Below are 72,089 nucleotides of genomic sequence, written 5' to 3' on the forward strand. Positions count from 1 at the left end.
AGATCCATCGAAAATTAATCTAGAAATAATTGGCAATATTGTCTTAATAAATTCATACCTATAAAGACTTAAGTTGTCCAAATTTATTAAGAGAGAAATTTTAATTTCTTCTTAAGACTATGAAATAATTACATCCGCGACTGCGCTAACTGCTTAATATATATAATTCAATTGCATGTTAATATGGATAGCGAGATGACTATATACATTCGATTGGTTGGGTACTTCTTCCTGTGGCATTGAATAAAACACTGTGTCCCCTCTTGACATCGTATCTTCCACGCGCGGTCTAGCGCAGTATATATATACCTTTTTACTTACTATACAGCAAAATAACCAAGCAACAGGTTTTCTTAATATTGATACCTTAAAATATAAGCTGCGAGTCAGAATATGGTGTGTTTTGTCGAATGAGTACGTAAAAGAGTTCAAAAAAGTTTCATCTCGTCTCTAGTAGAGTCGGGCGCCCATATTCGCCATGTACACATTTTCGCCGTTGTTGTTTTTTGACCGGGTGGTAGCGCGTGTATTTTCGTTTTTTTGCTCAACATGTTTAATGTGGCGAATATGGGCGCCCAACTCTAGCTTATATTCTTCAATATTGACTTCGTCCTTGGTCAATATAATCTGAACAGGTCCATATATATAGAACGTATTGATATCGTCAAAAGTCCATAATTGATAAATATTGACACCGGCAACGTTCCAACAATGTACAAGTACTTCTAAATGTCGCTAGATGCAACACATTTATGTCTTTTTCTGAATATTTTCCCATTACATCTGTAATTATTTTTGGCATCACGTGATTTAATTTATTTTCAATGTCATACGATTTTATAGATTTTAACAGTGTTCCTATATGGTCAATATATACTTCATGGGTGAAAGGAGACGCTTCTAGGTGCTTTTTGGGTCTTAGAAAATTTACTGAAAATTAAAGATATATATAAATATGAGCCTTTTTGGATTCATTTTCAAACTGTTACATACATAGAACCCTGTGTGAGAATATAAATATCAAGTTACCAGTATTATTGATGACGCATTCGATTTACATAATTCCATTCGATTCCGTGCTAATTTGTCATAAACATTACAAGTCATTGTAAAAACGAAGATTTTTTTTCACAAGAAGCAACTTTTATGAATTCATATTTGAAAACTACGTGAACAAATGCACATAGAAGAAAGACATGCTGACATTTGGCGGAGAACTATTTTTTGGTACATAAAGTGGTTTAATAAATTTTCGCGACATATGATTGTACCGTTCTGGAATATCATATATACAATGTATAACATTCAATGATAACCGATGATAGATATAAGAAACAAGCTTCAAAGGATGAGAGACAAAAAACATATACAAAGAAAACAAAAGATGAGTAACATGAACCGAGCTCAACCCCAGAGATTAGTCGCTGTGTTAGATATGACGTGAGAAAGGTCTACCTTTTTGAACATTCGTCATTCAACTCGAAAGCAGGTTTAGTAACCGCTCAACCGTCTGTCCGAAAGACTTCGATAGGACAGAGTGATACAGACATGGGGACGACCGACAATGTTGAATTGTAGCCAGCAAGCAATTTCTATATCCTGTTTTCCTTTTTTTGAAATTTTACAACACTCATTGTACAAGGAAACTTTTCGTCAAAGTTTTCTTGGCTTTTATGATAGGGAATGATTTAATTGGTCTGCCGCATGGTAATGTTAAGTTGTAGCTATTGAGCAAATTCTGCACTCTCCTTGCATGCAGCCACTTCTTGTTCACAGCACTCATTTTACAAGGACATTTATATATCGTTAATTTTTACAAAACTTTGAATTTTTCGAAAAACTAAGGATTTTCTTACCCCAGGAGTAGATTACCTTAGCCGTATTTGGCACAACTTTTTGGAATTTTGGGTCCTCAATGCTCTTCAACTTTGTATTTGTTTGGCTTTTTAACTATTTGGATTTGAGCGTCACTGATGAGTCTTATGTAGACGAAACGCGCGTCTGGCGTATAAAATTATAATCCTGGTACTTTTGATAACTATTTGCTTGGCCTATATCAAGCGGAATGGTTTATTACATGTATTTGGACGAAAGTTGATGATAAGTTATTTATAGTTGCGTCGGTATACATATTTCATCATACTGCGACGCAGGTCCAAACTTAGTTCTTGTCTTCTTACTTATTATCCTAGGTGTCAAAACTGCAAAGAAATGCGGGACAAAAAATTAAAACACTCTTAAAATAACGCATTCTATGTACAATTAAAACTTATACATTGAAAATATCATTACACAATACCTTTTTCGATGAAACATGTTATGGAAAGATTTTGCTAAAAATGGTTGAATTTTATCATTTTGACTTTAAAGGGGCATTAGCTACGAGTTTATGAAAATAAATAAAATAATTAATTTATAAAGTCTCAAAAATATCACAATTAATTTTCATTAATTCATATCACAAATCTGCATAAAACACATCCTAACAAAACATGTTTATCATCCTTAACACCATTCGCTGTACAGTATTAGTATGTACAATTACGTTTAATTAAAGTATTTTTTTTCTGTCTGATGTTAGTGTACCAAATATGAAATATAAAATAAATGTATGCAAAGTTCATCAAAATCTGTGCTACATCTCATTCAAAAATCAGGTGTTAAAAAATCAAATGACACTCTTTCTTTAAAGGAACAAATATTATTAAACCATATGCTGTTTTAGTTCCAGGAAAATATCTTATTAAGATGGAATTAATATTATATAATTTTTGTTCCAAAGAACTTTTGTTATCCATAGTTTGTTCCAGGGGGGAACAAGTATTATGGGGAACAAATATATGTTCACACATGCATGAACCTTATATTTGTAAGTCTCGTATCGTAAAAAAAACAGGAAAATTTTCAAATTTTGTCGCAGATTTCGTACAATCATTGATAAATGACAAGAAAAAGCAACAGTTATTGCATTTTGACGCATTAGTTCAACGTATTGTACCTAGATTTTGTGGTTTAAGGAAGGTAAATTGAAACAAGGTTAATAACAAATTTATATACCTATTGAGTTATTAATCAACATTATCAGAAGCAATTCATTCCATTAAAAAGGATGATAAAAACACAATAAAACGTTTATAGTATTTTCTTTGAACTAGTCAACAATTACTACACCAAAAAATTGCCGCATTTTAATACGTATTTCTTTTTACGTCTTGAATGAGATGTAACACAGATTTTGATAAACTTTGCATACATTTATTTTATATTTCATATTTGTTACACTACGTGTATTTAGATTTCAACGTTTTATCGAAAGTAAAGTGTTCAATGGACAAAGCAAAACTTACAGAATACTAAGTAAATGTATGAAATCAGTTAAAAGAAAAAAAAAAATTTTGGATTTTTTATAATTTTTGAAAAGAAAGAAAATTTATTCAAGATAGTTGAAAGTCATAAACAATACCACCAGATTTTTTTTTTTTATTAAATCGTATCTTAAAACTGCCCAAAAATCGCAACTTAACAAAAAATGTTTTTCGTCCTAAACACAATAATTCTTAGTACATTATAGACAAGTACGATCATTTAAGGTGGTATGGGAGTCTAACATAAAAATTATAGAATTTGTTCATACTTTGACAAAACGTAGTATCTATTTATATATGTTCAAAAATATAATAAAAATGATAGTTCACCGCGCATTTTCTTAAGCTACAGGTTGTGACAAAATTACACATTTTGTATGGATTATACAGGAAAAAACACAATTTTGTGATTATAAACTAAACAAAATGATAGAATTGTAAAATAAATTTGGAAAAGATAGCTTTCAGACAATGCTTTGAGAATATAAAAAAAAAGATATGGTCACCGTAATGATTTTTTACAGTTAAAATGCAAAACAGGAAAAATCCATGTAGATTCCTTCAGAAAATGCACTGTTTTAAAGTTACTTCCCCTTAAATGCCAATTTAAAGTTTTTTAAAAATAACCAATGATTTGTATAGTAAGAAGGATTGGAATCTCGTGGAATTTTGCATAGACTGTAGTATAATGTCTTATGCAGCGCGAGATTTTGTGTGATTACCCGTGATGCATCTGGAAAATGCTCAATGCGTATGCTCTTACTATACAAATCCTTGAAACAACTAAAAATAATCTACACTTGTAAAAATATTTAAGAAATAATTCATGGAAGCCATAGATTTGTTGGAAATTTACACATGGCCTGGGACGTGATATTCGAATTTTATCCTGAGCGTTAGCGAGGGATAAAATTAACAAATATCACGGCCCAGGCCATGTGTAATTTTACAACAAATCTATGGCTTCCATGAATTATTTCGATTCTAATAGGACAAATAAGTTTATTGAAATACTGAAGCGAGGGTGGGTATGCCGTGAGTGTAGTTGTTCTTTTTCACTCCTTCACTCACTTCTTGATAGGTAAAGCTCAAATATTCTCACAAATCTTTAGCTTACACTGATTATTTCGTTAATAACCGCTAGAAAAAATAATATGTTTAATTCTCAAACCCAATATTTGCGATTTCTGATTTACATGTTTTCTCGTAAGCTATCGTCAAATCCAAAATAGGCATTTCGTAACGAAGGAGCTGCCATGTTGACTCGCTGAAATCAGTTAATATGGGAATAATGCAATAGAATAGAAAAAAAAAGCTACCTCCGAATTCCATTTTAATACAATATTACACGAACTTTAATGGTTACAAAAAAGTTTATATTTTCGTGACTTTGATTTAATATTGTTTTTATACTGCAACTTAAATTAGTATATTGATAGCTTTTAAAATCGTAACATAAATACCAAGCTTATTTTCATCCCTTAATGAACCCCTGATTGTGGAGAAAGTGTTCCATGATGACATTGAACAAAATATAGCTGTGTTACTATATTTAGGAAATAAACACAACTAGTTGCAGCATATTAATTCTTTTTATTATTCATCCGAATAAGAATAAAAGTTCTTTTGATTTTTGTTTTATTACAATTTCTTATACAATAAAATTGGCATTTTAGCGTTTGCAAATAGGTTCAAATACATGTGGATTTACGTAGGAGGTATATTGTAAAATCCATTATTATGTATATCTCTGAGTCTGCGCTAAGTATAGCTATATCGTGAATTTTCACACGGTGATGCCAGTTTACAAGGCGAAAGAAGCACGTCATATAAGAATAATATTTATAAATTGTATTCTTATAAATTGGTTTTTTAAAATGAAAATTTACATTAAATATCTGCATAGTACCTGCATCAAATTTTTTTAACTTGATAGAAAATCTGGACCTTAGGTTCTCTCTTTTTTACAATCCAAGATGGCGAAAGACACCCACACCACCTTAAAGGCATAGTTAGTCTGATTTATCTAAGAGTTTCACTTGTCAGTGGTACAAATACCAAGACGAAAAGGCGAAAATGTGCAAAATGTATTGTCTGAGAAATTGCAATATTCAATATGTGAGTTTAAGGACAATCAAACAAACTTGTTTTGAAACTTACTTTTTTAACTTAACAAATCCTTGATTTAATGTCATAAAATATAATAAAAACTAAACAGATTTAGTCTACGATACATGATTTTTATTAGTTATATGATTTTAACTAGCTGACTACACTGCAAGCACTCCCAGATCTGTACGGAGTACGTTCGTTTTTATAGTTAGAAATAAGACATGGACAAATCCACGTCGGTGTTTTTCATAGACAAGCATACCAAATCTCCTTATTTTTTTTTATAATAAAATAGTATTTTTTTTTAAAACGCATGACGAGGAATTTATAGTGACATATAAAAGTGGATCTCATATTTATTTAAATATTATATTATTCTCTAGCTAGAAGCAAGTGAAGTGCACAAGGATAATTTGTCCTGCGTTTTTCATCAATTAAAATTAAGATAATAACGACTGAAATGATGAATTAAACTATTTTTGTAACTTACTTTTTTTTACTTAAAAAAATCCTTAGTGTAATGTCAAAAAATAAAATAAAACTAAAGAGAAAGAAAAAGCTACATTTAATTTTTTTTGAATTTTTATTTTTTTTTTATTATTGTTATTGACTTTTAACTAGCTAACTACACTGCAAGCACTCTCAGATCTGTACGCAGTATATTTCTATTGTTAGAAATAAGACATGGATAAATACCCTGCCACGTCCGTGTTTTTCATAGACTTGCATACCAAATCTATATGTATATATAATAGCAATTTTTTTTTATAAATAGATATAAGAAGATGGTATGTTTGCCAATGAGACAACTCTCCATCCAAGTAACAATTTATAAAAGTAAACCATTATAGGTCAAGGAACGGCCTCAAACAAGCATGACGATGAAGTTATAGTGATATATAATAATGGATCTCATTATTTTGTTTAACATTATATTATTCTATAATCAAGTGAAGGCCACAAGGATAATTTGTCCTGCATTTTTTTCATCAATAAAATTAACATAATAACGACTGAAATGATGAACATGATGAATTAAACTATTTTTGTAACTAACTTTTTTTGGTTTAGTGTCATAAAATATGATAAAAACTAAAAAGAAACTAATAGCTTTAGTCTTAGAATTTTTTTTAATTTTTTTTTTAATTTTATACTGAAATTATAGTGACATATAATAATGAAATTCACTGTTTTTTTTCTGTTCATCCATAACATTATAATATTCTTTAAGCAAGTGAAGGAAACAAGGATAATTTGTCCTGCATTTTTTCAGCAATAAAATTATACGAATGAAATGATGATTTGAACTATTTTTGTAACTTACTTTTCTTAACTTAAAAAAATCCTTGGTTTAATGTCATAAAATATGATAAAAACAAAAAAGAAAGTAATAACTTTAGTCCTAGCAAGGAGGTTATATGATCTCATATAACCTCCTTGGTCCTAGTTAATAGTTATTGGCTTTAAACTAGCTGACTACACTGCAAGCACTCTCAGATCTTTACTTAGTATCTTTCTTTTGTTAGGAATGAGACATGAACAAATACCCTGCCACGTCCATTTTTTTTTCAAAGGCAAGCATAGCAAATCTCCTTTTTTTTTATATAATAAAACAGCATTTTTTTTATCTTTTTATGAAGAGCAATTTATATTGACAAATAATACATGTAATAGTAGATCTCATTGTTTGTTGTTCATCCATAACATTATATAATTCTAGAAATAAAATTTGTTTTGCGTTTTTTCATTAACACAACTAACATAATAACGATTGAAATGATGAATTTAACTATTTTTGTAACTTACTTTTCTTAACTAAAAATATCTTTGGTGTAATTTGTCATAAAATATAATTAAACTAAAAAGAAAGTAATAGCTACATGTACATTTACAGTGACATATGATAATAGATCTCATTATTTTTTTAACGTTATATTATTCTTTAATCAAGTGAAGGGCATAAGAATAATTTGTCTGCATTTTTTTCATCAATAAAGTTAACGTAATAACGACTGCAATGATGAATTAAACTATTTTTGTAACTTACTTTTCTTAACTTAACCTGTTTCTTAAAGTCATAAGAAACCTCAAATTAAAAAAAAATAATGCATATGTTTTTTTATAACTCAATGGATAGTTTTCATTATAAAACTTATGTACATATACTTTTTTCTGAAGAAAATTCTTTAATTTATTCATATTTAGAAGAAGTTTACTTTATTTTAATTGCTTCCTTCCAGGAGGCAATTCCCCCGACATATTTTCCGTATGCAAAGTGACCTGATTGTGACCCATCTCGTAAAAATCCAGTGATCACAATACGCATGGATGTCCTTAAAATAAACTATTATCTGAATTTACATGTTAAACACGTGCTCAATTTCCATGCTTTTTTGTTGATTTTTTGTCGATTGTTGACAAACAGGTGACAATTGTTAAACTTCGGCTTCAAAACACGAACTTTAATTACCTGCCATATTTTCACAACAACACAGACCGATTGAAAAACAAATTGACGATTATACGAAATTTACACGAAAAAAATGATAAATTCGTGCACAGAAGACTAAGTTTATGATGTTTGTTTGCATTGGTTCAAGAATTGGAAGAACATTATTTTTCACCGGTCACTCGTTTCTTATGACTTTTAACCTCGTACAAATACAGGTGATGTTTAAAATTACTAAATTGTAATTGTCTTTATCGCTATTTTACTAAATTTTCCTTTGATCTTGCTGACTGATAATTTCCTTTCTCAGAGGAATCGAGTGATATGAAAAATAAGCGCTAGACACCAAGGTGGCATGTGGCGTTGCTAATGAAATTGACATGAAATTGACAACGTCGTCATAGGTAAATAGCGATAAACAGATTATCATTCATACGGAAGCGTATTAGCGCCACACATTTTTTTTTTATTTTTCTTCTTATGTTTGCGTTGTAACGCAAACCTTTGCGATATAACGCAAATGTTTGCGTTATTTGCGTTATAACGCAAAACCTTTGCGTTATAACGCAAACCTTTGCAATGCGTTATAACGCAAACCTTTGCGTTACAACGCAAACATTTGCGTTATAACGCAAAACCTTTGCGTTACAACGCAAACCTTTGCGTTATAACGCAAACCTTTGCGTTACAACGCAAACATTTGCGATATAACGCAAACCTTTGCGTTACAACGCAAACCTTTGCGTTATAACGCAAACCTTTGCGTTATAACGCAAACATCTTTATTTCAATTATTCATTAAGTTTTGTATATATGTCCGTCTGTCATTCATTTCGGATGTGATTTACTAGTAGATAAAAAAAAAAACATACATACACGGCCAAATCATTATAATAAATATGCATAGGAATAATGGAATAATTGAAGTGCAATTATACATAAATTAAGACTGATTTGTGCATCAGAAAAGTATATAATTTAACAAGAAAATAGATATAGTACATAGTCATATTAAAATTGAAAGATCAAAAATAATGTCATACAATTGTGAAACCTCCAAGTCAAATAGACAAAATGATCTTTCTGCTTTAAAATGAATTATTAATAAGGAAACATTTTTTTTAAATCTCAGAATATGATCAAGATTCTTTGATAGAAAGTCATTGAATTTTCATTTCAATATAATGAAGTATTTTTAAGATGCTTGGGTAGCAATTTGAATAGAGAGAACATAATTTTATTAATAAAACATCTTCATTCTATACATTTATTGCCAAAGGGTAGCTTGTTTGAATGTAACCTACTTTACACAGTTCTAAAACGAGAGCTTACTTTGGAAGTATATTTATATTCGGTTATAGCTATATTAACAGGGTTGATTTTTTTCTTAGGTATAACCTCAATTTACTCAATTTTCTTTGTAATATATATACTAGTAGTAACTTGGATATCGTTTTTGGGGACCTTTATAGTTTGTTGTTTAGTGTGAGCCAATGCTCCGTGTTGAAGACCGTAATTCGGCCTATGATGGTTTACTTTTACGAATAGTGACTTAGATGGAGAGTTTTCTTATTGGCACTCATACCACATCTTCTTATATTATTCTGCTCATTATTAGTCATTGATATGATCTAATTATTCAAGCAGTTTACTTTGCAATTACTACAAAGGTGATAAATTTTATTATATCCAGCCTCCTCCATTAATAACTACTGTTTCCTTTGAATCTTAAATAAGAAATAAGATAAAACAAAGGTTTGCGTTATATCGCAAAGGTTTGCTTTATAACGCAAAAGGTTTGCGTTGTAACGCAAAGGTTTGCGTTATATCGCAAAGGTTTGCGTTAAACGCAAAAGGTTTGCGTTATAACGGAAAAGTTTGCGTTATAACGCAAAAGGTTTGCGTTATAACGCAAAGGTTGCGTTATATCGCAAAGGTTTGCGTTATAACGCAAAGGTTTGCGTTATAACGCAAACATAGGAAGAAAATAAAAAAAAAAAAAATGTGTGGCGCTAATACGCTTCCGTACATTCATCGTCTCAACTCGATTGCTTTTCTCACTTTCGTCCTACCGACTCAAGCGTGAAAATAAATCTCGTTGAGATGATCAACAATAATCTATAATACCTCTCAGTGATCGACTCTTACTTTCTTTGTAGCAATCTTTTGGTGTAAAGCTTTTGGTCATATCTAAATATAAATGACAGTTTCTGAAATTGAATCTGGTGTGAAAGCTGTTTTTTGGTTGTTTAAATATTTGCAGCAATCGTACGGTTTTAATGCCCTAATGCCAAGATAATATACAAAATTGAAAGTAATATATACAGATATACACCAGATATGAGGTGTCTTATGAATATACAAAGGATATTATTTTGTAGATTTGTACTTTTTTCGAATGCATTTTACGAAAAATTGGACTGATCATTTCTTCTCATTGCATTGTAAGAAATAGCCCTTGTCTTAAACTATTTCATTTGGTCACACTTAAATTCTACACGAACAAGAGCGAGGCTCCTCATGGGGGTGGTAAAGTAATCATATGGTCAAAATTAGGGGGAGGGTTGGCATCCCGCTAACATGTTTAACCCCGCCAGATTATTTATGTATGTGCCTGTCCCAAGTCAGGAGCCTGTAATTCAGTGGTTGTCGTTTGTTTATGTGTTACATATTTGTTTTTTGTTCATTTTTTATATAAATAAGGCCGTTAGTTTTCTCGTTTGAATTGTTTTACATTGTCTTATCGGGGCCTTTTATAGCTGACTATGCGGTATGGGCTTTGCTCATTGTTGAAGGCCGTACGGTGACCTATAGTTGTTAATGTCTGTGTCATTTTGGTCTCTTGTGGACAGTTGTCTCATTGGCAATCATAGCACATCTTCTTTTTTATATACATATGTGTTGAGATCTCACAAACATGTTTAACCCTGCCGCATTTTTGCGCCTGTCCCAAGTCAGGAGCCTCTGGCCTTTGTTAGTCTTGTATTATTTTAATTTTAGTTTCTTGTGTACAATTTGGAAATTAGTATGGCGTTCATTATCACTGAACTAGTATATATTTGTTCAGGGGCCAGCTGAAGGACCTCTCCGGGTGCGGGAATTTCTCGCTACATTGAAGACCTGTTGGTGACCTTCTGCTGTTGTTTTTTTCTATGGTCGGGTTGTTGTCTCTTTGGCACATTCCCCATTTCCATTCTCAATTTCATGATCATTAACTAGTTTGTCAAACAAGATGATCAATTAATCAAAACTAGTCCAAGATTATAAAATAATCAAAAATAGTCCAAGATTAGAAATAATCAAAAATAGTTCAAGATTATCAAATAATCATGAAATAGTTGGTCTAATAATCAAATAGTCACTATAAAACAGCCAAGTAATTACATAATCAACAACGTTTTCCATAAGGAGGCTCAGAAACAAGGTAGAAAAGGCAAAGATGCCATTTGCGGTAGTTAAGGGATCAGATGGGTGTAGACTTGTATACTTTTCAAATTTTGTGCATTTCACAACTTATTTTAACCACAAATGCACCGGTTTCCAGTCTTTTTTTGGGCAATTACTCTCTTTCTTCATTGTGACAGCAATCTATCTAATACTGGTTGAAGGTTGAGAGTATGCACATGCATAATACTTATTAATATTATTTTTACTGCTATGATGTAATTTACAAGATATGTTTAAATGATACACATGGCAAGATTTTTTTATACGCATGTCATGCATGTTTAATTATAAGATTGTCTCCTTATTGAGTTTTTAGTTTATTTAAAGATGGGAACCACATGTTTTTTTGACATTTTGTTCTGATTATATAAAAGACAGATTTTTTTTTTAAATATAGAAAAACGTTATAACAAAAAGAGTTATTGCACTAACAAGCTCATGGAGTACTTCGGTACTTATGTATAATAGGACTTTCTTGTCTGTTTAATAATAATAATATATATATGCGAATGAAACCCAAACTCCGGATAAATTGACCGTAGATGGATTTGGCTATTTTCTTTTAGGTCCTTTGTAGTGAATTAGCTCTATAATTGTTCTTATACAACCTTGGCTTTTAGGTCCTTTGTAGTGAATTAGCTCTATAATTGTTCTTATACAACCTTGGCTTTTAGGTCCTTTGTAGTGAATTAGCTCTATAATTGTTCTTATACAACCTTGGCTTTTATGTCCTTTGTAGTGAATTAGCTCTATAATTGTTCTTATACAACCTTGGCTTTTAGGTCCTTTGTAGTGAATTAGCTCTATAATTGTTCTTATACAACCTTGGCTTTTAGGTCCTTTGTAGTGAATTAGCTCTATAATTGTTCTTATACAACCTTGGTTTTTAGGTCCTTTGTAGTGAATTAGCTCTATAATTGTTCTTATACAACCTTGGCTTTTAGGTCCTTTGTAGTGAATTAGCTCTATAATTGTTCTTATACAACCTTGGCTTTTAGGTCCTTTGTAGTGAATTAGCTCTATAATTGTTCTTATACAACCTTGGTTTTTAGGTCCTTTGTAGTGAATTAGCTCTATAATTGTTCTTATACAACCTTGGTTTTTAGGTCCTTTGTAGTGAATTAGCTCTATAATTGTTCTTATACAACCTTGGCTTTCAATTATTCGACTGCAGTTTGAGCGTTTATCACAAATTAGATATAGAAAGGCACTTAAAAAAGTGGGACGAAAGATACCAGAGGGACAGTCAAACTCATAAAGACGCTTAAGAGGCATGGAATTTATAAAGTGGTTTTTTTTTTTAAATTGATATCGGTATGTTGTACGAGCTTGCTGGGGGTTCAGACTCGTTATTGGTCTTTTGTCTATGATGTTGGGTGTTGTTCTTCGACTTCTTGTTTTTGACCCCCCGGTAATTATTACTCCCTTTTTTTTCAAAATAAATGATAGCAAAGAAAAATGAACACGATGAACTAGTATGCATATTCATATATATATTATTATGCATATTCATATATATATATTAATATATATGCATATTCATTTATATATTCATATGCATATTCATATTAGTATGATTTAATTTTGGATGAAACCAGTCTTCTAATTAGGGGCAAAGTCAAACTAAATGGTTCCTTGCATATATAGCAATAATTATCAACCATGCTGATAATTTGATTAGATAATTTGATTTCAAATGATGTGTAGAATATTCCTGCAAAATTTCTTTGGGAAATCTCAAGTATTAAAAAAATTATGTTAAAAAAAGATGCCAAAATTGTCAGGAGTGCAACACTTTTTTGTGACATTTTGAAAAAAACACTTTTTTTTCAAGACACAGCAAATTGTTTTATGGAGTGATATGCCATAAATTCTTATTTCTTAGAAAACTGTTATATCTTAGTAATGATTTTAGCTCAAAATGAAGCTTTTCCATTGAACCGTTTTGATAAAGTTGTGCCATGTCAGGAGTGCAACACAAACATTAGTATTACTGAGGAATAGAATGAATTTTGCTCAAATGACTCACACCTAAACATAAACAAAAGTCAATACTGTTAAACAAATATGTCCTTTCTAGAATAAATAGTTTATTTACCTGATTATTGATATAAATAATGTGTGAGAGTCAAGTAAATAAGGCCTCCCTATGAGTGTCAGGAGTGCAACTTTGATGTTTAAAGACTCAACTTAAAAAATACAAAAGCTGTTTTATTTTTCAAAAGATACTATACTAGAAACAAGATTGCACACAAAGAGTAGTCTAATAGACAAGGAACTTTTCTTTTAGAACCATTTCTTTGATGTCAGGAGTGCAACACTTTTAAAATGACATTTTCTTGGACTTACATTTTAAGATAATCTCACCTCCTAGTGACTTATTTGCATCTAAACATGTTTTCTAACTATTTAGGTTACATGTATGAGGTATAATAAATTTTTAAAGGTAGGTTTCAAAGCAGGACTTAGATCCAAGAATTGACCCCCGGTAATTATTACTCCTTTTTTTCAAAATAAATGATAGCAAAGCAAAATGAACACGATGAACTAGTATGCATATTCATATATATATTATTATGCATATTCATATATATATTAATATATATGCATATTCATTTATATATTCATATGCATAATCATATATACATTCATATGCATATTTATATTAGTATGATTTAATTTTGGATGAAACCAGTCTTCTAATTCTAGCTGAATTTGTTTTATGCATCAGTTCATTGATATAATTTTAACATGTGACCGTGACGTCATTAACGTTTTCTCATGATTTTCATGAATTACTCCTTAAAATTTAATTTAAAATTAGATTAAAGGGACTGACTAGTAATTTGTCTGTCTTTTCGAAATAACTTCAAAAATGTGGGGCACACTTTTAAATAAACCGCGGTTTATTCAGTGAGCATCGCATTTTTTATGACACTTCTTCATATACAGGACATGTTTACAGTAGTTCCTTGATTGATTGGCTCTTTTGTGGAAGCCAGTTTTTATTGGCGGAGGTAGTTGATATGCCAAAAGAGACCCGCTGACATTTTGCAGGAACGCTGGAAATCATTGTAGTCAAGTAAGATTAGTGTCGTACGCACCTGTCACGTGACGTTTTCGAACTCACAACCAACTTGAGGTTGCCAGGCTAGTGATATGTCGTCGTTGAACTACTTAGACCACGCAGCTGTCGAAGTCTACAACTCGAAACGAGAATTAGTGATAGACAACAAATAGAGGGAGAGGTTAAATTGTTTCTCGAAGCAAGACAGCTAGAAAAAAAAAAACAGCTAGAGGGCGTACGCCCCCCTTTGCTTGGACATTTTTTTGTAAAATGATTAATCAGATTTCGTGAACTTTGCCATTTCCTGTGTATTTAATTTTTATGCGACAATTCTTTACTCATAAAGATTTTTTCGCTGATATTTACTGATTATGTCAAAGTCATGTGATTCGCTATGGTGGAGTTGACCAGTGCGTCGAAAAACGCCACTCAGTCATTTTGAAATTCCCATTGCTTAGGTTGAGACTGACACTCATGACACCTTCAAAGCGACACAGGATTAAGCAATAACGTATTGACTTATATTCCACAATTCCACCAAACAGAAAGTTGTACTCTATTACACTCTCATGAAAAAATAAGTTCCACGGCAATATTATTTACCTACGATTTTGTTTAACCCCAAACGCTCCAGCCTATTTAAAAAAACATAGCTGAATAATGATCCCCAGTCAGTATAAGCTCTAGATAGATTTAAAGTCTAAGGTACGAACCATTTGATTTGAGGAGGCAGTGTGAGATATTTGAGTAAAACAAATCTGACTCTGATTTTTAACTTAAACAAAAGTTCTGGCCGTATCTTGATTGAAAACAATAATCCTGTCCACTTTTTTGCTATTAGGAACGAAAATTTCCAACAGAATTATTAAGCATTAACTGATAAACATAATGAATAAAAAACGGTCGTATTTTTTAGGGGGCCGGAGGGTTGCATGTCTGTTTCGCTGAACTAATATATTGAATATTTTTTTTCAAGACCAGACTGCAACCTGCCTGCTGGGTGTGGCCTTTATTTCTCCATTTGTCGACCGTCGTTCATAAATTCCTTGTCATTTCAGACTCATTCGTAGCCTTAGGTTAATTTGGAACCCCTTATTTCCCTTCATTTAGTTTGGTGAAACATATCAACCAAACATTTGGATAAAAATTACTTGTTTGTCTTTTTTAAATTGTGTCGGTCGTATTATAAATTTCATCGCCCAACAACAAGACATCTGCGAGGTTATGCAAACTTAACTTACAACAAACGAGAATTTCCCACGTCTATTTTTTACTGACAAGTCCCACATCAAATATATCAGTACAAAGCTTTGAATCCATACTATAAAATATACATGCCCCACGTCAGGAACCGTTTAAAAAGTGCATTTTACCTTTAATTAATGTTTTTTTAGCCCAAAAAAGGTCCCAAAAATTTTGGCGAATTTTAATTACTTCGCCCCCTTCCAAAATCCTTGATCCGCCCCCCTGGCATGTTTGTAATAAAGTTGGTAGATGGAAAACTTTGTACAGCTCTTAATTCATATAAATAACAAGCGCTGATCCAGACATTAAAATGTGGTGTATCAAGGTGTTCCACATTAAAGTTAAAGCATGCCCTCAATTTGGGTCATCTAAAGAAAAACAATAGAAAAAAAAAAAACTAACCACAATCATGATTGCTTACTTATATTTTTTGCCTGTTATATATAGTCACTGATGTATCAGTTGTATTAGAAAATAATTTCAATGAACCATAATTATATCTTTTTAAAGTAATTCATAATCAGACTACATGTATATCAATCATTTTCAATAAAAATACACGTTACCTAGATAACTTGTCGTTGTTAAGAAATGAAATTCATAAGGAATTGCAGAAAAAAGAAAGAAACTATATGATTTGATTGAAAGCACCAGTTAATTGTTAAAGGAGAATTTCCGGATAAGTATAATTTTGGCCTAAAATTTGATGTGCATCTGATGAAAGATATTTGAAATTTTAATGTCTACTTAGTCGATTCTATCAGTTTATGTAAAAGTTTTAACCTGATTTTGTCATTATAGACGCATATGTTCAAGCTTGGGAATAAAAAAAAACTATCAAATATGCCATTAGCGTGACTTTTCTTTTTTTTTTAAATCTTAAATGTAAGTGGTCGCATTCGTGTACAGTGTCAACTTTGATATATATAATATATGTTATCATCAAATACAATATATATTTAAACTCTAAGACTGAACACGAGTGCGAACAAAAACCGTTAACAAATGAGCTCAAATGATAAAATTGGGAATATTTCAGTAATTTTGCATGTATCAGTGATGGTAGTACCTGGCGCATGTGCATTGAATATAAAAACACCCAAAATTTATATAACACAAGTGTTTTTCTTTCCAAAAAATAACAAACATTTAACTTTTTTAACAAATTTGTGGAAATGCTATATTTTTGGGTCAAAAGGGGGTCTTACCAAGCCTACTAAGATTAGACAATACATTTTTTTTGGATCCAGTAGTTGTCTGTTGGATGACTACCATATGACTTTTTGGATGAGGAGGTATCGAATTTGACCTGTTGCTTAGGCCAAACTATTAATTATACTTTTATGCACAATTATTTCCGGCCATGTGTGGGACAGAATGTTCATGGTCATCTTGTCCTTGGCAAGATAAAAAAACTCTCACCAGATTAGGTCAGAATAGTGCATTCCAAAAATCATTTCGTCGCCGAAATATCAAATGTTGTCCAATTATCATTTTTTCATTAAGACGTTGTCTCTTGCTTTTTAAATATGAAAGACACTTGGATCACTAAACTTCGCTTCTATTTTATCGTTTTTGAAAATTCCAAATTCTTAGAATTTTCGTATGATATAAAAAAAACTGGTTCTTAGATTTTCATATTTTATTATGTTATTTCTAGGCCATATTATTTTACTAAAACAAATTGAATCCTTGAACGTGTCAACATTAATCACACCATTCTTCCTTAAAATAAACCTAGTTTTTGTTCGTTTTATTATAACGCCTTGTATATGCATCATTATCAACATTTCATATGACAGTTTGAGTATACAGTTTAAATGCAAATGTAGAAAAAAAACATCGTTCTAAAAAAATAGTACAAAACAATTTTATGGAGATAGTAGTTTAAAAGTCCGATTTTAATTGTAACATCTTTTCATGTTTGATTGAAAATCTCACGATAACTTAAATTTAGAAAAAAATAGAATATTTACTAGAATGCTTAAGACTTGCTGTAAAGCAAGTGTATGTGGACTTTTGTAATAGAAAATCCTTTATCGTATCTAAATCTTTATTTAATCTTCTTGTATTGAATTATTGTTTTCCCGTACCCTAATTTGTCGATATAATTCCGTATGCGGTGACCTTAATATTACCAGGCTTCTTGTTAGAACTTCCGTTACCGCACAGCACAGGAGCGAGGGAAAATCTGTGAAGAAAGATCGTAAACAAATATGTATAATGCAAAGAAGGAATAAAGTAATACATGATTCTTTAAGAATTAAATTGAATACATACTTCTGGTTATTAATGTCACAACCCAGTTACTTCGATGACAAAAAAGTATGCTATCAACAATCACCAAATGACATTTTATTTGTCGATAATACGTAATAATTTAAGTTTGGGTGTAACGCGTCTTCTGATTGGCTGACAGTATTTTGTCGACACAACTTTGTCGTAAGAAGATGATACAATCAATTTTTTTTCATGAATTACTCTGGCTTTAGAATTAAATTAGAAGGAATCACTATGATATTTGTTTTTCTGTCTATTCGAAATAACATCAAACATGTGGTGCACACTTTAAAAATAACCCGCTACACAAAATTGTCTCGACAAAACACTGTCAGTCATTCCCTAAATAGATCCATAATAAACAATAAAAACGTGCATAGAGGACTTAAGTTTAGTATACATACATGCATTTGTTTAATTATTTCATTAACATTGCAATAACAAAAAAAAAAAGTTGTTTCATATGAAATAAAAATATCCTTAATGTATTAAAAAAATCATCACTACCATTTTTTTTTATATGCGACCTCTTTTCTCAGTTTATTGTTTGTATTGTTTTTTTTTACAAAACTTTTCGTTATTCAAATGAAATATTATTCAAACTAAAAAAAAAAAAAAGAAGGAAGAAACGCACTGGAAATTATAATTCTGATGGTCAGAGGCAAACTTTAAACGCAAATACAGTAAAAGATAATAGCTATTAGAACCAAAATATGTTGACATTGGTTATTAAAGACGCGCGAGGGACCAAAGTCAACATGCGCGAGGGACCAAAGTCAATATGCGCGAGGGACCAAAGTCAACATGCGCGAGGGACCAAAGTCGACATGCGTGAGGGACCAAAGTCAACATGCGCGAGGGACCAAAGTCAATATGCGCGAGGGACCAAAGTCGACATGCGTGAGGGACCAAAGTCAACATGCGCGAGGGACCAAAGTCAATATGCGCGAGGGACCAAAGTCAACATGCGCGAGGGACCAAAGTCGACATGCGTGAGGGACCAAAGTCAACATGCGCGAGGGACCAAAGTCAACATGCGCGAGGGACCAAAGTCAACATGCGCGAGGGACCAAAGTCGACATGCGCGAGGGACCAAGTCAACATGCAAGTGAAATTTTGAATTTAAAAACAAACGACATTTACAAAGAACTATAAAGGTGAAAACAAATTTATCAAAGATGCTAGACTAGAATTTGGTAAGCCAGACGCGAGCGTATCGCTCAATTTTAACCATTTTGAAGGCCAAATCAAATATGAATTTTAAGAGCATAACAAAACAAAAATGTAAAAAGTTGAGCCAAATACGGCAAAAGTAATATATGTCTAAAGTTAGAAATTATAAGTTTTTCGAATAATAAAACAATACATGAAAAGCTAATATACAGAAAATTCAATGAACATATCAATTATATTTCAGTTCAACACAAAAGTGCTGACTATTAAGCTGGTGCTACCCCCATGGACAAACATACCCTGTAGTCCGGCCGATCGGTGAAAAAATTGCTCAAATAATGAGGAAAGCACCAAATTCTGCATGATGTTACATTTTGGTGTACTGAGTAATATTAGCTATGGACCCACCCTCAAAATTCAATATGGCGGCTAATTTCAAGATGACCGCCATATATTCTAAAATATTTTCCAGTGTTGCACAAACCACAGTGGATTGATGCTGGAAGCTCAAAATTCTACAAATTTTAATGATTCGGCGTACTGAGCAATATAAGCTATGGACCCTACCTCAAATTTCAATATGGCGGCTAATTTCAAGATGGCCGCCATATATTCTAAAATATTTTCCAGTATTGCACAAACCACAGTGGATTTGATGCTGGAAGCACAAAATTCAACATATTTTAACGATTATGTACTTAGCAAGATTTTATTTTAATCTATCTTTGAAATTTAAAATGACGGCTATTTTCAAAATGGCCGCCTTGAAAAAAATGCAAATATTCATTATTGAGAACTGACCTGAATTTAATCATTTCATTAAAGAATATAGTGTCATTCAATCTCTGTTCCAGTTCTGTCCTTTTGATTTCCCCTGGCTGGTCATTTCCTATACAAAGTAGTAGCTTTCATAAACAGCAGCAGTAGTAGCTTTCATTAAAAGCTGCATGTTTGTTTTGTCTTAGGTCATACATAAAAGCTGTGATTTGAGATCTATCTGCCGTAAGATATTATTCATTGCCTATCTTATTTCTTGGTTTGCAATATTTTGCAATTTGAAATAGTATACTGTGATTTGGGAATTGTATCAGTGATACAACAAATCAATGAAATGGCAGGAATTGAGAACAAGAAGGACAAAAATATTGAATTTGCAGAAACTGAATCACTTGGGGGATATGGAGACACCCAAAGCTTAAGACACTTTAACAGATGACAACTATATTCAACAATTGTACAAAGAAGTTTTAGTAGATAGGAAATCTATTGCTTAAAGAACAGCTGAGATTGACCGCAATATAAAACAGAGCGAAGCACGAATTGATAGAATATGTTATGGTCTCATAACGAAGCAAGCTGAACAGAAAGAGGCAATATATATTAATAATGAACAGATGGGAGCAATATATCAGCAACTTCAGCAGTCTGAACAGAGGATAGACCACAAGGCTTGTAGTAAGCGCTTGGCGGAATTGACGGTCAGAACAATGAGAAATTCAATGATGTGGTGATACGGATGAACGAGCTGACAACAACTGAGGAAGGAGACACAGTTCAATTTAAAAGTGCACTTGAACAGCAGGATACTTTCAAAAAAATGGCATCTGTTGTAAGTGAACTAGTGGAGAAGCGAAATAAAGAAGAAAAAAGGTACTGCAATGGACACATCATCTAAGCCAAAATTCGACCCTTAAGCTAGTACAACACAAGTACACCAAAAGTACATAACAAACTTCTTGCCTTAGGTCTTTCCCCAATAATTCACATGAGCCATCAACCGCACAAACTCTGTTGAATGCAAATTTGGTGTCTTCACCTAAAGTCGGTAGTCCTATTGCATGGCCCTTTGCCCTGATGAGACAGTTCAAATCATTCAACAACAACCTCCATTTTAAGAACAGAAACCTCTAGTACCGATAAAGGATACCAGTAAATGGTTTATGTGTCTTCTTACGGACACTTACAACCTACTATAAATCAATCATATGTGGTTCAGAGCTGAACACCATTACAGAAACAATTGGCTACAAGTTGATCTATCAAGTTTCTTCCATGCTGATTGCAGTGCCTACTTACGGTATCATCCCTGTCGAGTCAATGACAAATCCTCCACCTCCCACATTTATTACTCCAATTATGACAACATCATCAGCTTCTGGAACTCTAACAGGCTTGCCACAACGTTACAGTAAGCTGCCTCCACTGACCGATCCAGGAAAGGGCAAAGGAAACTAATGGAGAGTGGCATCAGCTCTTCTTCAGACTCCTCTTTGGAGAGAGAATATACACCATGGCAAGAACATTCTGGTGCAAAGAACCGGATTCGAGCTGTTTTTTCCCATAGCATTGAAATTAAAATTGATTTATAAAAGAAAAAAACATTCAGACCAGGTTGGAACCAAAGCATTCCTTTTAAAGATAAAGATTCTGCAAGGCATGTAAAAGAGAGGAACGTAGAAACGATCAACAAGGCGTTTAAACAATTGAAAACCTCAATATCCAACCAGATAGCGATACATGGACCAAAAACAGTCAATTATGCCCATCGGCAAGTCTTCTCTGCTGATGGAGTAGTATCACCGATCGATAAAGGGAATATGAGCAGGGCTTTGGAAAATGGTTCGTAACCTCACTCAAATTGTCACAAAACTAGCTGGTGTTATGCTTTCAACTAATCAGCGTAACAGTGGATTGGCCGATCAATATAACCTTGGGCCTTCTGATCAATATAATAGTGGAAGATTACAATATCAAAGGAAGATAATCTGATAAATTGACAAGTTGAAGAGCCCATAGCCATATAGTCGCAGTAGATCGCCAGATAAAAAACAATTCAAGTGTAATGCATATCGACCAGAAACACCCATACCAAGCCAAAGATGATATAGTCCATAAGGACAACGGTTAGCATCTCCACGGAAAAACTCCAGAAATCTCAGTTATTTCAGGCAACGGCCACCTTCACCCCAACAACGGAGTCTTTAAACAACAACGGGTCGGACCAGTGGGCCAACGCTCGATTCCAAAGTCTATTTGCCATGAAATATCACCTCATGACAAAACCGAACAAAGGCCCACGTCTTCTTCCGATATTGTCATCAAGACTAACCATTATAAATAGCCTAGCAATACGAGATATTATATATGATATGTGACCAGAATGTGAACATAAATGTGGACACTGTTGCAATGATAACATTACTGAATGAGAATTTTTTCTAGTAGACATTGAAGATATGGAGACCGTAACGAGATTTGGTTGAACAGCTGGTTACTGGGAAGATTTAAAAGAACAACCTCTCTCGATATTGATAGAAAAAAAAACATAAAATGGGATGTATGCAAAGCGCCCTAAACAGACAATGATATACTTGGGCTAGATATTTTTGACACACTGGGCGCAGTGATAAATCTGAGTACTCCCACACTTACCATCAACAAGAAAGTGAAACATGCGGCATTTGTTAACAGTGGAGGTGAGATTTCAACTCAGTAAGTTTGCATGAAACAAACAATCACAGTTTCGCCAAACTTTGAAATGGCTATTACCTTTCAGTAAAACTAATAAAAGTGCTAACCAGGAGTTCATCTAAAAACCATGCCCGCTGACTAGTTGGAAGAAGAAATTGTTGTCCCTTATTCATTTGAAATGATGGCAATTGTCGCATCCGCCTGAAGAAAGCTACACCTATATTGGTTTCATAGAATAATTTGACGATATAGTGGGCACGACAGATGAAACCTGATAAGTGACGTAAGATGTGGCATTGACGAGACACTAGACAAGATGCCCTCGGCACTGCCTAAAAGTTCAGATAAGTTACCTAATATGCCACCACATTTAACCAACCTATATGTCAATGTTCAATCGACTCACTTCAACCTATTTCATTCCAACCACTAAAACTGAAAGCGATGAAAGAACATTTACAATAAAATCTTACATATTGATTATCATTTTGATTTTTACTATTTATTTTTTTTGTATATGCAGCTATATTTGCAAATGTATGCGTTCTAGAAATAACCAAACTATTTTATTTATATTTAAGAATTAATTGATAACAAATTCAAGAACTTGAGGACCATTTTTTAAGGATCATTACTTTAATTTTAGAAATTATTTAAAATACCTTTCGGACAATTTTGATATTTATAACGTTTTTCCGCCATCTTGAAAATGGCAGCCATATTTGATTTTTCTAAGTGGGTCCATAGCTAAAATCAAATGGTATACTACCAAGAACTGCTGTGCAAAGTTTCATGCTTTCCTCGTCAAGTGAGCAATTCTTCTCTATATCTGCACCAATCGGACGGACTACTGGCAGTGACATCAACCAAGTAAAAACTCGTTGTTGTAGTACATATGCATATTTTACCCGTTTTTTCGAATAATTTTTCCTGTTTGTGTACTTCTAAACTTCTAGGGACCAACGAGTCTTATGTTCAACCATTAAAGTATATTGAATTATTTTGCACTAGCCAGGATAATGCATAGAGTTTACATAAATCCATAGTGATTTTGTTTGATATTAGACAAAATGTCTATGAATAGAATGCTTGCTATTGCTGAAAAAGTAAAATTACAAAAATACCGAACTCAGCGAAAGTTCAAAATGGAACGTTCCTAATCAAATGGCAAAATCAAAAGCTCAAAAATATCAAACGAATGGATAAAAATTGTCACATTCTTGACTTTAACATTACAGATAGTGATACAGATATTTTAGTATGTTTTTTTTTTACCAATTGTAGGTCCTAGAACAGTTTTTTTAGGATGGCATTGCTGTGGTGGTTATTATGCTTGGTGTCGACTGTTTGTGGGCATGGACCCAGTAATTTCATAGGAGATTATGAAACATCAGCCATAATGGAGGCAGTAAATACGGTTGATGGTCATCATCATCAGATGATGGTATTTGGACAACCACGAACAAGTTAGTATACAGTTCAAAACTCATTTAAGATCTTAATATAAATGATATTGTACATGGCGTGCAGTTTTTGACAGTTATGAACTCTAAACGTAGGATGGGTGTATGTCTAGGAATACCATATTTGTCATGCGAATCTTGACTTAATATATAAATGCACGACAGCAATTATCTATAAGACACTATTGGAAAATACTGATCAGACGAGTATACAGACTTGATGATCTAAGAACACGAAAACAAGTTATCATGAAGTAATTTAAGACTCATACGCATCATATTGTCTAAACATGATAAGGAAAAGAAACAAAATTACCGAAATCAAAGGAAAAATCAAAACAGATATTCCTTTTTCAAATGGCAATATCAAAACATATCAATTGAACGGGAAGCCACTGCCATATTCCTGACTTGGTACATGCATTTCTTAATGTAGAAAATAGAGATTCAACTATGTGAATTTAGACAAACCTCTCACTTGTAAACTGATTCGTGCTTATATTAATCGAGGATCAAATAATAAACTTTCAATGATATACTAAACGCATATTAAAATTGACATTGATTTCAGGGGCTGGGACAATCATCAATGGTAAACGAATGAACGAAGCAATGACCAATCTATATTTGTTCAGTAGACATATGTCCGGTCCAGAATATACAGACACCATGACGAGATCTGCAAAAATTTCTTGTATGGCAACCCAAATAATGTTGACAAGGTAAAAATTAATCAAACATGTCGAGATTGTAAACAACTTTTTTTTTTATCATTATATGCAAAGAAGTAACTATAATTCCCAAAAGAAATAAATATAATCTGCAAAAACATAACTTAGAAATAACTAAGAAATAACTATAATCCGCAAAGAAATAACTTAGAAATAACTAAGAAATAACTATAATTTGCAGAGAAATAACTTAGAAATAACTAAGGAATAACTATAATCCGCAAAGAAATAACTTAGAAATAGCTATAATCCACAAAGAAATAACTTAGAAATAACTATAAAATAACTATAATCTGCAAAGAAATAACTTAGAAATAACTAAGAAATAACTATAATCCGCAAAGAAATAACTTAAAAATAGCTATAATCCACAAAGAAATAACTTAGAAATAACTAAGAAATAACTATAATCCGCAAAGAAATAACTTAGAAATAACTAAGGAATAACTATAATCCGCAAAGAAATAACTTAGAAATAACTAAGAAATAACTATAATCCGCAAAGAAATAGCTTAGAAATAACTATAATCCACAAAGAAATAACTTAGAAATAACTAAGAAATAACTATAATCCGCAAAGAAAAAACTTAGAAATAACTATAAACCACAAAGAAATAAATTAGAAATAACTAAGGCATAACTATAATCCGTAAAGAAAAAACTTAGAAATAACTAAGGTATAAATATAATCCGCTAAGATATAACTTAGAAATAACTAAGAAATAACTATAATCCGCAAAGAAATAACTTAAAAATAGCTATAATCCACAAAGAAATAACTCAGAAACAACTAAGAAATAACTATAATCCGCAAAGAAATAACTTAGAAATAACTAAGGAATAACTATAATCCGCTAAGATATAACTTAGAAATAACTAAGGAATAACTATAATCCGCAAATAAATTACTTAGAAATAACTAAGAAATAACTATAATCCTCAGAGAAATAACTTAGAAATAACTATAATCCACAAATAAATAACTTAGATATAACTAAGTAATAACTATAATCCAAGAAATTACTATAATCAACAAAGGAATAATTATATACATGTAAGACCTTATAATTACCTATACTACCAATTGATATCTTGAAATGACAGTATATTTTATGACATACATTATCCCATTGAAAACACAGTTTTATGAGGGTGTTCATTTTTTTTAGTTCAATGCTTTTATACTATGTTTGCGTGGTAACTTTTGGCAAAAAATGCTGTCAAAATGTTTTGAACGGATAAAATGAAGAATGCGATACTTTTCAACCATAGACAAATTACAGTGACTTGACTGTTAGTGTTGCTATTCACCAATTGCAACTCATTCAAAATTTTGACCCAATTGCAATTTGTTTTATTAAATCAAATTGTTCAACTGGTCAAAAATTTGAACAAACTGTTCAGCCAAAATGTGAAAGTGCAAAGTGATAAAATAAATCATACTTACAATCCTATAAGTCTGTAACTCCACTGTAGTGATGTATTTCCTAAATCAGTCTATCAATCTGTATAGTTATATTATTGCCATTACCATAATAAAGGTGAACTGTTTTATTTTGAATTGCTATAAAAATGTCAAAACTAAGCTTTTATAGAGTTTTTCTTTCGAAAAGTATTCTATATTTATAAGAATCACACACTATGTGAATAAAAACATTTCATATTCAGTAAAATATTTGAAATTGCAATATGTTTGTAGGAAGGGGAGATAATCGCTTTTTGGTTTCAAAAAGTCTTTATTCAAAAGAATAGTATTTTAGGTTATCTCCCCAAGGAAGCATATTGTTATTTCATACATATTTTACTGAATATGAAATGTTTTTATTCACATAATGTGTGATACTTATAAATATAGAATACTTTTCGAAAGAAAAACTCTATAAAAGCTTAGTTTTGACATTTTTATAGCAATTCAAAATAAAACAGTTCACCTTTAGTATGGTAATGGCTGTAATATAACTATACAGATTGATAGACTGATTAGGAATTACATCAATACAGTGGAGTTACAGACTTATAGGATTGTAAGTATGATTTATTTTATCACTTTGCACTTTCACATTTTGGCTGAACAGTTTGTTCAAATTTTTGACCAGTTGAACAATTTGATTTAATAAAACAAATTGCAATTGGGTCAAAATTTTGAATGAGTTGCAATTGGTGAATAGCAACACTAACAGTCAAGTCACTGTAAGAGCCATAACATTGGCTAAATTACAAAAAAGTAAGAATTGCATACATTTGGGTTAGATAATGCAAAAACTTAGTTTGAGTTCCGAAATAAACATTGAATATATATCATGTACTATGAAAAAGTAGCTGCCTACTTTCATGAAGAAAAATAATATAAGATCCATGCACAAATTGTCTTCCCAAATGAGCAATGGTGCATGCTTCACGCATTAACCGCAAGCAAGCTTTAAAATGATATGAAATGCAGTCAATAGGTAATGGTACCTTATGAATTGACTCAAATACTTACATTTATTTTCATTTTATAAATATCCTACCTTCATCAAAAGTATGAAAGATAGCGTGACGGGTAACTACAATGCAGATGCAATAACCGATGATATATAAAACAAGATAAGTTCTAGATCTGGTATTTGCGATGTCAGCATAAACACACTTTAAAATGTGTCAATTTCTGTTCACAGAGGTGATGTACCCAATGATGGAGCGTTTCAACAAAAAATGGCACCATTTTGTTCTATACCAAAATTACGATGCAATCCTTCAATGAGATTCCGTACTGTTGATGGTGGTTGCAACAATCTTAATTTTCCATTACGAGGCAGATCTCACACAGCACAAGAGAGATTTCTGCCCCCAGAGTACGGCGACAGTAAGTTTAATTATGTGGGGGTCCTATGTGAAGATTTTATTTTTGCTTTTCAATTGAATAAACTTTACAAGATACCTAAACTATAAACTAGCTGATGAAATTCGTTCAGCCTAATATTCTAAATAAATGTACATGTCCTCATTTGTTCTTTTAAAGAGTTCTTTTAGGGAAAAGGAGTGTTGTTATGAGAAATTCGTGTTAAAATGGGTAAATGTAAATAATACATCAAACACATTTTAGAACTACTGTAAAGGTACCACTGATATCACACTTGGTGAGTTTAACTCAGCCCCATTGTGTAACTTACATGTATAGCATTGTCGATAGCAAATTTACCGTTTCAAAATCCAAAGAGTTATGCATGTTATGGGGAAGGTGAGTAGCCGTTTCAAATCATAAGAATTATGGGTATTTTTCCATTTAAAAAATCCGTAGTATTATTGGTAATTAGCCGTTTCAAAATCGTAAAGGTTATGGCTTTTTCGTTCCACTAATATGAAAATTAAAGGCAACAGTAGTTAACCGCTGTTCAAAACTCGTAAATCTATGGACAAAAAACTAAATTGGGGTAACAAACTAAAATTGAGGGAAACGCATTAAATATAAGAGGAGAACAACGACACAACATTAAAATGTGACATACACAGAAACGGACTAAGCATTATACAAAATCCAATGAGAATAACAAATATAACATCAAAACCAAATACATGAATGTGGGATAGAAAAGTACCGTGACACGTCTTATATGAAAATAATCGTAAATGATTGGATATATTTTCATTGTTTGACCGTTGTTAACCAATCAGAAGTAGACATGTTAAAATATAAATGTTATTTATTCTATTCATTACACAATTTACTTTCAGAATTTAATCTAGGATATGTTCCAAGAGTCCACAGTAAGCTTGGTGGACCACTGCCAAATCCTAGGTTTATTTCCAATATTCTTTACACTAAGGGATACAGTTTACCAAAAAGTCCATTGTATAATATTGCCTTGACCACATTTGGACAGTTTTTGACACATGATGTTTCGTCAGTTCCTTTAAGCAGAGGTAAGCACTGATGGTATTCTAATTAGAAAAATACTGCATCTTATGTTAACCAAAACTCTTATCAGCGTAATGTTGAGAATGCCTTAAAGCTCCTTATGAACGAGAAGCAAACCAGTTCAATCCAATCTTAAGATGAGTTTTATGTTGTTCAATCTATAGATAAACTCATCATAGATACCAGGACTAAATTTTGTATATACGCCAGACGCGCGTTTCGTCTACAAAAGACTCATCAGTGACGCTCGAATCAAAAAAAGTTAAAAAGGCCAAATAAAGTACGAAGTTGAAGAGCATTGAGGACCAAAATTCCTAAGATTTTATCTTATGTTTTGTGAAATTTTTTCGTCTCTTAACATATGCTAATTTGGCATTATCTTCATATTGCTAAACAATGGGAGAAAAGAATGTTACAACAAAAATACCTCGACGCTAATTCAAAAGGAGGAAATCGATAAATAAAGGCAACAGTAGTATACCGCTGTTCAAAACTCATAAATCCATGGACAAAAAACAAAATCGGGGTAACAAACTAAAACTGAGGGAAACGCATTAAATAAAAAATATAAGAGGAGAAAAACGACACAACATTAAAATGTAACACACACAGAAACGGACTAAGCATTAGACAAAATCCTATGAGAATAACAAATATAACATCGAAACCAAATATGAAAGCCAAAATGTTCAACTGAATGGTTTACTAAACAACTAAAAAACAACTGGTTTGGTTCAGACATTTTGACAGAAAATTAACATAGCTTAACCACCAACTTCAATGACACAGGAATGTAACGCTAATATATTAACAAAAATAGACATAAATTGATTAAGGTGACAATAATTGAGATTCATCTTCCAAATTTGTGTTAGCATGCATTATAGGTATATAACATTATTATATTAAATAGTAAAAAAAAAAAAATTGTCAAGGACCGCATACAAATGTAACAAAGACGTAAACGCAATCTTTTTTGTAATTGATAGTAAAATATGAATTATAAAACATTATGACACACACACAGACACACATTATTACGAAATACAAAAATAACAAGTAAATACGATGGTACCAAACCTTCAAAGATGAATCAAAGGATAAATTCAAATGATACTAAACGTTTTTGACTAGTGAGGAAAATTTATAATTTCACAGTTGAAATAATCTCGGTTGTCATAGACTTTGGCATTGAAATGACTGCAATAGTCAAATCGAGGTACTATAATATGACTAAAAATGTGGCAGAGAAAGCAGACGACACAGCCTGCTGTAATATTTATCAAATTAAAAGTTCTTGAGACCTAAAAATGTATTCAAGTTACTTAAAATTCTTGGCTTTCAAATATATGGCATTGATCAGTCATAAAGAAGGTAAATCCAGAAAAGCGGATGAACGCATGACAATCTATAACGAGTTGTTTTCATTTTTTTACCCTTTCACATATTGAAACTTTTCTGTTATTTGATGCACATTTCGATATCATGATTAATACAACTAAATTATAGCCAATAAGACAATAAATTGTTTAATGTTGAAATTTTATCTACAGTTATGTGTAGCATATTTTTTTATTTAGAATATTATATATATTTCAAAAGTGCTTTGCTCTTCATCTTTTCAAGTTATTCTTTTATAATGAAAGTTCATTGATTTAATATGAATAACCTCGAAATATTGTTTAAATAGATAGGCTAAGCTGAGATAATTTGTCCTTTTTATCAATCTGCATGGAGTATTATAAAAGGGAGGTAAAAAATAATCAAAATTGTCTGCAAATGTTTATTCAAGCTTTAAATCAAGGCTCCTTACCCTTTAGCAAATGCTAAGGTCGAGCTGTAAATCACGGTTCCATATAGTCTTTTATTGGAATTGTCTAATTTGATTCTACCTACGTTCGTTTTTATGCCTACATCGTAGGTGAAGGGGGATTATGTGTTTCAATTCACATTCTGTCACTCTGTCGTTCTGTCTGTCCCATTCTCGTTTTTGCACATTAATTTAAGTTTTCCTAATCCAGCTTTTTTTTAACGAAACTCATGTACAATAATTAGAACTAAAACCCACAGACAAAGTTCACATTCATCATTCTATAGTTTCATTCCTTTTTAACCTTTTGCCTTATGCAAAACTCAAACACAATGATAAGAACCACGAAATGCAGACGGAGTTCTCATTTGGGCAGTGAGTCATTTACTTCATAGCATTTTTGTTGCGATATTTCATTTCTTGCGTTTCCAATATAGATTTCCTTAACAAAGTGCTGCCGTTTACAAACAAGCCATTAAAACAAGAGTTACAAGTTGTGAATTTGAAGTATTTCCTTCGCAAATTTTACAGACGCCATCTTTATTTCGTTGACCTTTATTAACTATCTGTTTAACAGATGACATCGAAAAGTTTCAATTATCGTAATCACAATCCCGTCAATTTTCGATATTAGACTTGCACCTACCCGAGTAACAAGACGGGTGTCTCAATTGGAGCATGATCCTCTTAAATTTTCAGATCACCTGAAAACTCAATGTTTTGATTGGGGTCATGGTGCTCAGTATTATATCCTGTTTTTTTTTGGGTTTTTTTTGTTTGTTTTTTTGTCTTTTGCTTTGTTGGTTTTCATCGACGTATAAGTTTCAATATCCATTTGGATTTTTTCGCCTCTCTTTCGTTTATACGGAGATGAATGTTCTTCTTTATTCAGGTAACCCGGATATAGAATGCTGTGATGGAAATAAACCAATATCCAGGTAGGTTTCTCTTTTACACTTGAAATATGAACAAAAGAAATTCATAATGCAAAAAACAATACTGTAAACCAACTTATTTTCGCGAATACTTTATTTCGCGTTTTACCCTTTCTAGTCAACTTTGCGGCTATTTAATTTCGCGATTTTCTAATTCACTTGATGTAGTTTATTAAGGAAAGATCTAAGTTTTACATATTCGCGAAAGTCGCTGAAATAAATCGCTCGCGGAAATAAGTTGGTTTACAGTAATTAAGAATATGGTAACAATTGTATTCCTCCGTCTGCACGGTCTAAAATCGAACAAAAGTCTGTCTTTTCATCCGTCAAATAGCTGGTGTCAGCTGCTGATTAAATATCATATACAGTACTAATTGTATTGCAGAAGATGCTACAGACGCCTAAAATCTTGAACATGATTGTCAGTTACTTTAATTATCCCATCTTAGTTAAACCTCATCGACGATACTAGACCCATAACTGTGTACGCTTGTCGCAAGTTTCATCAGTGACACTCTATACAAACATATTAACATCTAAATCAAATTCAAAGCTTAAGGAGAATTAATAACCAAAAAAGTTTGCTAAACACGGCTAAAAAATCAATACTTGTTGAAGAAAAAGAACATAGCGTTTTAGATATGTCAAATTTTATAAAATGGAAACTAAGAGAAAATGGAATGTAAATATTTCTTGAAACGTGTATAAAAAGTAGAATTACAAAATACCGAACACAAATGACAATTCAAAATGGATAGCCCCCTATCAAATGGCAAAATCAAAAGAAATAGCACATCAAACGAATGGAAACAATTGTCATATTCCCGACTTAAAAGAAACATATCTTTATGTTCAAAATGGGGAACTTAACCTGATTTTATGGCTACCGAAACTTCTCACATATATGACAGTAGGATGGAATTCTATTATATTTACAACAATAAGTGAGCAAAAAAACAGACATGAAAGGTAAAATATAAAAAAAATTCGTTTAATCGACTATTTTTTACTTTTAATAAAATACCTGTACTAAGTGAGGAATATGACAGTTGCTGTCCTTTCTTTTGATGTGTTTGAACTTTTTATTTTGCCATTTAATTAGGGACTTTCCGTTTTGAATCTTCTCCGGAGTTCAATACTTTGGTGGTTTTACTTTCCACCACAAAAAATCACCGGGTTAAGGCAAATTTACTTGCGCCTCGAACTCATTATTAATTTGAATTCCTTAATAATAAAATTAGACCTCAGTAGAACACAAAAATACATCGAAAATCACCATTGTCAGCTAGGTTGTTGCAATCTTTAATACCACAACAAACATGCATAAAATGATTTCTTAGCAACAAGTATTGTAAAAATAACTGCTTTGAACGCAAAGACTACCTAGAATACTTAATAGTGTTTATCAGTCAAAACGATGTTTTTCATCAAATGACTACCTACTGATTTCAAAAGAATATTATTTCATTACCATGATTGCTATTTATTTTTAGACCTGAATGTTTTTCATTCAAAGTTCCAAAAGGTGAATTCGAAACAACGTGTATGAGTTTTACTAGATCAGAATCAGCGCCTTACAAACAATGTGGACCAGGTATTATTATCTGCATAATGAGAAATTGAAAGAAAAAAAATTGAGGTTAAAGTTATATTTTAGAAAATTTATTGTCTATGTATTGCTGAATGATGTTTTTTATGTATCAAGCCTTAAATTATTCCTCAAAAGGTATACATATCTATAGAACCGACAAAAACAGGAAACTTTGTTGATGTATTGCATACACTATAATTTCAGAGCGATATAAACGCCATCTTTGGTTGAATCAGACAACAAAAATGCTTGAATAGTATGTAATTCAATCCCTATTAGCTGCATTCGATTTTTTTTATGGAAACTTGAATAGTGCTTTAATAGTCAAATCAAATAGAATCTATGTTAATCTTTTGGACATATACATATAAGTGTTTGCAAGAAAGAAGTTAATATATAAACAGTTTTATCAGAAATATGCATGAGACTACAGAATTTGTTGTATTACGTTATCAATTGTGAGGATAGCCCATTTCTTTCATAGAAAAAGTATAATTCTAATTAGGTCTTTCCTCATTCATATTTCGAACATAAATGTCATTAACAGTTTTATAAACTCATGGCATGTAAATGTAGGATAAATTAACAACCTCTTGAAAACATGCGACAAACTAACTTCTTAAGGTACAAACAAGCTGCAATTGATGAATTTGTATGAAGCATAGAAACAACAGATGACAAACCATTGAACTTATAGTGTCTGATCTTTAATAATAAATTCGCAAAAGTTAATCTGACAATGATTTGGATTCCGTGAAATTCTTAGTTGGAGCAGGATCTGCTTACCATTCCGGAGTTCAGTTAAGACATTTATACTTTGTAGGTACACGAAATCAGATGAACCAGGCCACATCGTATGTAGATTTATCTGTTGCATATGGAAGTACCGAAGAAGATACGTCTCGGCTGGTGGACAAAAGAACAGGTTAGTAATCTGGTTATAAATAAGGGCAACAGTAGTATACCGCTGTTCGAAACTCATAAATCGATAGAAGAAAACGAATCCGGGTTACCAACTAAAACTGCGGGAAACGCATTAAATACAAGAGAAGAACAACGACACAACATTAAAATGTAACACACACAGAAACGAACTAAGCATTAGACAAAATCCAATGAGAATAGCAAATATAACAAATATAACATATAAGCTTTCAAAAGTTCTCTGTTCAGAGTGTGTACACAATAGCAGTTTGTTAAAGTGTTTAAAAAGTTAAAATCGAGAAAAATTCAAAAATGGAGAGTCCGTAATCAATTGGGAAAAAATCAAAAGCTTATACACATCAAACGAATGAATAACAAAATATCTATAAACTAAATGTATTTTGTCATCATTTCCAAACAAAAATATCACACAAAGTTGTTAATGCCAGTAATTTGATTGAGAAACAATTGTATCTATCATTTTGTCAATTCATTTGACCAACCATCATCACAAATAAAAGTAAGAAAAATATAACCTTCTCCTTTAAGGGTTTGAGTGTTTGAAAAAAACTAAATTCTAATATGACGTGCTTCTTTCACTTTGTAAACAACACCGTGATAAAATTCTCCATTTATCTATACTTAGCGAAGACTCAGAGATATACATAATAATGGCTGTTACAATATACTTCCCACGTAAATCCACATGTATTGGAACCTATTCGTAAACCATTTGCCGATTTTATTTTATTTTTAAATTGCAGTTAAAAAAGACAAAATAACTTATTCTAATTCGGATGCATAATAAAAAGAAGTAATGCACAAGAGCTCGGAGAAATCAACAAAATAAAAATAAAATAAAATTCCGCGAAAGTCTTTTAATGTTTTTGACGCATTTAAGTCATTTCAAAACATGACGTCATACAAATGAAAACGCTACAGTTGAACGTTTTCTGAAAAGTGAACCATCGAAATTCGTATAATATTGTATTAAAATTGATTTGTAAGGTAGGTTTTGTTTTATTTTCTATTCTATTGCATTTTTCGCATATTTACTGATTTTAGCAAGTCAACATGGCGGCTCCTTAGTTACAAAATGTCAACTTTGGATTTGACGGTAGCTTACGAGAAAAGCATGTAAATTAAAAATGGCAAATGGTTTGTGAATTTAAAGAATAAAACAGATTTTTTTTTCTAGCGGTTATTCACTAAACAATCCATGCAAGCTACAGATTTTATGAATATTTGAGCTTTATCGAACCGGGCGTAAAAAAAAAACAGCAACACACACAGCATACCTACCATCGCTTCAGTTTTTCAATGACCGTATTTGTCCTATTAGAATCGAAATAATTCATGGAAGCCATAGATTGTTGGAAATTTACACATGGCCTGGGCCGTGATATTCGTTAATTTTATCCCTCGCTAACGCTCAGGATAAAATTCGAATATCACGGCCCAGGCCATGTGTAAATTTCCAACAATCTATGGCTTCAGTCAATTATTTCTTAATTAAGGCTACTGTGGTAAACAGATGTTCAAACCTTGTCAATGCATTAGAAAGAGACTTATCAAAGTAACAAACAGACTTTAAAGAAGTCAAATGAACCATCAAAAGAGCGAGATGGGAATGCATACTTGGTCAAAACGTCACAATAGGTACAAAACAGTCGACTTTATTGATATTTAAATATGTTAGACCATGAAAATATATCGCTAGCAATAGCTAGTTGAGACACGAGTAACTCGAGTTGCAATCGAAGTACCCGAGTTTTATCACTTTACCACCCTGCCCCTGACCAGGTTTAATCGAGTCGAGTTAAACGGCAAGATGGCGATGAAAGAGACCGGAGTGCTTTTCGAAAATATATATTTACGATTTAAACGGATATTAGCCATTTTTGTGACTAAATAGATGTTTAAGTGTTCAATTACAATAGTCACATTAAAACACCACAATATATATCTATTATATTGCATCAATGTACATCAATTGTAAATATTCGGTAAAATATACACATGTGTACCTCCGTTATACTTTTCAGAAGGGGGCAGGTGACGTTCTGTTCTTGTGTTCTGGGCGTTTGTAATTCATTGTTATCGGCTATTGTGAATATTTTATTAGCTGTTAACTGTCATTGTCAAAATCAGTTCACTGTTCTGCTCTTATTAGGAACTCCTTTGTCCCCTTGCCGTAATATATCCTATATGCTCAGCCTACACCCAATCATATTTGGGGTGGTTATAAGGGGTCTGATCCTTGGATCCAAGGAAAAAAGCATCGAATCCCGAGACCCGAAATAAATGAAAACTTTGCATTTTCCCGCTGAGGTAAAAGAAAGTGTCCCTGCGCAACAAAGTGGTCAATAATGGTATTAAGATTTGGTTAGAATCAATTTGATACTGAATTGCCATCGTTTATTCATCATCACTAAAAATATGGTTTAGTATCGTAAATTCATCCATATTGTTAAGGTAAACAATGGATCTCGAGTAACTCTCCACGGGAGTTTTTTATTCGATTGATACGCTCTTGGCGCATGCGCAATCAAACCTAAAAATTTAACTCGAGTAACCCGAGTTGGATGAATCGAAGTTGGCCTGATCGTGATGCTGACCGTAAAACTTATGTACTGTCGATTTCTGTCGTTCTTTCTCATTTCTGTTAGAGCAGTTTGTGTTTAAGGAGCACACCCCTGTTAACACAGTTTGTACAGTGTAAATACATAGACAAAGTATATTAACCCTGACATGTAGACAACAAACGTTGGAAAAACAAAGGGTATTAGAAAAGAAATGGAAAGTTGACGATTGGAAATTTGAAACCAGCACGGTTGTCAGAAAAGGTGATAACATTCGCAAAAAGGATACGTTTTACTTTAATTTAATTCAAAATGAGTAATAGAAACGTATTTTTTTTCTATTGACATTTTAGGACACTTCTAGTGAATTCTTGTCAAACAATACTTTTCGGAGTTCGTTTTTTCTTTATTATTTTTTTTTGTACGTTTTAGGAAAACTTATCAGTGGTGGTCCAAAGGGCTGTCTCCTTCCTGACGGACCTTCCGAAAATTGTATGGGTAATTCCGGATGTTTCTTTTCAGGTTAGTAAATATTACTAAGTACAAATTAAACTAAATCAATTACGGATTGTTAGTTTCCTGCTAAAAAGGGGATTGTTTTATTGGTTGGTGATTGCTTTACGCCACAGCAGCACACGTTTCTATAATTTTTATTTATTTTGCCCAAAGAATAGAACATTACACTGTAAATGTATTGAGTAAGATTTGATTTTGTTTTTATTCTGAAATATAAAACGAAATAAATAAATGCCCGGGTTGGTACTGTAATCGATGTTATATTTTAAAATGATATCGGAATGTCTCTTGATTGTAGTCTGCCATTCATAATAACAAAATATCATGAGACAACGCAGAAGGTTTCTAATGAATTTAATTCATTGTCTTTAAATTTTATATGTGTGTTGACACATTGAATGATCGTGTGCACATTTTAGTAGCAGCTGTGCTTCATACAAATTGTGATTCGATCAACACTTTTACACCCAAATGCAATCACAGAAAAAATATTTTTGAGCCGAAATACGTAAGATAGTCGTTTTATTTTTATATTATTATCTATTTCATCAGAATCAAGCAATTTATCAATTTGTCAAATGTTTTCTAACAGCTCATAATTGAAGTTCAATTGTTTATTGCATTACTCAGGTTATATTCAAATAACTTTTGTTTGTCAATGGTTTGCAGATGATAAGATTGACATGCCCCGTGTATGTAAATGTATAGCCACATTTTCTGTTATTGAATCTTTTTGTACTAGATTAAGGTGGTAGACCTAGGTTAAGGGAAATAACTCTTAAAATCATCAGTACGTTTGTGTCAACCATTTTCAAAAACATATTCTAAGCTTCTAGGTTACATAGATTATTTTCAATCTGTTTCAGGTAAATGCTTAAAATACATTGGTGAACTTGACTTTTACAAACGCTTGACTGATTTAAAGAGTTATCTCCCTTAACCTAGGTCTACCTCCTTAACATTAAGTTTACATGAAACTGAAGTCGAAGAAAAAAAAGTTATAAAAGTTAGAGGTAATTTCCATTTTAGGAGATACCAGACATTCAGAAATTCCAGAGCTTACCACATATCATATCCTTTTTCATCGAGAACATAACAGAATAGTCGACATTCTTTGTAAACTAAATCCACATTGGACACCAGATCGCCTGTTTCAAGAAACCAGGAAAATATTAATAGGAATATATCAAGACATCGTTTACAATGAATATCTACCAATTGTATTAGGAAGAGACAGAATGAAGAAGCTCGGCATACTGCCAACAGTTAGAGGCTATAATACACGTTATGACAAAAATATTGATGCAACCATTCGTAATTCATTTTCTGTAGCACCTCTACGTTTTGGACATGCACAAATTATTAACCATGTCGGATCTGCTAACAAAGACCGAAGTTTAAGAGCCAAAATTCCACTCGAACAAAATTTTTTCATAACAACTGCTACTCGAGACGAAAAAGTATTTGGAGTTGATGGCATTAGCAGATGGATGACAACCGAGTTAGGTTATCATGCAGACAGGTTTATGGCAGATTCAATTAGAAACAAATTATTTGAAACAAGACCAGGAAATGGATTTGATTTGGCATCAGTTGACATTCAACGTGGTAGAGATCACGGAATACCATCATATAATGCTTTTAGAAAATTCTGTGGTCTTAAACCAGCCAGCTTAATTAAATCTGGTCCTTTTGGGTTGCCTGATCACGACCCACAAGCAGCAAAATTACTTTCTACCATTTACAAGTATGTATATTCATATAGGAATAAATTAACTACGTCCAACTTATATTGACTATTTTCAAAAAGTATTTGCTATTAGCTCTAAGGTTCGCGGCAACAAAACATAACTTTACTCATTAAGATAGATAAAAAAGAGATTGGATTGAAAACAAAAACGGTACCAATGATACTGCATCAAAAGCGTATTTTAGCAATTAGTGTCTCTTGTATTGGGTGATGCACGAGGGAAGTATAAAGAACAAGACTAAAAATGTTAAATAATCCTCCTTTAATCCACACGTTTTTTAATTATAACAATCTAGACTAGAAGTGATGATGTGCATAGAAGTCGGTGGACTCGGACATACGCTTATTGGAGTTTATGCCATTCCCTGAGGGGGAGGACAGGGGGTGCCCTTCTCCCTTCTCCCACCCCTCTTCTCCTTTCTCCTACCCCCGTTCTCCTTCTCCCATTAGAATAAAACATCTCCTTTTGAGACAAATTAAAAAAAATTCTCCTTTCTCCAACTTTTTCCCCTTTCTCCAATTTTTTCTCCTTTCTCCCAGCCTTCCTCTCCTTTCTCCTACCCCCTTTCTTCTTTCTCCTACCCCTTTTCTCCCTGTCTCCCTTACCCCTGTCCTCCCCCTCATTCCCTCAATTTCAGTTTTTTTTAAAACTTGATTAGTATCTTCTTAATAATTTACGAGAGTTTAACATCGCTTAACTATTGTCTAAATCTATGATATGTAACCTGAAACCAATATACTATGTCCTGTAATTTATTTAAGAATGAATGACAACATTCGGTGGTTTGTTTTGGTTGTACTAAGGAATTGATATACTAGTAATCTTTATATTTTGGAGATTTACCAGAATCAATTTAAGGTTTGCAAATACATGTATATTTTAAATCTTCTGATTGTTCATGAAACAAACAAATTAATTTAATTGTCAAGTGATGCTCGAAGTTTTTCTTTTTGAAGCTATCCACTATGTGAAACAACTTTCATAAAAATTTATTATTAAGTCATGCATTACTGATTGTGAAAAAAAACTTGAATTTATTTTTATCATCATTACAATTACGATCAAAAGAAAAATCAAAACGAAATGTATCTAGTCAAATGGCCAAATCAAAAGCTCAAACACATCAAACGAATGGATAAAAACTGTCATATGCCAGACTTTGTACAGACATTTTCCTAAGTCAATTCTTACTTTGAATAAAAAAACTTTCTATGGTTCCTCTTCTTTTAATGTTTGTTTCACTCACAGACATCCAGACGATATAGATTTAATGGCTGGTGGTATTTCGGAGGTGAATATGAAAGGTGCTTTGGTTGGACCAACTTTTGGTTGTTTGATGGGACTACAATTTGTAAACTCCAGAGTAGGAGATAGATTTTTCTATGAAAACGAATTCTCACCTACAGGATTCACTCCAGGTTAGTCACGAACTACTTCAACTTTAAGAAAATCGTAAAAAAAATGTTGGCATTATCTAAGTTCCGCTTTAAAGATATTGATCATCTTGTTTTTGTTTATAACATGTGGATGTGTAATATTTAAATAAGAACACCGTTTGCCTCTTAATTAGCAGAAATATGCATTACTGTTCAAAAGTGAACTCACCACTTTATAAACCACCAGCGCTTTTCTGGAGTCCCTTAATCAGGAACGCTTAGAGCCGAATATTTGAAAGTGAAGTGTGTTTAAGTACCGAAACAATGTAGAAGCTTTATGACTTCAAATATTTAAAAATAATAACCAAATCCATATAAATTCATCTTTGTCTTAGTTTCTTCGACAATGTAGCTTCTTAGCAAGCGGAGAGAATTAAGAATTTCTTCTATCGTTCGACACAGCTCCAAAAGCTTCTTATTAGTGTCATTTTTCATTTAACCCAGGTTGTATTTGTATTTTTAGCAAGTGGGTACATGTTTTATCTTCTATAGTAAGTCAAGAAAAGAGGGACGAAAGATACCAAAGGGACAGTCAAACTCATAAATCTAAAACAAACTGACAACGCCATGGCTAAAAATGAAAAAGACAAACAGAAAAACAATAGTACACACGACACAACATAGAAAACTAAAGAATAAACAACACGAACCCCACCAAAAACTAGGGGTGATCTCAGGTGCTCTGGAAGGGTAAGCAGATCCTGCTCCACATGTGTAAATATATAAGCAGGTAATATTTCATATTTTCGACCCACATACACAATTTGTTTTCTCTGTTTTCAGCTCAACTTGATGTTATAAAGATGCAAACATTGTCATCGTTGTTTTGTAGAAACTTTAAGATGGGTGTAATGCAGCCAAATGCTTTTGTATCATTACTTGCAGGGTAGGTTACTTTTGTGTCATTACTTGCAGGGTAGGTGACTTTTATATATTGCTTAACACATATTTCATGACAGTACATTCATTTCTTAGTTAACAAATTATATATATGGCAATTCACTATCAGGGTAATCATAATAAATAAGCATTCCGTTCGGAGAGAAACTGATCATTGACTATAATTTGGCCACTGATGAGTCTTATGTAGACAACACAAGAGTCTGCTCGATTAAAAAAGATATTTAGTGAGTTTGTTTTTTACAAACATGTTCAAACAAAACAACAGGCTTTCAGCTCAATCTTGAATTCAAAATACATTTATTGAACTAAATTCTAGCGTCGGACTTTATTTAAACGAAGGTACAATTGCTTATGTGAAGGTAAAATGATGGAGAGTTGAAATTTTAATATCTTGAAATGTTTCATAATCTTTAAGTCATTTTCCAGGGATCATTTTAATTCATTTTTTCCATATCGTTCTTCCTTCAAATTTACGAAGTCACAATGCAATATTATAACAACAAAGAGACAGAAGATAAAAGGAACGCGGTCAAATTTGTACCGGTATATTTGGAATTCCGAGTTATGCAAGTAGAATTCTGGACCCCATTGAAGTTCAATGAATACTGTTATATTGTTATACTTTTTACACATTATCGCAAATGGTTCAACGTATATTGTAACATTATCATAATATGAACATATTGTCATACTATGTACACATTGTCATACTATGTACACATTATCATACTTTGACACATTATCATACTATATACACATTATCATACTATATACACATTGTCATACTATGTACACATTATCATACTATATACACATTGTCATACTATGTACACATTATCATACTATGTACACATTATCATACTATGTACACGTTATCATACTTTGACACATTATCATACTATGTACACATTATCATACTTTGACACATTATCATACTATGTACACATTATCATACTATATACACATTATCATACTATGTACACATTATCATACTTTGACACATTATCATACTATGTACACATTATCATACTATATACACATTATCATACTATGTACACATTATCATACTTTGACACATTATCATACTATGTACACATTATCATACTATATACACATTATCATACTATGTACACATTATCATACTTTGACACATTATCATACTATGTACACATTATCATACTATATACACATTATCATACTATGTACACATTATCATACTTTGACACATTATCATACTATGTACACATTATCATACTATATACACATTATCATACTATGTACACATTATCATACTTTGACACATTATCATACTATGTACACATTATCATATCATACTATGTACACAATATCATACTATGTACACATTATCATACTATATACACATTATCATACTATGTACACATTATCATATCATACTATGTACACAATATCATACTATGTACACATTATCATACTATATACACATTATCATACTATGTACACATTATCATACTTTGACACATTATCATACTATGTACACATTATCATACTATATACACATTACCATACTATGTACACATTATCATACTTTGACACATTACCATACTATGTACACATTATCATACTATATACACATTACCATACTATGTACACATTATCATACTATATACACATTACCATACTATATACACATTATCATACTATGTACACATTATCATACTTTGACACATTATCATACTATGTACACATTATCATACTATATACACATTACCATACTATGTACACATTATCATACTTTGACACATTATCATACTATGTACACATTATCATACTTTGACACATTATCATACTATGTACACATTATCATACTATGTACACATTATCATACTATGTACACATTATCATACTTTGACACATTATCATACTATGTACACATTATCATACTATATACACATTATCATACTATGTACACATTATCATACTTTGACACATTATCATACTATGTACACATTATCATACTATATACACATTATCATACTATGTACACATTCTCATACTTTGACACATTATCATACTATGTACACATTATCATACTATATACACATTATCATACTATGTACACATTATCATACTTTGACACATTATCATACTATGTACACATTATCATATCATACTATGTACACAATATCATACTATGTACACATTATCATACTATATACACATTATCATACTATGTACACATTATCATATCATACTATGTACACAATATCATACTATGTACACATTATCATACTATATACACATTATCATACTATGTACACATTATCATACTTTGACACATTATCATACTATGTACACATTATCATACTATATACACATCACCATACTATGTACACATTATCATACTTTGACACATTACCATACTATGTACACATTATCATACTATATACACATTACCATACTATGTACACATTATCATACTGTATACACATTACCATACTATATACACATTATCATACTATGTACACATTATCATACTTTGACACATTATCATACTATGTACACATTATCATACTATATACACATTACCATACTATGTACACATTATCATACTATATACACATTACCATACTATGTACACATTATCATACTTTGACACATTATCATACTATGTACACATTATCATACTTTGACACATTATCATACTATGTACACATTATCATACTATATACACATTATCATACTATGTACACATTATCATACTTTGACACATTATCATACTATGTACACATTATCATACTATATACACATTATCATACTATGTACACATTATCATACTTTGACACATTATCATACTATGTACACATTATCATACTATATACACATTATCATACTATGTACACATTATCATACTTTGACACATTATCATACTATGTACACATTATCATACTATATACACATTATCATACTATGTACACATTATCATACTTTGACACATTATCATACTATGTACACATTATCATACTATATACACATTATCATACTATGTACACATTATCATACTTTGACACATTATCATACTATGTACACATTATCATACTATATACACATTATCATACTATGTACACATTATCATACTTTGACACATTATCATACTATGTACACATTATCATATCATACTATGTACACAATATCATACTATGTACACATTATCATACTATATACACATTATCATACTATGTACACATTATCATATCATACTATGTACACAATATCATACTATGTACACATTATCATACTATATACACATTATCATACTATGTACACATTATCATACTTTGACACATTATCATACTATGTACACATTATCATATCATACTATGTACACAATATCATACTATGTACACATTATCATACTATATACACATTATCATACTATGTACACATTATCATATCATACTATGTACACAATATCATACTATGTACACATTATCATACTATATACACATTATCATACTATGTACACATTATCATTCTTTGACACATTATCATACTATGTACACATTATCATACCATACTATGTACACATTATCATACTATGTACACATTATCATACTATGTACACAATATCATACTATGTACACATTATCATACTATGTACACATTATCATACTCAGTACACATTATCATATTATATACACATTACCATACTATGTACACATTATCATACTCAGTACACATTATCATACTATATACACATTATCATATCATACTATGTACACATTATCATACTATGTACACATTATCATACTATGCACAAATTGTCATACTATGTACACATTGTCATACTACATTATCATACTATCTACACATTACCATACTATGTACACGTTATCATACTATGTACACGTTATCATACTATGTACACATCACCATACTATGTACACGTTATCATACTATGTACACATTACCATACTATGTACACGTTATCATACTATGTACATTGTCATACTATGTACACGTTATCATACTATGTACACGTTATCATACTATGTACACATTATCATACTATGTACACATTATCATACTATGTACACATTATCATACTATGTACACATTACCATACTATGTACACGTTATCGCACTTAAAGTACGAAGTTCATTTACAGACACATTCTGAATACTGTTTATAAAAGTTAGGCCAATATGATAATAAAATTCAATACGTATAAGAAAGTTTATTCTGGTCGTAAATATTATTGTTCTATAACCAGACTAACACCATTATAATGATATTCCAATATAAACAGAAGTGCAAAGTATATTTTGAGCATAAAGATTATTGTTTATATCAAGTCAGACCAAAACAATATCATAAATTCCAATATAAATAGAAGTGCAAAGTATATTTTCAGCATAAATATTATTGTTTATATCAAGTCAGACCAAAACAATATCATAAATTCCAATATAAATAGAAGTGCAAAGTATATTTTGAGCATAAAGATTATTGTTTATATCAAGTCAGACCAAAACAATATCATAAATTCCAATATAAATAGAAGTGTAAAGTATATTTTGAGCATAAAGATTATTGTTTATATCAAGTCAGACCAAAACAATATAATAAATTCCAATATAAATAGAAGTGCAAAGTATATTTTGAGCATAAAGATTATTGTTTATATCAAGTCAGACCAAAACAATATCATAAATTCCAATATAAAAAGAAGTGCAAAGTATATTTTGAGCATAAAGATTATTGTTTATATCAAGTCAGACCAAAACAATATAATAAATTCCAATATAAATAGAAGTGTAAAGTATATTTTGAGCATAAAGATTATTGTTTATATAAAGTCAGACCAAAACAAAATCATAAATTCCAATATAAATAGAAGTGCAAAGTCTATTTTGAGCATAAAGATTATTGTTTATATCAAGTCAGACCAAAACAATATCATAAATTCCAATATAAATAGAAGTGCAAAGTCTATTTTGAGCATAAAGATTATTGTTTATATCAAGTCAGACCAAAACAATATCATAAATTCCAATATAAATAGAAGTGCAAAGTATATTTTGAGCATAAAGATTATTATTTATATCAAGTCAGACCAAAACAATATCATAAATTACAATATTAATAGAAGTGCAAAGTATATTTTGAGCATAAAGATTATTATTTATATCAAGTCAGACCAAAACAATATCATAAATTCCAATATAAATAGAAGTGCAAAGTATATTTTGAGCATAAATATTATTGTTTATATCAAGTCAGACCAAAACAATATCATAAATTCCAATATAAATAGACGTGCAAAGTATATTTTGAGCATAAATATTATTGTTTATATCAAGTCAGACCAAAACAATATCATAAATTCCAATATAAATAGAAGTGCAAAGTATATTTTGAGCATAAATATTATTGTTTATATCAAGTCAGACCAAAACAATATCATAAATTCCAATATAAATAGAAGTGCAAAGTATATTTTGAGCATAAAGATTATTGTTTATATCAAGTCAGACCAAAACAATATATAAATTCCAATATAAATAGAAGTGTAAAGTATATTTTGAGCATAAATATTATTGTTTATAACAACTAAGACAAATACGAACGGCTAACAAATTTTGTTATATTAACACCAAGGCAATGTGAATAAACTGACAATAGAGACAAATATGGGATATAGTAGTAAATTAAGTCAAAGGTGAAATGGTACAGAATATTCTCTTTCTGTGGCGTTAGTTTTTATTTCATTTTTGTACATTTTTTTGTTCACACAATATTTTAAGCTACTAGTATTCGTAATATTTTAATGGAAGTCAACAAGTTGTTAAAAAATAAATACAAAATGGATATTCAAACTCAAAGTCGAAAATAAACTGACAATGACAACAGTATACAAATCACAAAATAGAGAACTAAAGACTCAGCAGCACGGACTTTATTGTTTAACTTCATCTACATGTTATCCTTAATAGCTATGAATGGGTAAATAAGACCTGTTGTAGGCAATAAGCCTCTTACTAAATTGATGTCGTAAAGAAGAGCTGCAACCATTTGGCGGATGATCCTTTTTACCTGTTACGTTCAATATATACCTTTTTATGAGTAACTAGCTCTCATAAGTTTGGTATCTGTCGACTCTTTCTCATGAGACTCAAAGCTCCTTACTGATGATCGTTTAATTGGGGATAAGGGACGTCTTTATGAAAACAATTATGTTATTTTTTCAAGATAACAACCATAGCCCATTAATTCATGAGACATTTTACATTTCATATTGTATGAATTAATCGTAAACAAATGATTTTCACTACTTATTAAAACATTGTGGAATGCCAAGCGACAAGAATAGTTCCAACAGGAACATAATAGTTGGTCGTAAATGTCTACTCATATGTTCTAACAGGAACATAATAGTTGGTCGTCAATGTCTGCTCATATGTTCTAATTAGAATACTGTGGACTCTATTATCTGTGGAATTTCCGAACAAGATTCTAAACGTTGGTCTATTGAGAGCTTTTAATGCGCTGCGACTCCTTGTAACGTATTATGAATGTTTCATCTTTTTAATTGTTCGTTATCTTCTTTATCTTCGAACTTATTGATCGTGAACATCAAATTAAAAACCTATTTGCGAGTATGCAAGACTGTCTAGATGTTCAAAGACTTTGTTACTAATCTTACTAAGGTCCTTCATATTTAAGTGCTGAGTGTTACTACACGTAAAAAAAATAATTAATTAACATTCAATCAACTTAGTTGAAACGCGCACCAACATTTACATTAATCGCAAAATATTCCTATGAAAATAAGTCATTATTTATTGGGTGCATGTTATATAGAGGTGACAGGAGAATATGGAGTTCATAAATTTATGTAAACCACTGTGAATCCACTACATGACCTTGCGCATGAACAAACATGTAAATGCATGCTTCTTTTCTATAAACTATGACTGTAATAATCACTTGTTCTTTCTATAATTAGTTGTCAAAAGTACCAGGATTATAATTTTATACGCCAGACGCGCGTTTCGTCTACATAAGACTCATCAGTGACGCTCAGATCAAAATAGTTAAAAAGCCAAACAAATACAAAGTTGAAGAGCATTGAGGACCCAAAATTCTATAAACTATGACTATAATAAGCACTTGTTCACATTTATTTTTATTTCAGACGTCAACCAGCAGTTCCATGTGAAAAACTACCCCAGCTGGGTCCACTTGAGCTGTCAGCTTGGAAGGAGATTCCTTTCAAGCATTAACGACTGGCATTGTTATATAGTGGGGAAACAGTTTATTGAGTTTTAATAAAATAAAATGGGTAAACATTACAGAATGTTTCCATTTTTATTATAGCAATGATTTGATTTACGGTTTATTCGCAAATTAGTTGGTATCTGCCATTTACATGATTTAATGACACCGGATATGTTCCTGCATGTTGTCGTGTAACCTCAATCTCGTCCACTTCTCCTCGATTGTGACATCACCGAATGAGACTTTTTATCGGATTTACAAGAATAACATAACGGGTGATATATGAGAAACAGAAACAGGTTATCTTTCATGAATACTTGAGTTCATTACCTATTCTTTGTGCTAAGCAACAAACAAAACAGTAAAAAGTAAAATAACAAAAATACTGAACTCCGAGGGAAATTCTGAAATGCACAGTAATTTCCCTGTCCGTTCTGATTTTAACTCGACCAAATCGGATGTTTTAAATTAAAAATCTTTGTATTTCAACTTCTTTTTTTCCCCAAGTTGTCTGACTCCTTAGCCTTTACATTAGTCGGATATTCAATCAATATATGAATTTATAATTAATATGATTTGATTGTAAAAACAACTTTAAAGTACTTTATATTATGTAAGATTTGATAGTCAAATATGCATAAGTTATTTTTAACTTCCGATTATCATGATAACCACTAATGGGTCTTCAACACAGCGAGAAAATCCCGCACCCGATGGCGGGCTTCAGCAGGCTCCTTAACAACATGTGTACTATGTACCACTTATTCTAAAAGGTTACCAATTCAACACTTTAATGAGATCATTGAATATTGTGTTTATTGGTATAAATATTGATTTTTTTATCAGTAAATTGAAAGCAAACTAAATATTACTAGTATGTTATATTCATGTACACATTCATGGATCTACAATCTGTCGTTAAATGTATCTTGGCATTGCACAAGGTCATTTTTTTCTTTGACTGTTTATGACGTCTTCTCACTAAATCCATTGATGTTGGATGTGTACGGATTGATAATTTAGTCTTATATAGATGCATGATTTTTTTATTAGTTGTTAGTGGCTTTGAATTAGCTGTCAGTTAACTGCCAGTACTCTCAGATCTGTAACTAGTGTCTTTTTGTTGTTGGGATGTACAAGTACCCCGCAACGTTCACTTGTATTTTTGTCCATCTCATGAGTTGAGCCTTTTTCAACTGCATGATTTGTATAGTTCGTTCTTATGTTGTACTGTCATACCACTGTCCCAGGTCATGGGGGTGAATCCCGCTAACATGTTAACCCCGCCAGATTGTGTGTGTATGTGTCTTTCCCAAGTTAGGAACCTGTGATTCAGTGGTTTTCGTTTGTTTATGTGTTACATAAATTATTTGTTTTTCGTTCATTTTTTGTGCATAAATAAGGCCGCTAGTTTTCTCGTATGAATTGTTTTACATTGTCATTTCGGAGGCTTTTATTGCTGACTATGCGGCTTTGCTCATTGTTGAAGGCCGTACGGTGACCTATAGTTGTAAATTTCTGTGTCATTTTGGTCTCTTGTGAATAGTTGTCTCATTGGCAATCATATCACATCTTCTTTTTTTTTTTTATAGTTCAATGTAAATGGACGTCAAACTATAAACTCCAATACATATAAAGGAACTTGAATTGAATTGAATCAGGACGGATGCAAATAAATACATATTACATGTATATACAAATAGGAGATGATGTTCATAATTAGTGTATATAGTCATGACATGTTCTGTTATTTTGATAAATCCCACGTTGGAAGTGTTAAGAAAGAACAAATGAAGTGGACGATCAAAACGTCATAATTATTTGATCTACCCTTTAGCATATACAATGTTAGTTGAACCGACTATTATGACCTGAAGTGGAGAATTTCAAATTATATGCAGTGTAAAATAATCCAGAGATGTTTACTGTCAAGTAGTATTCTAACTGATTCAGACAATGTTCATAAAGAGAATTAAAATTCACTATTTTTCAAGTATTCTGAATTTCAAGTTAAAAGCGTCAGGTTCAACAAACCAGACATATCGTGCACATTTCACATACTAGTTTTTTTTTTATGTAACCTATTGTCTGATTAACGTCTATCCCTTGTTTTCGTTTCCTGTTTTCAAAAAGCATCCTAAAAATCTTCTGCTGTATTTGTTATCCGAATCGACAAGCCGGCTCACCATCAAATATTTTTTTTATATATAAGGTTTCAACTCATCTGAATATCATCTTATTTGAATATAACATTTCTTTTTCTGTGTTTTACAGATGTACGTTGCGTAGGTATTATTAGCAGCTTTCGTTTTCATAGTTTTAGCTACTTGTAGGGAAAATCAGCACCTATTTTATAGCACTTTATTGAGGAAAATCCTAGTTAGCACTCTGCGTGATCTGTTTCACACCTATCTCCTAACTGATATGATATTCTTCATGTCCTGGAAAGAATACAGCTGCTAAAAAGGACGCTATTATGTGAAGAGTTCATTTTGTTGATGTCATTGTGACCATTTAACCTATATAACTGGTTTTGTTTTTGACCAAATAATCGGCCGTCATGTTTTTATTCATAGACTGGTTTTGTCTTCCGCACCCTTGGTTCGACTGATGGAAGTTTATCGTGACAACATTCAGCTTAGAAGATCAAGACAATTGCAATGCAGTACGTTACCATGCAGTATAACCAGTACATGTAAAACATGATTATGTTGTTTCCATCTCACAATTATGTAATCGGCATTTTGTTCAAATATGACGTACACTAGATTATTAGTATACTAGATTATAATGGTAAAGTTAACTTGAGGTCTTCTCTTCGAAAGTTTTACGGACTCAATCATGCGTTGTTTAACCTTTCTGAAATACTTATATCACCGATACCAACATCGAGTCCTGCTCAATCAACATTAGACTTCTTGGTTTTGGTGTGGTTCGTGTTGTGCATTCTTTAGTTTTGCATCTAGAGGCATAGGTATAAAGAGGAAACAAATCTGAGACAAGTGCCTGTGTCTAGAGTGTTGTAGAATTGTTTATTCTTTCGGCGTTTTTGAATTTTTGCCAAGGTTTTGTCGATTTCTCTTCGATTTGTGTTTTTTTTTCTTTCAATATCTTCGTTCTCTTTTTGACAGTCTCAACTCAAACTCAAAATAGCAAAATGGTGTTGCTGTATGTGCCATATAAATATCGATATAACTAGATATAGGGGTCGTATATAGCATATACAATGTTAGCTGAACCGACCATTATGACCTGAAGTGGAGAATTTCAAATTATATGCAGTGTCAAATAATCCAGAGATGTTTACTGTCAAGTAGTATTCTAACTGATTCAGACAATGTTTATAAAGAGAATTAAAATTCACTATTTTTCAAGTACATGTATTCTGAATTTCAAGTTAAAAGCGTCAAGTTCAACAAACCAGACATATCGTGCACATTTCACATACTAGTTTTTTTATGTAACCTATTGTCTGATTAACGTCTATCCCTTGTTTTCGTTTCCTGTTTTCAAAAAGCATCCTAAAAATCTTCTGCTGTATTTGTTATCCGAATCGACAAACCGGCTCACCATCAAATATTTTTTTTATATATAAGGTTTCAACTCATCTGAATATCATCTTATTTGAATATAACATTTCTTTTTCTGTGTTTTACAGATGTACGTTGCGTAGGTATTATTAGCAGCTTTCGTTTTCATAGTTTTAGTTACTTGTAGGGAAAATCAGCACCTATTTTATAGCACTTTATTGAGGAAAACCCTAGTTAGCACTCTGCGTGATCTGTTTCACACCTATCTCCTAAATGATATGATATTCTTCATGTCCTGGAAAGAATACAGCTGCTAAAAAGGACGCTATTATGTGAAGAGTTCATTTGGTTGATGTCATTGTGACCATTTAACCTATATAACTGGTTTTGTTTTTGACCAAATAATCGGCCGTCATGTTTTATTCATAGACTGGTTTTGTCTTCCGCACCCTTGGTTCGGCTGATGGAAGTTTATCGTGACCACATTCAGCTTAGAAGATCAAGACAATTGCAATGCAGTACGTTACCAGTATAACCAGTACATGTAACTCAAACTCAAAATAGCAAAATGGTTTTGCTGTATGTGCCATATAAATATCGATATAACTAGATATAGGGGTCGTGGAGTACATGCTTGTTTGTCAGTATTCCATACTCTTTAGATGTTTAAGTGACTCAGATGCTACTCCTACATTCTGGGGGCTGTCTGCTTTGCAATGACGCCAATGCACATAATTAACAGGTAAAGAAATAATTGTCGTACAAATTCATGTTTAGTTGTCTGTAAAATCTAAATACGTCAGTGTAAGTTTATTTTGATTCGGCATTTTGATACTCATTTAAATTAAAGGCCTTGATCATGTTGATGAGCTTTATAAAAACATATGCAATAACAAATAGAACAAGGTATGCAGAATGCCTTATGCAAATAAACATGATATTTATAATAAAAAGCACAACGTTATAGATTACAATAAACTATTATATTTTATGGGCGGCAGCCATTTTATGAAAATATTTCAAAAAGAAGCATGCTGCAGCGAAGCTAAAAGATAACTTACCATATGCAGTAGCTTTAACCAGGCTGTGGTATTTCAAAGATGTTAATGTATTTTAAAGAATATTTAGTGTTTAATTTGAATCAAATTTGTTAACATTGAAAAGACAAATTGTTCACAATTATGTATATTCAGGTATCGCAGATCAAATTTATTCGTTCATAATGTGTTAATTTACGTTTTTTGATTGAGTTAAGACTTCCAATTGATATTTTATCGTGTGTTTTTCTATGTTGTGGTGTTATACTAATGTTTCAGAAAAAGGAAGAAGGTTTGGTACCATTAAAACGTTTAATCCCGCTGCAAATGTTTGCATCTGTCCTAATATAATTCAGGAATCTGATGTACAGTGCGTAGTTGTCGTTTGTTTATGTAATTTATACGTGTTTCTCGTTTCTCGCTTTTTATATAGATTAGGCCGTTGGTGTTCCCGTTTGAATGGTTTTACACTAGTAATTTTATAGCTTGTTGTTCGGTGTGAGCCAAGGCTCCGTGTTGAAGGCCGTACATTAACCTATAATGGTTTGCTTTTATAGATTGTTATTTGGATGGAGAGTTGTCTCATTGGCACTCATACCACATCTTCCTATATCTATGTTCCAAAATATATCAATCAAATCTCACATATTGGTCTTTTTTCTGTATTTTACTGTCTGTTGTGACTATCATTTGGTTCTTTTTCTTATTTTTTTCAAAAAGCATCGTACATATCGCCTGCTGTATTTGGTCATGAAATTTACTGTCACACATTTGTACAAGAAATCAATTAATCTGCGTAACGTTATAGTTATCAAAGGTAAAGGGCATCCGATACAGTTTCTCGATATAATGTCATTTTTATAATTTTGAAATATGTTGTAGGCCTTGGCGAGTTATAAAATAAAACACAAAATTAAACATAAGTCACCGTGCTTGTTTTCGAGAAAATTGAGGCTGAAAATTGGGGATTTGTGCAATTTTGTAAACAAATTAGGCAATGTTATAAAATTTTTGGAGCAGATATTCTTCGTCGTAAATTATTAAGATCGGGTTCAATCTGAAGCTGTGATAAGTGGCAATAAGGAAAAAAATAAATCACTATACGAATAACTATAAAATTATTCAAGTCTTGCTTGACATTGCGGACCAGATGCTCAAAGTGGTATTTTTCTAAACCTAACAAAATGGAAAAAAACTGTTTCTGAAAATGTCATTTTTATCATTTTTCTGCATAAACTGCATTTTGTCATGCTTTCTCCAAATCTCAAATAAAAAATATAGGTCACCGTGCTGGATTCCATGATAATCACGATTTATCCTAAAAAATTGCGTCACCCCTTTGTAACCTCAACGTTAGCGCTAAAGTGCACGACGTCGCTGGCAGACAATTTCGACGTTATCGCTTCAAATTACCTCAAATTACCGGCGATATTTTTCAGATGTATAAATATTACTTGTAAAGTACTATGATCTATAAATTGGTAACATTGTTTTCGGAAGTAAAATCAAGTAAAATCATGTGAATAACAAATACCTCTCTGTGTTTGTGGTCTAAGTGAGAAACTTCTCAAGAAAAGTTATTACGGACTGTTGATAATTTTTACGGCTAACAAAAATTTAAGACTCGGCAATTTAGAACATGACATACAGGTACATTTACTGTACATACTCGTATATTATTTCATACTGTATGATGACCTCTAGATGTTGTTCTTTGTTTTGTTTTGTTTGGTTGGCTGCTTTTCATTACACATACTCCTTAATATCCTTTAATTCACGTTTTTATCACTGAGAAAATCCGTTTTTGTTGATACGAATTTTAAAAAAGTTAGCGTCGTTTGGACAGTATTCAAATTTGCCGTTACTTTTCTCGTTTGAGTTGTTTTACCTTGTCATTTCGGGACCTTTTATAGCTGATTATGCGGTATGGGCTTTGCTCATTGTTGAAGACCTATAGTTGTTAATTTCTGTGTCATGTTTGTCTCTTGATGAGAGTTGTCTAATTGGCAATTATACCACATCTTCTGTTTTATGTGGTCAGAAAACAGAAGCAAAATGTTACAAAGGAGAATCTTCAATTTGCTAATGGCTGCTTTTGTCCAGACAGAGAAACTATAATTTTGAAATTTTTGATTTGGCAAAAAAATGATTGAATTAATAGCGAGAGGACTGAATATATTACGATTAGTTGCAATTAAAATCATTCTCTCATAGCGTAAGTTTATTGGTAAATAACTATATATTTTTTTTCACCACAGCGCGTACATAAAATACCGCATGTCCATTCCCCTGTCTGTCCTTCCAGACTTCTGGTTAATTAGATTTTTCAAGTGTACAATTCTTGCCAACTTTCTATAAAACTGATATCGTATGGACACGTTCGAAAATCAGTGCATATCAACTATTCTTTAAAAGAGTTATGCCATTTGGAAATATTAATTATATTGAAAATTGCATTGTATTTTCTGTCATTCCGTCATTTCTCTAATATATCTATAAAAAAAATAAAGAAAAAATAAACAGCTGCGCTTCGAGCGCATGATACGCCCTTCGTCTCATGAAAAAAAACCACCAACATAATATATGTTTTTAAAATAACACGGGGGTTGTACGGAAGTCATGCTAGGTATATCCTGACTCATTCATTATTCTTGCTCAATAATAAGTTTATATATCACAACATGTTTTATATGATCCCCAAATTGAAGCTCAATAAAAATTCAAGAACTCAAAAATGAATTAAAGAATCATCACGAAAAAGTATACAGATCTTAAGAATAATTTAACTAAAAAGTATGTGAAGTTCTATGCAATTATTATAGATAGTTTCTGAGATACGGCGCGAAATGTGAACCCCCAGCCCCTTTTTGTCATAAACTCAATAACTCTAAAATCAAATTCTGAATCATTCTCAAAAGTATATGCAAGTTCTTCCGAATTATATAACTAAGAAGTGCGTAAAGTTTAGAGCAATAGTCATAAAACGTTTTCTAGATGCAGCGCGAACTGTAAAAAAAAAACTGTTCTAGTTACAAAGTCCTGTAACTTATAAAGTTCACCAAAAATGATACAGACCGTTTGACCACCACGACTGAAAAAACAACCATGTTCAGTTTAATGATAATATGCTGTACCATATTTACGACGGACAGACGGACGCGGGCATTTCTATACCATTTTACGTTTTTTACGGGTGCATAAACATATTGTTTGCTATTGCCTTTTGTTAGATAAACTACGTGCAACGTGGAGGAAATAGAAACTTTGTTCTTTTATAAAAGTTGAATCATTGTTTGTATTAGCGGCATACCATTATTTTTTGTTTACATAAATAAATTAAATAATTTTTTCAGAAAGGAAATTGACTTCTTCGTGTACATACATTTTCGGTATTAGTTTTTAAATATCATTGGTTTTCTGTGCTGTAATAAAAAATCGGATCCGGACCAAATCGTGGATAATAAAAATTTTAATTGACATGCATGATATTAGTAACACCAAAAGGGTCAGTCGTCACTATACGATACTTGTTGAAGATCTCAAAGAAACAGTAATATGTTTTATTTCTTATTATGTTATTAGACTGTTATCCTGATATAATCAAATGCACTGACTAATATTAATGGCGTAGAAATTAGCATGCGGGAGAAACAGAAATTGGAACATGGAAATTCCACATTTACGTTTCGTATTACGGAAAATGACACGCATTACGTCCCGCAAAAAGTGACGTTTTGCGGGAATTCAAACGCTTAACGTCGTGCCAAGAGTTAACTCCCTTGAAACTGTATCGGATGCCCTCGCGCGTTTCGTCTACATAAGTCTCATCAGTGACGCTCAGATCAAAATAGTTATATAGCCAAATAAGTACAAAGTTGAAGAGCAGTTGGGACCCAAAATTCCAAAAAGTTGTGCCAAATTCGGCTTAGGTAATCTATTCCTGGGATAAGAAAATCTTAGTTTTTCGAAAAATTCAGTTTTGTAACAGGAAATTTATATAAAAAAAAATGGCCATATAATTGATTTTTTTGTCAACAACAAAGTGATGAGTACTGAGCTGGTGATACCCTCTGGGACGAAACGTCCACCAGCAGTGGCATCGACCCAGTGGTGCAAATAGTTATCAAAGGTACCAGGATTATAATTTAATACGCCAGACGCGCGTTTCGTCTACATAAGACTCATCAGTGACACTCAGATCAAAATAGTTATAAAGCCAAACAAGTACAAAGTTGAAGAGCATTGAGGACCCAAAATTCCAAAAAGTTGTGCCGATTACGGCTAAGGTCATCTATTCCTGGGATAAGAAAATCCTTAGTTTTTCGAAAAATTCAAAGTTTTGTAACAGGAAATTTACATAAAAAAAAATGACCATATAATTGATTTGCATATCAACAACGAAGTGCTGACTACTGGGTTTTATTTTAGAGTTACCTATTGTTTTGTGTTTTGCAAATGTAAGTTGCGTAGGTATTCGTTTTCATAGTTTTAGCTTTTTGTAGGTAAACCTAGCACCTATTTCAATAGCACTTTATTGAGAAAAAAACTAGTTAGCACTCTGTCTTTAACTCTTATATGTTTCACACGTATCTATATAACATTGAAGAGTACGTGTCAACTATATCTTAAAATAATAAAGCTGTTAACAAAGAAGTTATTGTGCCAAGGGGTCATTGGGGTTATCGGTAGTCAAGTTTTTGTTCAAAGGCCGTCCTTGTCTTCAGCACTTTGCGATTGGTACGATATATTCGGAGTTTATAGCGACAACATTCAAGAAAAAAAGACAAACCGACGAACTATAGTACACAAAACACAACCTAGAAAACTCAGTAAAAACTAAGCAACACGAATCCCATCAAACTTGAATTGGCCGGGATGATCTCAGGTGCTCAGGAAGTATAAGCAGATCATGCTCCACATGTGGCACCCGTCATGTTGCTAATGTAAGTAAAAACCCGGTAACAAGTCTAATTCGATAGGGTCACATTCGTGAATAGGGGACGGGATTGTAGTCAGGACATTTGGAAAAATCTGATTAACTAACAGAAAAATTATATATATTAAAAAAGAATAACTGAAGAACTTTTATACCACTAGCCGTCATTATTTGATATACAGCTGATCAAGTCCGCAGTTGAATGAAAATATAAGTTTTTTTTTATGTGACAAGATGGCTATACTTTATGACTGAGTGATAGTGGTCGTGCATGACTTTATTCAAATAGTTTTCCTCTCAGCTTTTCCAATTTTACGATATATATACACGAACCCAATACATGCTTACTTTTCATATAATTATGCTTGTTAATTTCCGTGTCACATGGTCTCTTACAAGTGAAGAGTTGTCTCATTGGCAATCATACAACATAAAGTTTTTGGTTCCTTTTCTTTTTATTTTCAAGCATATTAAACTCAATTCATCCAAAAATCACTATGCTTGTATCGAACTGATCTACAAATTGTTATTTTCTACTCCCATCGTTTCCTTCGATGTGACTGAAATGGAGAAAAATTAAAAAATCAAACAGAATATTTATAACTCAGTGCACTACTGTAATTTCATTCTAACGTATTACTCATCGACACCCTAATTGCTATATACTCCAACTGCACACGTTTTAAATGCCTTTCTGTTTTTTTTTTAAAACTTTTTGACATGTTATGTAATTGTTAACCCTTCAAGTGCCCGTTAAAAAAAAAACCCACAGAAAAGCCCAATTCTCAGTTCCAAAATATCTTGATGGCTCGAAAACTTAAAAATGTGTGCTTAATTTTGTTTATCTTCCACTTTTTTTTTATATCCAAGCTTAAGTTGTCTTTCTTCAGAAATATATATATATAATGCGGTTATCTTTCTGACAACTTGAAAATGCAAAAGAAACTACCATGTGACCATTGGATGCCAAAAACTGGAAAGCATTAAGTCGGAAATGCAAATATTTTGACCATCCAAATATTTTCGTCATTCTTAAAAAAAAAAAACTTGATGATAACAACTGTTCGTGTGAGTGTTCAAATACTGCCGACTATGATATTCCTGACTGAAATGACACAAAACACTTTTAGAAAAAAGGGGTCCATTTCCAATAGTGTGTAATGAAAAGTCTATCCACAAAATGCAGGGAAAACAAAAGATTCATATTGCCATGTAGAACTCCTTCTAATATAAAATGAATAAGAAATATGTAAATCTTATATATATACGGATTCGTGTAAGGGTTTTAGTAGGACCACAAGATCTAATACCGGATATGTTAGGTGCTTCCCACAATTCTCGTTGCCATCGCCGCCATTCAGCATAATTGGAGATACGACGCTTTCTACCTAAAACTCTCATTGTTTACATGACAGATGCACAAAACTACCTTAAATTTACAAAATTTACCATGTTATAACTGAACAGTCATTATTTACATAAAATTTAATCCATAAATAACACTATGAGTGCAACAACAGGCAAAAAGAAAGGCGGAGGATTTTTGTCGCGTCAAGCCAAAACTAAAGACAAAGGTCAACAGTTGGAACATATTTCAGAAGATGAGTTGCTTAAGAAAAATTCAGTTAGTCCAGATGATGTACTTGGTCTAACTAAAATTACTGACAGTGAGTTTATCGAATTTAGTGTGAGACAAATATGAAATAATTATGAGTCCCCATGATCAGTGACCATGACTGGTTTTGATTTTGTTGTTTTTCTGTAAATCATCTGTAATCTCTATAAGGCAGATTTTACAGTATTGTGTTCTGTCTCCTACTTTCATGTTGCTAACGTGACAGAGACAAAAATGAGTAACGTTAGCGACATTTGGACATGTCACATGAGCAACAACATCTTTAAAAGTTAAAATGTATGCACACAGTGATGTTTAATATATGCCTGGAGTAATAAAATTGTAGTCTGGTTTAGAATTTCTGAATATACAGAATGTCATTTGCAGGTGTACTTTATATCAAATGAATACACAAGAAACCAAAAAATGAGTAACGTTAGCGACATTTGGACATGTCACATGAGCAACAACATCTTTAAAAGTTAAAATGTATGCACACAGTGATGTTTAATATACGCCTGGAGTAATAAAATTGTACAGTCTGGTTTAGAATTTCTAAATACACAGAATGTCATTTGCAGGTGTACTTCATATCAAATGAATACACAAGAAACCAATTCGTAATAGTAACATTAGCAACATCTACTATCATGACATTACGTTTTGTTGCGAACGTCTTTTTGGTGGACGGAATACATTTAAGGTCCTCTTGTAACGATATTACATACAACTTACCATCTTTGCTTCCCCATCATGTGAAGGAACTGACTCTGAATCTATTTCTGCAAAGGGCGATATCGTTACTCCTATACAGGAGAGTTACAGATCTAAATATTTGTTGCTCACGTGACACTGATTTGGACGGAAACGTCGAGAGTAACGTTCGCAAAAAATAAAACAGCCAATGATATTGATTCCTCAAGTCCTTTGAACCCCTTACGTCATCCAAATTTAATATGATTGCTATTTTCAATTATTTATAAAACCCGGGATAAAAATAACTACAATGGGCTGTCTGAGAACCATCAAGAAAATTGCGATCGTGACATACCACAATGGACGGAAAAGACGTGACGTTAGCAACAATATTATTAAATTACCTTTTTTAGCCTTTACCAATAAAAAACTGTCTTAAAGTTATGATTAAAACACAAAAGAAGACTTTTTATTAAAATATAAGTCCATGTTATTAGGCTCCACTTATAAATAATACTTCAAAATTCCACTCCAAATAAGCTGGATGTCAGTAAAGTAGGTCATGATGTCTATTCCATGTCCAATATTTTGAAATTGAAAACCCTCTAATTCTAACAAAAAACACAAACACAGAGTAATTTTTATTTTTATTTACTCAGAAAGACACATTTTATTCAATAACATAATGCATTACTCCATTACACAGTCTGTTTCACAGTTTCAGCAATTGCTTTTTTGATGGATACAAAAAACAATATTTCCTTCTTATTGTAAAATCTGCCATAATCAAACTTTCAAACATAAAATAATCAATGATTAGGCAAAATCGTACTAATGTCTATGATTCTTTTATAAATCATGAAAAAGGTAAATAAAACAAACCCTAACAAATACAAATAATTTTATTAAGAAGATAACTGTATAGTTTTTAATGAATCCGGGTCTGTTCGCACCCATTCACATTTGTGCTCAGTCTCCTTCGCACCCTTTCACTTTTGCAACCAAAGTCCGTTCGCACACTACACAAAACCTGTAGGGTGTGAACGGACTTTGGGTGCGAACGGACCTGATACCTTTTTTAATAAAGCTCTGACCGCATCAATTGTGAAATGATGCCATGAAAATTAGTGACATTATCCAATCAAGATGAATGTTACAAACGATGTTGTGTTAGAATGACTTACATGTATCACAGGGCTCATACAAGGGCAGAATAATTAGTTTAATTATTACTTGAGACAAAACATACAAAACTTGATTTGAATGATTGAGTTTGATTAAAACATTGTATATAACAAGAAAAACCTTGCACCCCACCCAAATAAGCAGTTATAAGGAAAGTCTAGCGTCATGCTCAAATTTATTTTGACCAAAATCGTTACTCAGAGTCACAATGTACGTGCAACCGTAGAGCTCAACTGTCAACATTTTTTTGTTGTATCTGAACGTATACATGTAGATGCCTAGTACATGTATGCCTGGAGGCAGGAGCTCAAGCTTCAGTGTTTGGCTGTCTTTGGAGTTTATCTTAATGTTAACTACAGCAAGACTTGGAATATTTTATGACTTACCATAATGACCATGATCTAAATTTTTGAAGGAACAAGTTAAAAATTCTTTTGACACATTCATATTTTAAACATGACAAATCGCTTCCTTCATCAGATACTCAAAGTCCAAAGTTTACAAAATATTGATATATATGCAGTGTTTTCCCCAGATATTTCACATGGCATCCTGGTAAACAAGGAAATTTGAAATACCATCTTCTATACTATTTTTGTGTGTCGCTTCTTTTCCTTTCACGATAAATTAATTATCTGGAAATTTATATTTTTGCTAGATTTTATTATTTTTCTGTTCCTAATGAATTTATCTATTTAAATGCTACATTTTTTTGGTCATCCCAATTTTGTCATAACTTTTCTTGATGGATTATTAGTTGAATTCTACTCACTTTCGTTTACCTGTTAAATTACACACCTTTTTACTTCAACCCAAGATTTGCTTTTACTCGGTAAACACTTAGTTCTTAATTTATTATATATTAGTTTTGAAATTTGAGTCGAAGGAACACAAGAAAATATTTTTAAAAGGAAATATTGCACAAACAAGGAGGCCATACCTACATGTACATACATGAAGTTGTAAATAAAGCTGCTTATAAATATTGAGATCAAAGTATTCCATTTGATCTTGAATTAACATTTGCTACTTTTTGACACATTCATATTTTTTTCTTTTCAGATTATTTGTGTCCTCCTGAGGCCAACATTTATGGAATAGACTTTACAAGGTTTAAGTTACGAGATATGGATTCTGGGTCTGTGATATTTGAGGTGGCAAAACCCCCTCCTGCAGGTAAACACTTGGGTACATGTAGGTTAAAAATTAAAATTCCAAGGTAGTGATATTAATTGTTTGCCTCAAATTACAGCCGAAATTCAGAAAATTCACAATTACAAAAAAAAAGTTTTACATTTTCCCTTAACAGCTGTGGCATTTGTAGTTAATAATGTTATGTTTGTAAATATTGTATTCATGTTATTATTTTGATATTATCTAAAAAGCACTTTTGATATCTGTTTTTTTTTTATCAGAATCATCATGGTGTTTGTAAGTTGTAACATGTGGTTTTCAATGCATTAAGTACAGATTTCAGATTGAAAATGTCTGACAACCAAAATATACATGAAAAAACGGTGCAAAAAGGACAGCAAAGGTCAGCAAGAAATCGGCGTCTAAATGTGTTTAGAATAAAATATAAAATAAAAAGTATGAATTTTTCCCAATAAAAAACAGTACATGTAGATGTAGTTTTAAAAAAGGCAACAATATCACAGCGAGGGTCAGGGGAATACATGTTTTACTTATAAATTTTACTTATTGATAGAAGGGTTGGCAAAAAAAGGAGAAACTAGGGGCGAGAACACAGTTTTTTTCCATGCTGGGAAATACTCCTTGAAATGGTTTATACAGGACAATATGATAATTTAAGCTTAATTTCAAACAAAATGTTTAAGAAATGCCATAAAGATCCATAGTATTATTGCTTTAAAATTTATACAGATAATCTTATAAGAAAAGAGTCATTTCTAGAGGATAAAATAATCATCCTTTTCTTCAAGAATTCTTTTACATGTACACACAGAAAATTGTTAAGTTTATAAAACATTTGGATATCTTGTAAATATAGTGTTTCCCCTATCACACAAAAAGGGCATGGTAACTTAATTGAAAAAGTGCATCTAGAGTGAGCAAAAATCTTTAAAAAAAAAAGGGCACCTAGAGTGTATGGAAAATTAACAAAAGGGCACCTAGAGTCTGTGGAAAAGTAACCAAAGGGCACCTACAGTCATGACAGTATGCTGAAAACAAAAAAAAGTTATTTAATCTCATTTAAATTGTTACAAAAAAGTTGTTATTAAGGAACACCAAATTGCTCCTAAGTAATGAGTTTTAAAAATATAACAGGTGGGACAGGAGATGATACATGTATACAGATGCAATAATATATTGCATACATGTACATTGCAGATGGTATTAACAGTTCTTTTTTGTGTCTATTATTGTTAATAATAAAAGCATTTGTTGAGTGTTTCTATCTAAGGAGGATTATAAATACAAGAAGTAAAACATGAAGTGATGCTGTACGTAAATAAATGGATAACGTTTGGACATTTTCATTCTGTAAATAACTTGTAATAAGTTTCTAGTATTTGTTTTGTTATCTTAAATCCCCTAATAAGCAGTAAACAATCATTAACAGAGGTGATAAAACTGCCAAAGGCAAGGTATTTAACTGTATTTCATTGTCAGTTAATTAGAATGTTACACAATCAGGTAACAATTTTATTGGAATTGCCGATGGCATGAAATGTTATTTTTGAAAAAGCTTCTAATTATGGCTTTTTTTTTTAGACACAATGGCGTCATCCAAAGAAGTGAAAAAGGGCATGGGGTCTATCCATGCTAAACATGCTCTGGGAAAACACTAAAATATAAGGAGATGATGTATTATTGCCAATGAGACACACCAATATTTCTTTTTACCAAGTAATACCCAGGTATTCCCACTGGTCTGAACACTACTGATAAAATCCAAGATCTTACCAACCCTGATTTATAAAGAATTCATACATATGGTTGACAGATGAATACACCATCTTGTTCATTTAACTTTTATCACAACCAGTGACATGATTGCCTCAAGTGCACAAAGCTGCGAATTTGAAACCTGGCCAGGTCAAACCAAAGGTTTAAAAATTGGTATTAGCTGCGTCTTTGGTAAGAGGTGGCATGTCTATCTAAAGAATGATACATTTTTTTAAACGACCGCAAAAAATATTTGCGTTCGTATAATGGTATGTTGTCTGCATCGTTGTCGTCTTCGTCATCCGATGATACTTTTTGTGTCCTAACAAAAACTTTAGTTTAAGTGAATGGGTCTATAAAAATGTATAAAAAGGATCAATACCTCAAAAGGAAGGTTGGGATTGATTTTTTGGTATGATGGTCCCAACCGTTTTGGAATATGGGCCCAATACAAGCATTTTTCTACTTTCAGGATATCAACTTGTGTATAAGTATTTCAATTGCTCTGAAATTGTACCACAATATTTAATTCCACAGGTAGAAGGTTGTTTTTTTTTGGGAGGGGGGGATGGGGTTATGGTCCCAAAGGTTTAGGAATTTTGGGCCAAAAAAGGGGCCCAAATAAGCATTTTTGTAGTTTCCTGTCAATAACTTGTGCTTAAGTGTATAAATCTCTCTGAAATTATACCACAATTTTCCGTACTGCAAAGGAATGATTATGGGGGGTATGGTTCAAATCATTTAGCATATAGGGGCAAAAAAGGAGGAAACAAGGGTTTTTCTGGTTAAAGGACAATTTGACAATTTAAAGTAGTGTAAGGGAGGTAAGCCAATTCCATTTAAAGATTATTGTTACATTTGTTAATATATGTTTGATTACCTTACACTGCTTGAAAATTATGTATTAAGAAATGATGATTGTCTTGAGATGATTAGCTGTAAATTTGTATTTAGACATGTTGGAAGTTACTATTAATTGATATTAATTTTAACCATGACTGTATCATTCAGTGTATGTCATTTATATTTAATATTTTATGATGTATTAAAATGAGTAGTTATTGTTGCAAACTCTTTTTGAGGGGATTAATATTCCACAGTATAGTGTATTGCTCTGAAGCCAATTTTTTTTAAGGTTCATTAAACCACATCAATTCTGTGTCAGAAACCTATGCTGTGTGAAATATTTAATCACAATCCAAATTCAGAGCTGTATCAAGCTTGAATGTTGTGTCCATACTTACAAATGTACCCAAATTATTCAGGGTTCAAAAGCTAAAGCTGTGCCCTGTGGCGCATCTGTTGCACCTTGTGAATTAGTAAGTTCAAAATGCTCAATGAAACAATCAAGTACCGTTCACTTTTACAAATTAACATGTTCATAGTGCATTAACCATGTTGAGGGGCCTCTGTGGCTGAGTGGTCCAATGCAAGCAGTTACTACTGTAATCACTATAGGCAGTCAACACTGGGGTTGTGAGTTTGAACCCTGCTTATGCGGTTGCATTTAACTCCAATCTTAATTGACTAGGGTTGTCAGTTTCCCTAACGAAGGTCAGTTGTTTTCTCTAGGCACTCTGGCTTCCTCCAATAAAAACTAGCCGCCACGAAATAGCCCCAAAAATGGTGTTAATCACCTTTTTTCCATATTCACATCCTGAATATAAACATTTAATTTACCACTAGACTCTAAGATAAACAGCCAATGATCATCATTCAACATTGCAGCTGCTTTGAATTCTGAAAAAAAATTATTCAAAAAATTATTTAAAAAAAACCCCAAGAAATATTCAATTGTTTTATGATGTTATTAAATATTATCTTTAATACTCCCCTGTTTAGTCAACATTTAATTGACATTTTAATTCAATCACCTGTAGTTTGACCTTTAATAATGGTATGTTGTCATTTATCTTGATTTAAACATGTGAAAGAATTATTAATGTAGTCATTTTATATATACTGAATTAACCATTGTTAACAGTAAAGACCACCATAAAAATTTCAATCCAGAAATGACTACCGGTAATATGCATATATATATATATATAAACCATTAGTCTCTATAATACAAATGTAGCTCATCACTATATATAGTGGAACAGTTAACAATGATTTAGTTTATTCCACCCTGATATCTATGATCTCTCGCTACAAAATAGATATCACAAATAGCGAAGAACTAAGATTTCCTGGATTTCACTGTTCACTACACATGGAGATACATGCATGAGCGTTTTGTCCAATGGTCATTTATACATTTAAAATTATGGGGACAATTGTCATATGGTCAGTTCATTTTAGAATTACATACTAAATTCATTTCATTATTTTAACAGAAGAGGATGAAGATGTTGATCCAGATGAGATTGATCCCAATGCAGGAAGATTTGTACGGTACCAGTTCACTCCACAGTTTTTGAGATTAAAAACAGTAGGAGCTACGTATGTATATATAGGCATGCCTTAAGTATGCACAATTTAAAAAAAAGAGTCAGTTTTAAATTAAAAATATGTTCACACCAGGCCTTGAAGGCATAAAACTTTGCTCAGTGCTCGGAGCACAAAAATCATGCTCGAAACATGAAATCAAGCAATTTGATTGGTTGATTTTCGAGTCTGAGTAAAAAAATCATGCTCGAAAGTTTTATGACCGTGAGGCCAGGTCCTTTTAGCATCATGGTAATGTGATTCTTTCTTAATTGATTTTCGTTAAGATTGTGTTTTGGAAGTGATGCTATTATTTTTTGAAACATGTTAGTATTTCAAAATTCCCTGTTTACCAGTATGCTAATTGAAATATGTGGGGAGAGCACTTAGTGTATTATATTTCAGCATACCATAATTACAGTTGGTTAGAGATTTTTTTTAGATGCTAGTGTTTTTACTTTTTTCTGATCTATACATGTACGTCTGTCAGCCTGTCAGGCTTCAAGGTAGTTTTTTATGAAGTTGAAGTTCATTCAACTTGACACTTAGTACACATATTCCCTATGATATGCTCTTCTGATTTTAATGCATTTATAGTTTTGATCAAAATGTCATGCTCCACTGAACATAGAAAATGAAAGTGTGAGTGGGGCATCTGTATACTATGGACACATTCTTACAATAGGTCAAGCTCTCAATTGCCACAATTCAATAAAACAGTAATGATCATACATGTAGATATTCATAGATATTCCAATAACACCGGAATTTCTGAAGGACCAAAAAATAAGATGTAAGACAAACACTTACTTGGGAAACACATGGGAACCTGTAGTGGGGTTAACCTATATTTTATAGATCTAACCTACTCCTTTTAATCTCAATTATAGAACTAACAAAAATTAAAAGAAAGGACAATTAACGGACAAGGAATATATGTCAGTACATGGAAAGCACATTATTTTGATAAAAAAGAAATAATAACAAAACAAACTTTTAATACCTCCTTCTTGTAAGGGTGACATGGGAGTGTAACAAACAGTTATATAACTATTAGTATTTGCATGAACATGATGAAGTTGGAAACAGTCACAGTAGACATGACAAATAAGTTGTATTTCATGTATTTGATAAATAATTTTATTCCACTGCATGTTGATTTTGATAGCGAAATCAACATTTGATTGGTTAAAACGTTCACACCTGACATCGAACAAAACTTCATATTTACCTCAGAGTATCATATTCCCCTCTGACATGTCGGGACTAAATCGTGCGACGCTACACACGGTTTATGTACATAACGTCTTGAACTTCTTATTTTCTAAATAGCTTTAGCAAATATCATTATTGTGTTCAAATTTATTTCAGACGTAAAAACAAAAAGACTAATTAAATAATTAATGTTTATCTGACTATTTATCAATATGTTTAGTAATGTAAACAAGCGGATAAGTCAGAAAAAATGCCTGTATGCAAACTAATATTTGAAGTTCAGATAGTATACAAAGCTTAGGCAGTGGAATAAAACATTCATTTCCCTTGGCCTCGGGAGATATGAAGATTTGTTCACCCTCGAAAAATCATATCTCCCTCGGGCAGAGCCCTCGTGAAATATGAATATTCTTGGGTGAACAAATCTTCATATCTCCCTCAGGCACGTGAAATACATGTATAGTGTTTTATTTCAGGGTAGAGTTTGTAGTTGGAGATAAACCAGTCAGCAAGTTTAGAATGATAGAAAGACATTTCTTTAAAGAAAAACTGTTGAAAAGTTTTGATTTTGAGTTTGGATTTTGTATCCCACACAGTAGGAATACAGTGGAACATATATATGAATTTCCAACATTAACCACAGAAGAAAGTAAGTCACTTTCTCAAAGACAGTTGCTGTCAATGGTTTTAGATTTAGGTAATATTGAGAATTGGAATGGGGAATATTTAAAAGAGACAACAACCCAACTAAAGAGGAGTAAACAGCTGAAGGCCACCAATGAGTCTTCAACACAGCGAGAAAATCAGGCACCTGAAGGCTACAATTCCCCCTATTAAATTTACCAGCAACCATTGTAAACCAAGATTATTTCACTGGTTGCGATTTCTGTAATTTCAATGTATACATTTTTTTTTGTATTAGACTCAAATTAGGTCATCCAAGATTAGTACTTGTAAAGTCAATATTTTTGATATTTTACAAACTATTACATAGATGCTATTTTTCACACATTTTTTTACCTACTTTTTATGTTCAAAGATTTTCAACTTTCTGCAAGAAACATGTAACTTCTGACTGATTAATGTGATAAATTGAACTGCACAAAGTTTCAATCAAATGTTTCAACCGATTTTCCTTGCATGATGTCCTTAATGAAGTGAATTAACCAAAATTTCAAGTCAAGGAAGAGGTCAATTTTAGATATAATATGATCATATTTTATATAAGCATTCTAAGCACTTTATTTTTTAAAATAAGAAATAATTTAACCTTGTTTTATTCTATTTTCAGTCCAAGACATGATGGATCATCCATTTGATACACGATCAGACAGTTTTTACTTTGTTGAAGACAAGTTGATCATGCACAACAAAGCTGATTACGCATATAATAGTGGAGCATAGCCAAAAAGACAGACTTTTACAGATACCAGATCTCACTGGTTACTGGCTTATACATAACACATTTTCATTGGTCAATGGCTGTAAATAGCCATTTTGTTTATCAGTCATGTGATTTAAAAAAACATAATATCAATGAAAAGGGAATAACATGGACTTGATTTGTTTCAGCTACAAGATTTTATTTAGCATGGCTGAAAATCCTGACTTTCTAGCAACAAACCAGAAGAATGTGAATAAAAATCACAACAAAACTTGATTATTGTCCCACCTGTGTGTAGCCATTTTGTGTTGCCTTGTTTATTGTATGTAGATTTTTTATTCAGGGAAAATTAAAAAAGTCCTAATATAATATAGAGTTTTTAAAGTTTTAAAATATACATTTATAGATATATTACTAATCGATACTGCATAATAACTGATAAATTATACTTGCCGCTTTAAAGAAATCAATAAACGTTAAGTTAAAAATTATTTTCCAAGATGTGCTCAATCATTTTTTCTGCTTTTTCTTTCTTTTTTTGAAAGCTTTTCCCAACCAAAAATTTCTCATGGAGGATTAATTTCTTCCATATATGAGAAAAAATACTTTTTTTCTTCATCAAATAACAAAAAAAATGTATTGACCAAATTTTGAAACTTCTTCAGCTGACATACATAGTGGTTTAGTTAGTGATTCATTGTAAAAATTGTGTGTTTGTGAGTAACATTTAGTTATAGCATTATCATTATCAACCACTATCTTCAAAAACACACAAGAGAGTAATATTTGAGGGGATAACAGTAAGTCTTTAGTATGAATCTACCTTGAAGGTAAATTCTTAAAGAAGAATTGCGGTCTGCAGTAAGCTTCAAAGTTATTTTTGATATTTGCGTGTCAATACACATTGTACAAGTGTTTTTATCTGATTTAACCTAATTATATGGTGCATAATTGTTATAATAAACATTCCATCAGAATAATTGTAAAGTTGAATGAATATTGTGTGTAATTTTTCACTTGTAAATAAACAGGTTTAATTATTAAACTCTGGTAAAAAGATTTTTTTTAAAATTTATTAAAAATACAGTTTTGTGCAAATACCATGGATTTTTTGTGAAGGCTACATTCTGAAATATGCCCTTAAGGTCTAAACAATTGAGAAATTGTAAACTAAAAGAAGTTGAATAATCAATTTTTTTTCTCACAAAAACTGTATGTTAGAAAATTGTGTATGTTTTCTCTTTTACACCACGTTTATAAATACCACTGAAGGTTCAATATCTTTGTAGAGAAAAATATTTTTTTGTCTTTCTTTGGCATTGAAAAATCTGAAAAATTTATACATCCATGCAAATGTGAAGATAATAGACCAAAAATTGACAATAAAACGTTTAATCTGAATTAAGGAATTTATATAGGTGACATGTACAACCATCCCAAGCTGTAATTCATTAAGGTATTTAATTTTTTTAAGTAAAAGCCATCAGTTCATCCCATTTGAACAATATATACATCATTTTTTTTTTTCATGTAAAATTAAGAAATGTATTTCAATTTGTTTGATACAAAATTGAATCATTGTGTGTGTTAAACACATTGTGCAATACTTTCTATTATTTAATTGATTTCTCATATTGTTTTAATTTTAATTTACATTTCCTATATTTTCTGACTTGTTAATTACAATCTTGATTTGTTTGAAAGGCCTAAGAGTTATGATTTATTTATTAAGATATGACTATATTTAAAGATAGTTAAGAAAGGCTATTATTTTCATAGTATTTATAAAGTATTATATTCCAATAAACCTGCATAGTTTTTGTTTTATCGAGACTGATTTTTAATTTTGTCTAGTCTTGTCTTCATGCTTTCTATACTATAAAAATATGATGATTTTAGACAATCTTGAAATTGATACAGCATTGGATATTTGTGAAAAATAATTCATATATGGAATTTTTTAACTTCATCTTTCTTTTTTCTAAAGCAGTAAAATTGTATCTTCTCCTATGTGCAATTTCTCTGCATATTAAAAAAGTCCAAGTATAATATAATAATAAATCAATTATTGGTAATGGTCATTTCTTTAACTCTACCTTCAATTATCTTAAAAATGTACAGAATATACACTTATTTGTTATTGAATTTCACATGAGTCTCATATATATTCACTTTTTATCATATTATTTAGTTTTAGTTAAGAAATTTATTTATTGTAATCTTTTTGACCTGTATTTTTGTTGAACATTGCACAATTCTATTTACTCTTATGTACATTCCAGATTTAATTTCCACATATCATATTTACCATAATATACATGATACTGTAAATAGTCTATATAAGTTTCACTACTGAGTTTACTGACTGAATTTAATATTGTCTGCCTAAAATAAAATTGGTTAAGTTAGGGAGCCTGTTTAAGGTGGTACCTAACACTACAGGGAGATAACTCTGTAAAGTCAGCTAAACGTTTTAATTACATTGTGTTGTAAATGGAATATTAAGCTTCTCAATGATCAAAATTGGTGTTTGTCGAACTGCTATATAACCAGTGTATTTTTTCTGACAAAACGGTTGGTTCAACATTTTTTATTTTTTTTTATTTTTGTTAAAGGGTCAAAGTAAATACATTGTCAAAATTTTATGAAAATTAAACGAGCCAAATTAATTTTAGGGAAAGTGTTGGGTACCACCTTAAATTAGATTTTTAGGGCAGAAAAAGTTATTGGCTTTTACATGT

General features: G+C 31.7%; 2 protein-coding genes and 1 long non-coding RNA gene across 3 annotated transcripts; all 3 read left to right on the top strand.

Moving 5' to 3' along the window:
* The first annotated feature begins 23,897 nt into the window (after positions 1 to 23,897).
* LOC143075560 (uncharacterized) lies at positions 23,898 to 27,642 on the top strand. The gene is made up of 3 exons (XR_012978346.1): positions 23,898 to 24,075; positions 24,644 to 24,794; positions 27,461 to 27,642. It is a non-coding gene; the product is annotated as an uncharacterized LOC143075560 (long non-coding RNA).
* Positions 27,643 to 28,523: 881 nt separating this feature from the next.
* On the top strand, positions 28,524 to 48,515 carry LOC143075561 (peroxidase-like protein). Its single transcript, XM_076251028.1, has 9 exons — positions 28,524 to 28,706; positions 31,404 to 31,449; positions 32,940 to 33,040; positions 33,861 to 33,962; positions 36,976 to 37,065; positions 38,089 to 38,806; positions 40,059 to 40,228; positions 41,030 to 41,132; positions 48,328 to 48,515. Exons 3-9 carry the CDS (start codon positions 32,992 to 32,994, stop codon positions 48,413 to 48,415), a joined length of 1,320 nt encoding a protein of 439 aa, XP_076107143.1. The 5' UTR covers positions 28,524 to 28,706; positions 31,404 to 31,449; positions 32,940 to 32,991; the 3' UTR covers positions 48,416 to 48,515.
* A 10,747-nt stretch (positions 48,516 to 59,262) lies between these two features.
* Positions 59,263 to 69,717, top strand: LOC143075562 (protein unc-119 homolog B-A-like). The gene is made up of 5 exons (XM_076251029.1): positions 59,263 to 59,580; positions 62,472 to 62,585; positions 66,659 to 66,764; positions 68,441 to 68,613; positions 69,256 to 69,717. Exons 1-5 carry the CDS (start codon positions 59,418 to 59,420, stop codon positions 69,366 to 69,368), a joined length of 669 nt encoding a protein of 222 aa, XP_076107144.1. The 5' UTR covers positions 59,263 to 59,417; the 3' UTR covers positions 69,369 to 69,717.
* The last annotated feature ends 2,372 nt before the right edge of the window (positions 69,718 to 72,089 follow it).

This window comes from Mytilus galloprovincialis, chromosome 5 (assembly GCF_965363235.1).
Source record: "Mytilus galloprovincialis chromosome 5, xbMytGall1.hap1.1, whole genome shotgun sequence".
Classification (NCBI taxonomy): domain Eukaryota; kingdom Metazoa; phylum Mollusca; class Bivalvia; order Mytilida; family Mytilidae; genus Mytilus; species Mytilus galloprovincialis.

Excerpts from the sequence above, each read along its gene's own strand:
- LOC143075561 (XM_076251028.1), top strand. The coding sequence starts at position 32,992 with ATGAGTTTTACTAGATCAGAATCAGCGCCTTACAAACAATGTGGACCA. Across the intron at positions 33,041-33,860 it reads TTACAAACAATGTGGACCAG|GTACACGAAATCAGATGAAC; the intron begins GTATTATTATCT and ends TATACTTTGTAG. Across the intron at positions 33,963-36,975 it reads GCTGGTGGACAAAAGAACAG|GAAAACTTATCAGTGGTGGT; the intron begins GTTAGTAATCTG and ends TGTACGTTTTAG.
- LOC143075562 (XM_076251029.1), top strand. The coding sequence starts at position 59,418 with ATGAGTGCAACAACAGGCAAAAAGAAAGGCGGAGGATTTTTGTCGCGT. Across the intron at positions 59,581-62,471 it reads TCTAACTAAAATTACTGACA|ATTATTTGTGTCCTCCTGAG; the intron begins GTGAGTTTATCG and ends TTTTCTTTTCAG. Across the intron at positions 68,614-69,255 it reads AACATTAACCACAGAAGAAA|TCCAAGACATGATGGATCAT; the intron begins GTAAGTCACTTT and ends TTCTATTTTCAG.